This window comes from Dama dama, chromosome X (genome assembly GCF_033118175.1).
Source record: "Dama dama isolate Ldn47 chromosome X, ASM3311817v1, whole genome shotgun sequence".
NCBI classification, from domain to species: domain Eukaryota; kingdom Metazoa; phylum Chordata; class Mammalia; order Artiodactyla; family Cervidae; genus Dama; species Dama dama.
Window position 1 is genome coordinate 54,367,398 of NC_083714.1, and position 71,134 is coordinate 54,438,531.

The 71,134-nt window shown below is 48.0% G+C and overlaps 1 protein-coding gene across 3 annotated transcripts; it reads left to right on the plus strand.

Annotated features, from left to right (window-relative positions):
* Positions 1 to 3,635: 3,635 nt before the first annotated feature.
* Positions 3,636 to 58,375, plus strand: MAMLD1 (mastermind like domain containing 1). Of its 3 annotated transcripts, XM_061136411.1 has the most exons (6): positions 3,636 to 3,760; positions 21,183 to 22,859; positions 24,979 to 25,104; positions 48,824 to 49,067; positions 55,141 to 55,225; positions 56,199 to 56,326. In XM_061136411.1, exons 1-5 carry the CDS (start codon positions 3,665 to 3,667, stop codon positions 55,179 to 55,181), a joined length of 2,184 nt encoding a protein of 727 aa, XP_060992394.1. In that variant the 5' UTR covers positions 3,636 to 3,664; the 3' UTR covers positions 55,182 to 55,225; positions 56,199 to 56,326. The 3 variants fall into 3 exon arrangements, with proteins under 3 accessions (XP_060992394.1, XP_060992392.1, XP_060992395.1); XM_061136409.1 differs by lacking the exon at positions 48,824 to 49,067 and having other exon boundaries at positions 56,199 to 58,375; XM_061136412.1 differs by lacking the exon at positions 24,979 to 25,104.
* Positions 58,376 to 71,134: the final 12,759 nt, after the last annotated feature.

The following is a 71,134-nucleotide window of genomic DNA, read 5'->3' on the forward strand; positions in this document are numbered from 1 at the left end:
TGTTCCAATTTCTCCACATTCTTGTCAACACTTGTTATTTCCCCTTTTTTATTATGCCATTTTACTGTGTAGGAAGTGGTATGTCATAGTTTCGATTTGCATTTCTCTAACATCTCTTCATACTGAGCATCTTTACATGTGCTTGTTGGCTGTTTTTAATATCATTTCAATATTAATTTTAATATCTATTTTTTATGTTCCCTTCTTTGTTTGCTTTGGGTTTATTCTCCTTTTTCTTGGTTCCTTGGGTGGAAACTTATAGATCTTAGACTTTCCCTCTATATATTTCTGTTATATATATTTCTATATATATTTCCCTCTATATATTTCTGTTATAACTGTAAATATCTCTCTCAGCACAGCTTTACTTGTGTCCCACAAATTTTGATGTAATATATTTTCATTTTCATTTAGTTCAGTTTATTTTAAAAATTTCTCTTGAGACCTCCTCTTTGACTCCTGAGTTTTTTTTTAAAGTTTGTTGCTTAGTTTCCAAGTGTTTGGAGATTTTCCTGTTGTCATTTCTGTTTTTGTTTCCTAATTTGATTCCACTGTAGCCAGAGAAAATACCATTCTTAAGAGTATATCTACCTAAAGAAACAAAAGACCTATACATAGAAAACTATAAAACACTGATGAAAGAAATCAAAGAGGACACAAACAGATGGGGAAACATACCGTGTTCATGGATTGGAAGAATCAATATTGTCAAAATGGCTATTCTACCCAAAGCAATCTATAGATTCAATGCAATCCCTATCAAGCTACCAACGGTATTTTTCACAGAACTCTTTTAAATTTTTGTGGGTTGTTTTATAGTCCAAATGGTGTCTGTATTGGTATATATTTCTTGGATGCTTGAAAAGAATGTAAATTTTACCGTTTTCTTGATGGGATGTTCCATAAATATCAATTAGATCTTATTAGATGGCCGTGGTGTTGAGCTCTTTTATATCTTGCTGATTTTCTAATTGTTCTATCAGTTATTGAGAGAGGACATTGAAGTCTCCATTATGAATGTCAAGTTTTCTATTTCTTCTTTCAATTAATGTTAATTTTGACCCATATATCATGTAGCTGTCTTGTTTGGTGCATACACATTTAGAATTACTTTGTCTTCTTGGTAGACTGATCCTTTGCCCGTCTCTGTGCCTGGTCATTTTCTTTGTTCTGAAGTTATTTGATGTTACTAGAGCCACCCCTGCTCGTTTTTAAAAGTTTTTTCATCCTTTTACTTTCTACATGCCCATATCATTATATTTGAGGTGAGCATCTTGCAGACAGCATATAGTTGTGTTATGTTTGTGGTTTTTTTTTTGATTGACTCTGTCAACATCTCTTCTTAATTGCTGTATTTAGATCATTTTCACTTAATGTACTTATTGATGTTAGTGCTTAATTCTGCCAGTTTATTTTTAATTTCTGTTTGCTCTCTGTTTTTGTCCCTACTTTCTTTTTCCTGTATTCCTGTGGGTGACTTGAAAATTTTTTAGAATTTCATTTGCTGATTCGTGTATGGTGTTTCTGCATGTATCTTTCTGTATGCCATTTTTTGGTGTTTCTTGGTACTATATCATATATACATAACTTGTAAGGGTCTACTGATGTCAGCATTTTACCAGTTTGAGTGAAGTATAGAAACCTTACCTCTCTTTCCACCCCTTTACCACTCTCCTCTGTTTATAATGTAATTGTGTTAAATATTTCTTCCACATACATTTAGAACCACAGCATGCAATGTTATGTTTCTTCAGCTGCCAAATATAATTTAGAAAACTTTAAGGAAAAGGAAAGTCTATTCTATTTACCCATATTTTGTCTCTTTCCATGATTCCTTTTTCCTCAGTGATGTCCAAAATGTCTTCTTTTATCATTTCCTTTCTGTTTAGAGAGCTCCCTTTAGCCATTCTCTCAGAAGTCTGTTGTTACTGAATTCTTTCAGTTTTCATTCATCTGAGAATGTTTGGATTCCCCTTCCATACCTGAAGTGTGATTCTCAGCACTCATTTAGATCTTCTGTTTAGCTGGCTTTCTCTGACAATGCTCTGGCAGGGAAAGGGGTGCGCTGTCTCATTTCTGCCAGGTAGCTGTGGAAATCCAGATTCTCCACTTAGCCTTCATTGACACCAAGGAGGTTGGAGCTTCTCGTTACTGCTGGGCAGTGATGATTGTTCCAGCTCCCCACTGGGCTTCTGCTAATACCACCCTGGGTGGGGTGGGTAAGAGTGCTTCATTAGTGTTCCCCATGTGACCTCCACTGACATTAAAAGGGATGGGATGTGGATTCATGACCCTGTGGAGGGGCAAAGGTCCTGACTCTGTGCGGCCTCCTCTAACACCACCCTGGCAGGAGCAGGGGAGATGACTCATTTCTGTTCGGGGCGGGGTGGAGTCTAGGCCCCAACTGGCCTTTGCTGATGGGACTGGGTGGGACCACCCTTTTGTCTGTGGTGTTTAGCTGAAGAAGACTGGCTCTTGCATAAAAGTTTTCAGTCTTGGGAGACTGCCCCTTTTCTGGCCCTCTGAGTAAAGAGAGGAGACTTTTGCAGGAGCTGTTTTGGCTGTGTTCGTTGGTACTTCGGGTTGTCTGCTTCTTCAGTTCCAGTCTGGGATCTATGAGGCAAAAAGAAAACCCAGGGAGCTTGCCACTGCATTGTTCCCTATGTCCCAAGGTCTTTATCTGGTTTGCTTTCTTCTCCCCACCTTTCAGGGTCTTCTGGTGCTTGTTTTATATGTAAGGCCCAGACGTTTCAGTTGTCCGCAGTGGGGGAATGGGGAAAGTACTTCTCCACTTTCCCAGAGCCAGATATGTGGACATGGAAATTTTAGACCTGTGTTTGTCCTGCCAAGGAGATCTAGGGAAGGAGAGCTTCCCTCATACATGAATCTCTTGGCAGAGCTCTAACTCCATGTCTACATCCTGAGAAACAAAAAGAAATAAAACACATCTATCCCTGGGTTTGCACGTCTGCTGGTCTGTCATAGAGGGCATCAGCTGGGACAGCCGTGATCGTGATCACAGCCGGTTCGATTACCTTTTTGTAAACCAGTGCACCGGAATTTCGTGAGCCCCTTCCAACAGCCATTGCTTCCTTCCAGTGATTGTCGGGTCATGACCTATTAGTCCGCTCACTTGGTTGGGTGCTCACAGGGGCACAGTTGGCAGGTGCCCCTTTTGTGGACCGAAGGCTTCAATAGAGCTGAAAGGGCAGTTAAGCCATCACCTGATCCAACCACCTTGGTTTTCATATTAAAAAAAAAAAAATTCTGTATTAGAGAACGGAAGATCTCATGGTGTCCCGCTGAAAAGCCTTCCCTGCCTTGAAGCCCAATGTCATTTAGTCACATCGGGCTGTTCCTCCACCCATCCCTCAGCTCTCCAGAGACTGCCATCTCATCCCAGCCAACTGCCTACCAGAAGTGCCCCTCATCCCTGGAGGTGGGAAGGGCTCAATGAGGGTGGTGGGGTGGAAAGAGAGATAAGAAAAATGCAAGTAGCCAGCTCCACCCAAACCTGTCCTCGGAATGCAAGTCTGTGATTCACGGGGTCAGTGGTCTCATCTTTGTGTCTGAAAGACAGTGTACTTTTTGTCTCCCTAAGCCCTGTGTCTAGGTCGTTTGGGAAGCGCCTGGGAGAGTCAAGAATAAAATTGCAGGTCAAACAATGGATGACTGGAAAAGTCGACTTGTAGTCAAGAGCATGCTTCCCCATTTCGCCGTGGTGGGAAATCGTCAGGAGCCCAGAAAGCTCCAGGAATCGGTCAGATAATGGGCTATGGGGGGAGGGGGGCTGTGAATGTTTCTAACTGTAAACTTGAACGTAAGATGTGTTGTTGAAATTCTCTGTGCAAACTTCGTGGCAAGGTACCAACCCCAAATGTAAAGAAACTGAAATGTGACCTAGAAAAGATCCAGGAGATGTGCTGACCCTGCCCCTTGTGAGTTTCAGGAAGAGCAGGAGAGTCCAAGGCTCTGTCTAGATTCCCAGTCCAGCTCTCTCTGCATACACCCCTTCAACTAAGAAGAGATGAAGGGTGAAAAGGGAAAAAAGTGTACTCTTTCTCTTAATGGAAGCCAGGAATTTGGGGATGACAGGCACTGGATGTATTATATTAGCTTCCTAGTACCACTGAGAACAGGAAGCCAGTGAGTAGGGTGCTGAAAGATACTCCCATTCAACTCTCTGGCCCTGATGTCCTTTTAAAAACTCACCTGACAAATTTCTGCTTGCCTCCCTCAGAACTCAGACATCATCCATGAGTGCAAAACTCAAGAGTTAGGGATTCCAGAAGTAGTTTGGGGAGCCAGGATTCTAGAAAGGGACATGGGAGCCATTGGTTGGTTGACTGACAATAAAAGCCTGCAACCTCACTAGTCTACCAAGTTAGCTTAGTTACTAGGAGGTGCTGCAAGCACAATGACTATTATCTCAGTGCATTAGGTCCACAAAGGAGTGGCTTGTTTAATCTTGGCAATTAATAGCGCAGAGAGGAAATGGCTTTTCTAGACCCCTGGGTCTGCTTCCTTCCTGTTCAGAGAAATGGGAGCTGGGGGCTTTGAGGTAATGTCATTTCACATAACTAGAGGGCCCAGCTTCTCCAATTCCAAGGGCAGTCTACTTTGAATAAGTCAGTTTTCTATTTAGGTGAGAATTCTGATCTTTGCACAGCTGTCAGGGAGTGAGGACATGGTTGAAATCTTTTTTCTCTTTTTTGACCTCGTTGTCTGCCACTAACAATATATTGAGAAGGCGGTATCTAGTTGAGACATTTACAAAACTTTGTTTACTGGCGTTCCAGCTCAAAAAGGATACCAATCAGATGGGATTGCAGAGAGGGAGCAGTTACTTACCTATATCCTGTCCTCCAAATTGCCAGCCCTCCCATCAGGCATCTTTCCAAGTCAGTCTCCACCCTCCATCCCCATTACCCTTCCTAGCTCTTGCTTCTCTTTTATGGTCAAGAGTTAAGTCTGTGAAGGAAAACCTCTTGGTGATACATCCAGAGACCATGCTCAGTTTCGGTGGGTCTTGCAATTTCTCCTTTGTTCCATACTTGTTTCCATCCCAAGGAGAAAAGATTGTGGTGGGGGTTGAAGGTGCAGGATCCTCTTCCTCTTACCCCATGAGCCCCACCACCCCTGTGTAAAGTGTGACTAGTTAAGTAACCTGTTTGCTTTTGACTGGTGTAGATCTGGATGCAGGATGGGTTCCTCCTAGAACATGTCCTCTGAGCGGCCACCTGCGCCCTCACTCTGAAGAAGCAGCCCTGGCTCACACCATTTCTGGGCTTGGCTTCTCTTGGCAGGTGGGCTTTAGAGTCCTTTGTAAGCCTGGCCAAAAATGCACATGCATTGCTTTAGCATCACACCTTGGACCTGATCAAAAGCAGCCCTTCTCCCTCCTCCGCAACACCTCTTGTTCTGTGGCTCTGAGTGAGCTGGTTCCAAAAGTCCAAGCCGTCCTGGAAGACCAAGGACCTGCCTCAGTTGAGCATATCCAAAAAAATAAGCCTCAGGCTCCAAAAGCAAGTCTCTCGGATAAGTCCTCTTGGCAATAAAAGCCATGTTCATCTTCCTAGAAGATACCTGTGGCCTCTGAAGGATCTGACACTCAGGGAACCCACTCTCTTGGCTGTGCCTGATGGGTAAATGTGGAGCCTGGCCGAGCCAGGCACTGCTGATGTGGCCACCAGTAGCCGGGGCAACTCTTGGTTTGAGCCCAACTGACTTCTCTTGGCTGGTCAACCCCGGCAGCTTCAGTAAGGTAACTGGTACCCACATGGAGCTCTGCCCTACACGCCCCACATGCTGAGTAGCTCAGCAACCCCTTGATTGTGGACAGAGACAGACAGATTCAAAGCATAATGGCCAGTCAGTTTACCATGAAACCTGCTGTCCAGACAAGTACAGGACCCAGACTGGTAGCAGCAAGAGGCTGTCCTTGGCGGGAGCAGGGCTGGTGCTTCTCAGGTGTGGCCTGGACTGGGGTCTTGGCTGTTTCCTGTGCTTGCTTTCCCTCGGATGCTTTCTATGTGTCCAGGGATGATACCCCGCAGCCCCATCCTGAGAAACTCTGTGCTTCTGGAAGCACGTCCCTAACACCACCCTGTCCCTTCCTGCCAGCATCCTCAGTGGAGAAGGTCTGACACAGACATCAGCTTACCTGGTTTTCTTGTCCTTTTCCAAAAAACGGACTAACAAAAAAACTACTTTCAAGTCAAGATCTGTTCATAAAATTATATCAGTCCCAAAGGAGAGTTCTTTTAAACAGCCCTGGGTTCTCCATGTGAATCACTGTGAGTTCCCATGCAGGAAAACATGCATCCGATGTGATGATTGCTCTTGGCTTAAGACCAGGGCTCTGGACACCTGATTCCAATCTTGCTTCTGCTCCTAACTAGCTATGGGGCTTTGGCCATCCTTTGCCCACCCTGAGGACAAAGATCAAATTAACCAGGAGTAATAATAGCCACTTTTATTTGAGAATTGACTAGGTGCCAGGCACTTGCTAAGCATTCAGGGTGCCTTATCTCCTGTAATCCTGAGAATAACCCTGAGATAAAAAGGCTATCTCCAGGAAACTGAGATTCAGGTTAAGGAACTTGACAAAGTCACAGAACCAAGACACAGCAGAGCTCAGAGCCTGCTTTCTTCACTGATGACCTATGCTGCCTCTTGGCTCTGAATCATGTTGAAAACCACAAAACCCTGAGTACATGTCAGGCGGGAGTAGTTATCATAAGAAAGCACAGCACCCTCTCAGCATTTGTTCATTCATTCAGCTGCCTGATTGCTTAATGACTCTTGTGTGATCTGGAGTTTTACCTTTTGAACATTTGGGCATCCACTCAAGCTTAATAAGGCATCCAGTCCTGGCAGTGAGTGTATGGAGTTTTAACAGAAGGCAAAACATTTGGCCCCTCTTTTTGAAGTTAAGATCTCCATCCATTCCTCCCCCAGCATGGTGATTGGGTTGATGATAGCACACAAATCTCTCAAATACTAGCATGCCAGCTGGGTGTGCTTTGGAGCTCGGGTGGAATTGGAACTCAGTTGTCTCTGTCTCAGTCTACACCCCACCCAAAGTTGTAAAGATTCCCCAGCTCTGAACAGCCATCTATTCCCTTCATAAGGCAGCTCCAGATGAAATGGAAGCTTTAAGGTATTAGACATACAGTCAGAAAAGGTAAGGCATGGCATGCTCCTGGTGTGTCCTCTGTCCTCTGCATGTCCTCTTTCACCATCCCCCAGAGTTTGCTCAAGCTCATGTCCATTGAGTTGGTGATGTCATCCAACCATCTCATCCTCTGTCATCCCCTTCTCCTTTTGCTTTCAATCTTTTCCAGCATCAGGGTCTTTTCCAACGAGTCAGTTCTTCGCATCAGGTGGCCAAAGTATTGGAGCTTCAGCTTCAGCATCAGTCCTTCCAATGAACATTCAGAGTGGATTTCCTTTAGGATTGACTCATTTGGTCTCCTTGCTGTCCAAGTGACTCTCAAGAGTCTTCTGCAGCACCACAGTTTGAAGCCATCAATTCTTCGGTGCTCAGCCTTTTTTGTTGTCCAGCTCTAACATCTGTACATGACTACTGGAAAAACCATAGCTTCTTTCCCCCACAGCCAGTCCCTCTCATCAAGAAGCTTGCACAAGCCTCTTGTCCTCATCCATCAGAGGGCAGACAGAATGAAAACCACAATCACAGAAAACTAACCAAACTGATCACATGAACCACAGCCTTGCCTAACTCAATGAAACTACGAGCCATGCCGTGTAGGGCCACCCAAGATGGATGGGTCATGGTGGAGAGTTCTGACAAAACGTGGTTCACTGGAGGAGGGAATGGCAAACCACTTCAGTATTCTTGCCTTGAGAACCCCATGAACAATATGAAAAGGGGAGCTATATCAGGGGTCCCCATTTGGGTCCCAAGTGCAGCCTGCTTTGCACCCGTGGTATGACCTAAACCAACTGCTCACTCCTTCTTCTTCTTGTCACCTTGAAATGCAAATGGAGCTGAGGAAAGGGGAGAGAGGAGCCTTGTCTGTCTGTCTGCTTCAGATAAAGGAGGAGGGCCATTCACTTGCTGCCATGCTAAGTTTGGGACTTTGTGCCCATCAGCCCCAGAAGCACACCCTTTTGTTTGCAAAAAGAGTAGGGGGGACTCAGTGAGGACACCCTGCATTTCATCCCCAGGCTCTGCCTGGCACTTTGTGTGAGTAAGTCCTTTTCCTCCTGAGGTCAGAGGGCCCATGCTGCCAATTTTCTGGGGTCCTTCCTGTGCACCCAGCCCTGTGCTAGACACTGGGCTACAGCAGCTCCCAGTCAAGGGCAGATTTCTCAGACTTCCTCCACTGGGAACAGATCTGTCCTCAGAAGCTGGGAGGAGAAGGGCATGCTCCTTCATAGACAGTAGTTTGTCTACTCCTGTGACACGCGGACCAAGATCTCCATTTCACCAGGGAGGGGACCGAGGGTCTTTCCCAGTATTATATGGGCAGTAGGTTGGAAACTCAGATCTCAAACCCAGGTGCCCTGACTCCAAAGCTCCTCTTCCTTGCCTGCTTCCCATTTCCCAGTTGGGAGTTCAGACAGACAGTCTTCCCCAGTCAGGTACAACTTGGGGTTCAGGCTATAGCAGTGGACAGAACAGAGCCCTAGATTGCCTGGACAGTCCACTCCAGTGGCAGACGGCTCATAAACAGAGATAGAGTGGAGAGGCATCTTGACTTCATACTCGTGGCTCTCTGTAACCTTCTGACTGGCATCACCAGCTGCCCAGCCTGGGAGCTGAGAGCCAGTATAATTAAAAACCCACAGAGAGGTAGGGACAGCCACCCGAATCCTGTGTTAAGTGGTCAAAACAGCTGTCTTAGAAATCTGGAGAGGCAGCCTGGTGTCCCCTGCTTCACGCAGGCTTCAAGCGTGGTGCCTGTGCAGCTCTGGCCCCAGGAGAGGGGAGCTTTCTGGACCCGGGGGTCGGAGGGTCCAGGCATCAGCTCCTCAGGGAGACGGCTGTCCCCGAGAGTTACTGGGATCCTGCATGGGACTCTGCCCTCTGTCCACATCAGATGACTGTGAACAAGGTATGGGTCTGAACTCAGTGTAAACCACACAGGTTAATACACTGTTAGCACTTTGAAAAAAAATGATCAGTGATGGGCCTTGACTTAGAAGGGTGATAGGAGACGAGTGTCCTTGGAGCTCAAGGTGGTACCACTCTGAACATTCTGGGTCACAGCCTGCAGTGTGTGTGTGTGTGCGCCTTTCTGTTTGGGGATTCCCCCCACGGAGCATGCAGCTGTTCCCTTCCTTTCCTCCCACCCCCTCCTCCTGCAGGGAGGGCTGGACCCTGTTCCAGACACCCTGCCAGGCAGAGGCCTTGCCTTCAGCCTGGCCCCTCCATGAGGGCAGCGCACTGCTGGCCTGGCAGGACACCACTGGGATCTGCATCCAGGTCCTGCCTGAGTAGCCCCATCCAGCACAGCGGTGACCTGAAAATCCACTGTGGTCCATGCTCAGGGGAGGCTGCTGGAAGGGGCAGGTCTACTTGGCAGCTGGCACCCACTGGCACTGCCTATTTCTGAACTTCCAGGAGCCCACACTTGCCATGGCTGCATTCCTGTCCAGCCCCTGGCCCCAACTTCCTTGACATCAGGCCTGAGGTGACAGGTGTCTGGAGCTTGAACTCCCTGGGGTGGGGGCAGGATGGACAGTGTTGGACCCCAGGTCAGGGAGACAGGAGAGCCTGCTGGGGTGTGTACAGGCTGGCGTGGGGCAGCCCTGGTTTACAGGCCCCAGGCACATCAAACTCTGGGGTTGGCCTGTGCAGGATGAAGCCTCTTACTTTCATTGAAAATCCCTAGTTGGAGAACTCGGCGTGGCTCAGATTGTGGAGATGTGTGTCATAAGCTGCCCCTGGGGTGCCCAGTTCTAGACCTGGGGACAGGAAGCATGAACTGCTAAGGCTTGACCTACAGATTTTAATGTCTGCAGTCGACATACAGTAATTTGTCAAAACCCTGCCTTCTGCCCCTTGGCCTTTCCTTTCTCCTCATCATCTCCCTCCTCCCCCCATCACCAGATCACCAAACCCCAAAGCAACAAAATTAGAAAGTCATGCAGGATCCCAGGATGGGTTTGACCACCAAGGACCCAGACCCAAGACCCACATGTGGCTGGTGCCACCCCTCCCTCCCTCCAGCCCCGATCCCTCTGCACCAACCTGCCTTTGTCTGCATCCTTCTGGGGCTGTAGGGCACAGTCCCTCTCCTGCTCCCCACCCAGAGCTCTTCTCCAGGTCCATTGCTCCCCTAGGCAGTCAGCTGGCAGGTGCTCTCATGATGCTGAGACCTGACTCCATCCCTGACATACAGTGAATGCCCAGTGAGCAGTGGCTGCTTTCCCTTTTGGCTAGAAGAGCCCTCAAAAAGTCTCCAAATCACCCTCTTTGTCGAACACAAGAGGCCCTGGACACACAAAAGGCAAAGGGGTGTCCTTCATGGGGCCAGTTAGTGAGTTCATCACAATTTCTGGAAAGTGCTTGCCTCTTGGCCTTGTGCTGGGAATAGAAGCGACCAGGGTCATTTGCAGGAAATCTTTTGCTCCGTGGCTTAATTCACATCTGCAGATGCCAGCTGAGCCTTGTCATGAGACTAGGCAGTCTGGGGGTACAGAGATGAGAAGGAAGCCCCAACTTTCCTTTCATGGAACCCGCAGAGCACCTGCCAACAGATGGGCAGTAATAACAGCTGTCATTAGTGAAGGTTAAACATGGCATTTGAGACTACTGTATGCCTTACCCCATTCAGAAATGGTCACCTAGCTTGTATGATGGTTGAAATCTTGAAACTTTTCAGCTCTGAAAATGTTGCCTGCTGCTGTCTTGTGAATGGTAGGCCTACGTGTGCCCCTGCAGTGTGAGGAAGGCAATTTGGAAATAACCTCTGTGCCTTGGGATAGATGCCTGTGTGGTAGGTCCAGAGCTAGGCAAACTCCCACCCATGGACTAAATGCGGCCCGCAGCCTGTTTTTCTAAATAAACTTTTATTGGCACAAGTCACACCCAGTCATTAACATGTTGTCCACTCTAGAGTTTCAACAGGCAGTACATGGCCTGCAAAGTCTAAGATAGTTAATCTTCGAGCCTTACAGAAATTTTTACAGCCCCTGATCTCAGTCACTGGGCTTTGGATCATTTTTCCCAAGGCTGTCGTTTCCTCTCTTAAGTGGGTACTCTGCTCTGTACCATTTGAGGGACTGTCACAGATTCTGGCACCTCTCTAGGAGTTCTGCTTCCTCTCCTGGGCCACAGCTCTCCCATCACCATCCAGGCAGACCTTTTCCAAATAGACAGAGCTGGCCATTCGTTGGTGCAACCACCCCCGACAGTGGTTTCCCACTGCAGACATCTTCCCATCCACCCCCTTCCCAGGGTGGCAAAGCTTTCTGTGAGCCACAGGTGTCCCCCTGGCTCGCTATGCACCAAGCATCCTGGCCACCTGCCTGTCCCCAGAACATGCTGTTAGCTTCCCCCCAGGGCCTCTGTCCTCCTGCCCGGAGCATTCTTCACCCGTCCTCCTGAACACTCTGTCACATCCCTCCCCTTCGGTCCTCTGAAGGCTCCTGCTCACACTCTGTTCTTGTTCTTTCTCTTTGTGTACCGTCTGTCCCACTTGAATTCCAACTCCTTCGCTGTCTGCTTCCCCACTCCTTTACCCAGTGTGTGCTTATTCTGAGAGGGTCTCTCTTCTGGGTCCCCTAAATAGCCCTGCTCTGTACAGTTAGAAGCCTCCCTCTCTGCAGTGAACAGATGCTCCGTGCCTCTCTCTTTTTCTGGAATAAGCTTGAGGCACTAAAGTTGTCCAGTGTTAGGGCTGCCTGCATGACACTGTCAGAAAATCTCAGCACTGTCTTCCCTCTTTTTCTTTCTCCTTTAAGTCAAGCCTTTGGACTTTAGAACAATGGACTTGGCCAATATAAAATATCTCCAGGAAGCCAGCCCCCAGACACCAACATCCAACGTCTGCTTTCTGAATATATGGCTTCAAAGAGCTAAGAGTACAGTAGCCGAGTGCTGTCCATCCTATGTTTTTAAGCCACATGACAGCTAAGGAACTTAAGAATGCCTTGCCCTTTCCTATACTTAAATCTGACAAAATTACTTTATTGGCAGCATTTTTTTTTTGTAATCCAGATAATATTTTATTTTTTTCCATTTATTTTTATTAGTTGGAGGCTACTTTACAATATTTTAACAAACAAAAATCTCTTGTGTTTTTGCCAATAATTCAGCTTCAGTTTTCCAAGTGAGAAAAAGGTAATTATGAATGATGACAAGGAGACAGTTTTGAGGTTTCTGTTAATAACACATTCAGAATTGTTAACACTTGCAGTCTTCCCCTGGCCGAGGCAGTGCAGCTTCTTACAGTGAGGTGGACCAGGAAGGAAGCAGTCTGTAGGAGTGGTGCCTCAACCATCAGCACCCTGGCCACTACCTATCACAGCACCACCACCACCATTAGCACCTCCACCAACAAACACCACCACCACCACCTCCACCAAACACCACCACCACCACCTCCACCAAACAGCAACACCACCACCACCATCTCCACCAAATACCAACACCACCTCCACCTCCAAACACCAACACCACCTCCTCCACCAAACAGCAACACCACCACCACCATCTCCACCAAACACCAACACCACCTCCACCTCCAAACACCAACACCACCTCCTCCACCTCATTTACCAGCACCAATACCACCTCCATCACCAACACCATCACATTCACACACACACACAGGCAGGGGAAATTTTTCAGGCTGTCTGACATATTCTCTGGTGCCTTAACAGACACTTTCCACACACAGTGAAAGAAAAGAATAGTTTCAGGTTGTCATTATTCTCAGTATGTAAAACTGCTCTTGTTGCTGTGCGCCTTGGAACTCTGGAACATCACCACATGTCTGTGGCTGAAAGTCAGTAAAGGTGCATTAGGAGAAAGGCTAATATAGCTCTGAGTGCTACACCTTTAAGAAAGATAAGTTTGGATAAGAGATCTTCCACTTCATAAAAGCCTTTACTGGGGATTTCCTTCCAATGGCAAACTCTTGTTGCATTGATGATCTGGTTGACAAAAGTTAGCCTTGCACACAGCTGTTCAGGAATGCCGCTAATGAGTAAAGGCAGATCTGCCTCGAATGGCAAATGCTGCTGAGTAACTGTGTTACAGACTATTTTAGGACCACCAAGAAAGTGTGTTTTCAAGAGTGGAAAGAGAGAGACTTATGTATTTGAGATGAGCACCATGCCAGACCCTAGGCTCACATTCCATCTCTAAGCTCACGTGATTCTGATAACAGATTTGTAAGCAGCTTCACTCTCCCCATCTGGGTTGCAGAGCACTGCGAACATACCAGAGGCCACAGACTTGTACACTCAAAAAAGCTTAATTTTATACTCTATGAATTTTGCCTCATTTTGAGAAAAAGAGGACCTAAATCATTTCACAGTGTATACTTATAGTAAATCATCACATTGTGTACTTTTAAAAAATTCAAATTGTACAACCTCAAGAATTAGAATTTTATTGTTGAGCATACCTCAATAAATCTGAAAAAAAGAGAGGACCTAAAGCACGTGGAGGGTCTGTGCACTGACCCAAAGCTCATCATTCCATGTTCCCTCCCAGCCTCTGCTTTTATGACATCAGAGCTGAAACAGCCTGACTCGAAGATCTCTTGATTGGACTGCATACATCTTCAGGCAGTTCGTGTATTTTAGAGCCAGGAGTTGGTGCCCGGCCACTAAAATGTGCTTGTTTAGTAAGCATGTGACCTCCAGAATACACCAGATGAGTCAGGTGTCTCTGGATTCTTCCCACGCCTACACAGCTGTTGAGTTTCCCATGCAGGAAGATTCTTTCCTGAGATGGTCTAAAGCCTGTCGCCATCTTATAGCCCATTGTTGGGGCAGAGACAGAAGTGAAGTCCCCTTCTGCTTAAGCTTCAAGATCTGCCTTCAAACCTTACAAAGCCAGGTTCTTTGAACCTTCTCTTCCTGTAAAAGCTTCCATTCCCACAGAACCAGAGGTCTGCACCTGAGTGCAGGGCAGGAGGTTACTGTTCAATCCCCAATGGGTTTTCCGTTTCCTCATTTAAACTACTGTTTCCTCAGACGTGGTGCAAGAGCTGGCAGCCTTCCTGGTAACTGGTGACTGGTAGGACTGTAATAGAATGTGTAAGTAAGCGCAGGTCATTTGACTGAGATTGCAACTAATGCAGACCTGCTACTCTTAGTATCAACACGACTAGTCCACATACACACACGCACACTGTGTTCCAGTCATTCCTTGTTGAGAAGGCATGGAGAGATATTTGGGACAGAACCATAATGTGACCCCAGATGAGCTAGGGCCAGTTGTGCTTTCTTGAAGAGGGTCTGGAATTGGAAGTGTTGTACTGGTCCTGCTCATGGCAAGGACACTTACGCGCCATCAGACTTTCCTTGGCCTATCTGTACCCCAGGGGGAAAGGCCCTCTTAGGTGGAGGAGAAGAGAATTTATCTTTTCTCTGCAGGAGCAGTCCAGGTAGAAAGTCATAACATCTACTTACTAAAGCTGGGACCCATTCACTTTGTGGATGGGAAACCTGAGGCTCAGAGTTGGGTAAGGATCTAGGAGAGTTTGCACCACATAGTACTGAGAAACAGAGCCCAGGGAGAAGTGAGAAAACTGGGCTTAAGTGAACTCTGAGGGCTCTTTTGCCCTCCTCACATACAGAAACGCATGTCTGCCCAGTGGCCCTGATGGCCTCCAACCTCAGCTCTGCCTTCCCTTTCCCCCTTCCCTGCATGTTTCTGGGCACACCAGCCTAATTCAGGTGAAACGCAGATGCACTTGTTAACCTGAGTCCTTCACAGGCAGAATCATCCGGGCTGGGACAGAGCCCTTGCCTCTGACCTTCAGCTTCTAGTCTGGCTCCACAGGCAGTACCTGCTCAATCTCTAGACCAGCCTTGTCAAATCCGTCCTGGTACTCAAAAGCGACTCCACCTTTCTCTTCTCCCCCAAGTAGTCATCTTTATCTCCCTGATGATGCTATTTAGGGAGGTGTTTGGAGGAATCCAGGGCAGGGTTTCTTCCAGTGGAAAGAGGCCAACCTGAGAGTCAGAGAAACTGAACTGGTCCATGGGCACATCTCTGCCTGGCTCTGCACCTCATGAACCCTCATGTGAAAGGGAGGGGTTGGTCAGGCATTAGGGCCCAGCAGTCCTGACAGCGTAGGAGTGCTGGCTCTGACTCAACAAACACTTGGTCAATGATGGACCATTTGGAGGCTGCTTAGGGGGTGGTACAGGATGAATTATGAGCCCCTTAAATCCATTTGCCTCTGTGAGTTTGAGGCCAGTCTTAGAACTACCAGTTTTTCCACCTGGTATGCCTACACTACAGAGAGGGAGAACACAGTTCTAGAAAGCCCCCATCTATGGGGGCTGCTGTTCAGATCACTCAGGCTGGGCTGGTGGAGGGTTGCTGAAAGGGTGCTGGAGCCCAGAGTGGCGGGTAGTGGCAGGCAGCACCCCTGGCTGAGGTCAGCATCATCAGTGCCAGGCTGCTCATCTCCTCCCACTCTCAGCCCCATGTCTGGATCCTAGATGATGTGACTTCATTTGTCAGAGAGCAAGCCAGGGCCCACACTGGAGGGCACTGTGGCAGCCTGGGGACCAAGGCCTGAGGAGTGACATCAGCGACAGTGACTGCTTCTGACGTGTACTCCTCAAAGATACTGTGAGGCACCCAGGGCAAGCAAACTGTGTACTCATTCTGCAGAAGAAATCGAGGCTCAGAGAGGAGGAGTGACTTGCCCATAGTCACACAGCAGATGGAGGTGGTAGGACTTCCATCAGGTCTGCTGGTGCCACTCCAGGGCTCCCTCCTCCACCCCAGCCTGCCTCTGCCAAGCATGAAGCCTGCCAGCTCAGGGCAAGCCCGGGTGAGATTCTGGCTCCAAACCACCTCTTAGCAGAGATTCATTTCTGAGACAAACTGACTCCTCTAGAAGCCAATCAGCATTCAGGATTCCCTGCCATTCCCATTCACCCCGGGATTCTCCACAGCCTCAGGTCTTTACAGTTCTGGAAAGTCTTTCTGCTGAAAGTCCTGTTTGTGCTACAGAAATGTCAGTTTTAGTTTGTGGGGATTTAGTTCGCTTCCTCTCTCTTCCTGCAAACCCTGTCCTGGTCCTGCCACATTGTTCGTTATTCTATTTTGGGGCTGCCTCGTCCAGGCCCCACCATGTCATCTGTTCTGACCAAGTCTACTGGGGAACACTCTTGTCTCAGGAGCCTTGAAATCCAAGCTCGCTGACCAGTGTGAGATTCCTGGCAACTCACTGGAAGCATATGTAACAGCAGGCGGAAGGTGTCGACGGTGCATGGGTAGTCTTGTGAGAGAGCGAGCCTGAGAGAAGCAAAAGCAGACCGGCCCGGCTGAGCCGCAGGGGGCGCTAGTGAGGGAGGCAGGGGAGACTGCACCGCCACAGGCGAGCTCCAGCTTCGTGATGCTTTTGCTCAGGGCCTCTGGAGGGAAAAAATGGTCTCTCTTGGACACGTACACCCTCCTACATTCTTAGACAAAACGGATAGTGTATATTTTTGCTGGCCTTTTGTAGGTGTTCTTGTTAAACCACCAGCTAGAGTGTCCAAAATTAAGTGTTTATAGCAGCCTGCCAGACTTCCTTGGAATGAGTAATATATATATATATATAATATATATATATGTTGGTTTTATTTATACACATATGTATATGAAATAGTAATATATACATATATATATATATGAAATATTCTTTCTTCTATTTATGCCTGTTTTCTGAGCCCAGACTGTACTCTTACAACCTAGACCTTTTTCCAAGATTTTGTTGCCTTTTTTTTTTTTTTTGCCATTCCAGACTAAAGTGTAGAAAGGGAAGAATTGCCATATGTCATTGTTCAGACAGAACCAGAAATAATGTTGACTTCAGAGCTGAAGTTGGCCCCTATCAGAAGGGTTGCCTTTGTTTTCTCATTATTTAGGGGGCGGGGAAGGCATCACATGCTTTGAAATGCATTTTAATGAATGTTTATCAGGTCATGAGGATCACATTGGTGGCTTTGTCTGCCCGATTATGAAATGGTACTCTGCTGGTCCTGGTGGATGGAGATAAAGTCATTCCTTTCTAAAAGACGCCAGGGCACCATCCTTCACTTGCCCTCCCCCCTCCACACCGCAGGCCTCCTGGGGTCTAGTGCTAGTGTTAGCCCCTAGCTAGCTGTGGACGATGAGCAGATCATAACCCATTCTGTTTCGTGTAAACAGGGAAGGTTGAGATGTGGTCTCTGGCCGTCCTGCAGGTGGCTACTGATTCCCTTATTGTTAAAAAATATAAAGCCCTCCCAGTGAAAGGGCAGGGTCACAGGTAGTACAAGGCCCACCTGGAGGAAGTAGGGGCTGCCTGGGAACTGCACCCACAGCTTGCTGTACGGAGTCCACAAAGACTGGAAAATGGCCATAGGTAAAGCTGTTTAGAAGGGTCTGGAAGTTTGGTGGGAATCTGCTGCCCCCAACATGACGCTGAGAAGGGAAGTCATTCCAGGGTAGCAAGCTCTCTGTGACACTTGATCAGAAGGGTGGCCACCCATTTCAGTCAAGCACCCTAGACCAGACAGGCTAACCTCAGTGGCAGCAGCACCCAGGTGCCCAGGTGAGCCAGCCATGATGTCAGTGTGGCACCAGCAGCAGGGAAAGCCAGGCCGATTTCTCACAATAGAGATGAGTAAGCAGTCATGGGATCCTGATGGAGGAGACACTGAACTTGCAATAGATCACCACGCCTCCTGGAGGCCTGGTGAGAGCAGATGCTAGTGCAGCCTGGCTGAGCATGTCTGTCCACACAGCCAACTTCCTTCAGCTTATTTAGGCTTGGCTGGGGATCTGGCCGTCCAGCCAGGGTGCTTTAGGCCAACCGTTGAAAGCTCTCCCCATAAAATCCGAAAATGCAAAGCTGCAGCCACTGGCAAAGTGGAGCTGAGTGGGGAATAGTGGCTTGGCAGCGCTCAGTGAGTGCCTGAAAAGTTGGGGGCACATACTCTCATTTCAGAGAGCTGGAGGCCCCTTTCCTTGCCATTGGTTCCCACTATTAACTTTCTCATCTGGTGGTCGTGGCCTACCTTCCCTACGTCTTGCTCCTTTAGTCCCAAAAGGAGAACAGCCAACCCACAGTTAAATGAAAGACCTTGAAACCTACAGTGTGAGCCAGGGAGTCCAGGCCCTTGCAACTCACAGCCCCTGCCCTCCCTACTTTCCTTCCCATCCCCCCCAACCCCATCCTCCCCCAACCTGGTCCTATGCTCACTTCCCTAGCATTCAGCTTCTGTTGACTCCAGGACATTAAGAACATCTTGTTGGGCATAGCTATTGCCAGCTCGGACTCCCAGCAGGGGATCCTATGTAAAGCCCACACTGAGTCATTCCTTACTGATCCATTTTAGACATTTCTATTTTCGATATATTGGATTTCTTTTTAAGTCTTCGGGCAAAAATAAAAGAGACCAAATTTCAGTCTGAAACACGGTAGCTTGTCTGTGGCCCTTAACTGATTGAACGGCCAGGAAGACACGAAACAGAGCTTGCTGGGTGCTGGGTCATTTGCGTTCATCGGTCCATGCATTCATTCAGCTGCTGTTTACTGAGCACCTGCCGTGGACCATGTCCATAGTAAGCACTCCTGGGTAGGAGGGGGGCCGCTGAGTGGAGGGCTTCTCGTGTGCCTCCTGCAGCCCACCCCAGCCCCTTCCCGCCCACCCCTGCTAGTCAGGCCTCAGTAATCTGGTGGCAGAGCTGCCCCTGAAAGCTTCTTTGTTGCGGCTGCAGACTTCATAAGAAGAAAGGCAGAGAAGTAGGCAAGTACCCTCGCTCAGAGAGGGGGAGCCCGCCCTGCAGGGATGGGGTGGTCAGCGTCCTGCTGTGGGGGAATGAAGGCTGTGGGTCCAGAGGCAGCTGAGTGGTGGAGGCAGGCCCTGCATCTGTGGGCACCCCTGGGACCCTCTGGCCATGCTGCCCATCCCTGGGTCTCAGGGCCCCCGTCTTCAAAGGACTTCAAAGGATTCCCAGAGCACTTCCATATCTGCCCTCTGTAATGCCAGCCAGCAATTAATGAGGGCCCACTAGATGTCAGAGGTTGTGTCCCATTTTCCATAATAGTCTGAGCAGCATCATGAGATGAGAACTAAAAGGACATTGATTATATAAACAAACTCAGGACTCAGAGATTCTGTGTTGAGGCCAATGCATAGTCATGTCTGCCTCGACACCAGGGCTCTAGGCCATCCTGCCCCACCCATGCTCTAGGCCAGTGGTTATCAACTTGGCGGCCCACTGAGAATCAGCCAGGGAGCTGTGACAGAGCTTGAGGGCCTGGGCCCCAGCCTGGAGGAGACAGTGGTGGTAGAGCCGGGAAACTGGGGGTTTCGAGGTGAATCTGATGGGCAGCAAGGACCTGGATGTGCAGCCCCAGGGGACCTCTTTTGACGTCCACTCTGCCGTGAGAGTAATAACCACTGTCACGCTAGCAGGTGGCCCCCCCACACACATGCCTTGGCCCTCCAGCAAGCCAAATGGGAGGGCATGTCGCAGGACCATGACTGGATGTCCCAGTGAGCCTGCCAAGTTGGAAAGAGGTTTCTTCATGGGAAAAGGCTTCAGGGGAAATGGAGCTGTGAGAGCATTGGTGTTTATGTGGTTCCTACAGAATCCTTTGCTCCGCCCCCTTCACTTTCACATGCAGGTCATGGTCACTTACAGGTCAGCTGTGGATGACTGTATGAGCCTTGCTTGAATGAGTAGGAAATACTGCATTACTAAGTGCTTTTCTGTGTTCCCAGAGGCTAGACTTTTATAAATGGCAGGCAGCTCCCCCAAGAGCACATCACAGACTAGGGCCATTCCCTGTTGCTTCCTTTTGCCCCAACCTGATGATGCATCTGCACACAGGCATTTCTTATTTAGATAGCTGTATATTTGAGGGGTGATTACAGTGAAAGTGTTAGTCACTCAGTCGTGTCCAACTCTTTGTGACTCCATGGACTGCAGCCTGCCAGGCTTCTCTGTCCATGGGATTCCCCAGGAGAATATTGGAGTAGGTAGCCATTTCCTTCTCCAGGGGATCTTCCCGACCCAGGGATCGAACCCACATCTCCCGCATTGCAGGTAGATTCTTTACCATCTGAGCCACCTGGGAAGCTTTATACATTTGAGGAGGGGATTACAAGTCATTCCCATTAAAAAACGATCAATATTTTTAAAAATACAGAGACTAGACTAAATGGAGTTTCCAGTCACCCTGGAGAGATGAGCACTCCACAGAGTTGCATGCACGTTCTTCCAGTGTGTGTCCTTGGAAGTGTTTGTGTATGCATGTGTACAGATGCATGGAGCCTTTCTACAGTGACTGTTTTGCACGTTGTTATTCTCCAAAGAGTGTCTCTCAGACAGCCACCCAAAAGAACATGCCAGGTCTACTTCACTCCTCCAAAGCCTGTGCTGTAGCCAGTTTTCTCACTGGAACCTGATGCATGTAACCCAAGACAGGGAAGCAACCTAAAAAAGTTCAGTATGTTCAATGTGTACCTCACGGTTTGATTTTTAAAAATCAGGCTGTCCGTACACAGGTGTGAATTGCAACTTTCTTAGCAATTTCTTTGACCACCAACGTCTGCCTGAAAATCCTGTGCATGACTTTCTGTACTGTTTGGTGCAGACAGCATAATGCTTCATTTGAAATCTAACAAGACAGGCTAAATGAAACAGCAACAAAAAAGCATCATGGTTCTAAAAATAGACTATATTATATAGTTTGCACAACTTTTTCTAAAACTGTTACGGAGAGCATAATGCTTCATCTGAAATCCAGCAAGACAGGCTAAATGAAATAGCAACAAAAAAGCATCATGGTTCTAAAAATAGACTATATTGTATAGTTTTCCCAACTGTAAGCCTTGAAACTGACACATCTGTTTTATTTTGTAAGTTTTCTGTCCAATAGCATTCATGTGCCAAGCCTTTATAAACGCGCTCTCTCTCTCTCTCTTTCTCTTTCTCTTCCTCTTCTCTTCCCTCGGTCTCCTCTTTTCTCTTCCAGGCACAGGGAACCACTAAGCGGAGACAGGAAGAAGATTTCCAGCTTTCAGGCATGGGTGACGAGGGTTACCCTAATAAAATCAAGAGACCATGCCTTGAGGATGTCACCCTTTCGATGGGCCCGGGTGCCCATCCCAGCACAGCCTGTGCACAGCTGCAAGTTCCTGCGTTACCTGTGAACCCTAGCTCTGCAGCAATGGCAGCCCCTGGCCATCCGTTACTACTGGACAATAGCCCCAGGAATGGCAGCGTCATGGGCCCACCATTTGCAGAGCCACCGACAGCAGAAATGGGAGTGAAAGGCTCCTCTATTCCTTACTATGACAAAACCAACGACGCACCGGCTGTGGATCAGGAACTTCAAGATCTGCTGGAGGAGCTCACAGAAATTCAAGAATCTTCTCAGAGTGAGCTCGATCTTGAGAAAATCCTGGGGAGCAAGCCAGAAGAACCGCTGGTCTTACACCACTACCCACCGGCAACCTTAGGTGCGACTGCCAAGCCCACAGTTCAGATGCCACGCTTGGAGGGCCTCAGTTCCAGCAAGGACTTTGCTTCAAGTTGCAGCCAGGTCACTGGGGTGTCGCTTCAGATTCCGCCTTCCTCTGCGGGGCTCAGCTATGCAGTTACGCCTGCCAGTAAGCAGATGGCCTCCCCAAGTTCCTCGACCGTGAAGGCCAAGAATCAGGCCCAGGCGACACTCTCAGCTGCCCTGCCGCCACTCCCAGTATCTCAATGGCATCATGCCCACCAGCTGAAAGCGCTGGCAGCCAGCAAGCAGGGCTCCAGTAAGAAGCAGCTCGGCCCCACCACCAGTTGGTCTGCCCTGCCTCCTCCCGGCCTCTCCCCGCCTTACCAGCCGGGGCCCGTGGTCTCACCACAGCCGCTGCCACCCTTCAGCCCTCAGGGGCTCATGGTGTCCTGTATGTCATCGAGCAGCCTGCCGGGGAGCACCCTCCAGGGCTCTCCCAATGCCTCACTGTCCAGTCTGGCGCCCAGCAGCAGCACCGTCCTCGGGCCGGCCAGGCCCTACGCGCCAGAGAAGTTCCCTAGCTCCACGCTCCAGCAGCCACCACCATTGAGCGCGCAGACCTCCATCCTTGCCAACCTGGTGTCCTCTACCATCAAACACCCTCAGGGGCACGAGATGTCTGCTCTGCCCACCAGCAACACGGGGCCCTTAACCCCCTATCGTCCAGAGACGCTGTCCAGCCCAGGCCTGCCCCAGCAGTCCTTCACTGCACAGTGCCCCCTGGTCCAGGGCATCACCACCTCCACTCATCCGCTCTGCCAGCCGCAGCCACCAGCCAGTGCCATCTACAAGCCCCAAACCCCGAGCATGATCATGCAGCAGGGCCTGACCAGCCCCAGCCCGGGAGCCTCAGAGCCCTTTCCTTTTGGCCACACCAAGCCCTTGTCACATTTCATCTCTGAGCCAGGCCCCCAGAGGATGCCATCAGTGCCCACCACATCTCGGCAGCCTGCCTTGCTCCACTACCTGCAGCAGCCCACGCCACCACCGGCCTCTTCTGCCACGGCCTCATCCACGGCCACAGCCACCTTGCAGCTGCAGCAGCAGCCGGATCTTTCTTCGTTCCTCCTGCAGCATGTGACGCAGCAACCGCAGCGCTTTCAGCGGTCTCTGGCCTCGGATTCCATGCCTTCTCTGCCCAGACAGGTAAGCTGATCTCATCTCTGGTTTTGTCCCTTGGTTTTGGAAATAAGAACTGTGTTTCATGCTATTGAGAGCCGGCTTTGGAGGCAAATTCAGACTCTAGCTCTTTAGAGACTGGGCTTGCCTCTGGAAAAGTCTATTTAAGTTGGCTTATTCTGCACAGTCAAAGCACAATATTAAAGAGGCCAAGGTTATGGTCTCACTTTCTGTACAGGTCACTTAGCTTCCCTGGGAGAAAACTGCACCCAGAGGTGCTGCCAGGGGAAGGAACCAGGGCAGACAGGTTAGAATTGCACAGACCCACTTCCCCTGGGCCATGAGGCACGTTCCCTCACCCAGGACCAGTGAAGGCATCATAGGATGCAAGGAAATTGCTCTAAGCACTTAAATCTTGTCCCTGCTGGCATAAGACTGCAAACCGGGCGTTCTAGAAGTGCCACAGCAAATATCTGCTGGGCAGTGTGCTGTTTGTTGACCCCTGCACCAGATGCTGAGGCAGGTCCTAAATGATAAGGTCGGAGATGTGTCAAGTAGTTATTCTTACGTCTCCATTTTACAGACGAAGAAACTGAGGCTCAGAGCATTGAAACGACTCGCCCAGAGTCACACAGTTAGCAAGGGGCCGAGCAGGAACTTGAAGGCAGGCAGTCTTGCCCCAGAGCCCGTGCTTTTCTCAATACTCCTGTGACTTCCCTTTCTTCTCCTGCAGTCTTTTCAATCACTCACTTCACCTACTTCTCGCCAGGTGATATCTATCACAGTTTCCATTTTTCATGCTGTGATCCTTGTCTGTGTTAGTTATCTATGGCCACATAACAAATTGGCCTGAAACAACCACTTTTAGGCAGCACACATGTACTATTTAATACTTCACAGTTTCTGTGGGCTGGGGATCCTGGCACGGCTTAGCAGGCCTTCTGGCCCCATGTCTCTCACAAGGCTGCGGTCATCTCAGGGCTCAACTGGGGAGGACTAGCTTCAAAACTCACTGTGTGGTTGTTGGCAGGAAACAGTTCCTTATGGGTTGTTGGACTGAGGCCTCTGTTCTTCATGAGCTGTTGGCCCGAGGCCTCCCTTGGTTCCTTGCCACATGGGCCTCTTCACAGAGCTTCTCCTAACGTGATAGCCAGCTTCATCAGAGTGAGCAAGAGAGAATATGCCAGCAAGAGAGAATATGCCAGCTAGAGAGGTTGAGGGGAAGTTGCCAGTGAGTCAAAAGTCCCAGTCTGTATAACCTAGTCTGGAAAGTGACATTGCATCACGTGTGCAGCATTCTGCTCATTAGACTTGAGCATTAAGTGGTGAATACTAGTGGGGGATCACAGGGTAGTGAGGGTACCAAGAAGCAGGGATTGATCAGTGGGAGCCACATCAGGTGTCTCCCTGCCCTGGCTCCTGTCTTCATGCTTCCTCTTTACCATTGCTCTCTTGATCTTTGTTCAAACTCATACAGTTTTCCCAATAAACCATCTTAAACTGGTTGCCCCGATAAACCATCCATTTCTCTAAGCATAACCTTGCTATAAGACAGACCTGATCATGTTCACACTTGCTCAGAAAATTTTGGAGGCCCATCAACTGGCTCCATCTATCTCCTTAGACTGGTGTCCTTCAGATCTTTAAGTGCTTACAACTCCTGGCCCACTCTGCATTCTTGGCCTTGACTCCCACCATTGCCTGTGTCTATCCTTCCCTGCCCACCTTTCCTTTCCTGCCCACCTTTCCTTTCCTGCCCCACTCTTACAGCTCCTGAGGCTCAGGCACCATTCCCCCTGCCAGAAAGCTTTCCGCAAGTTTTTGCCCAGGACTTTGGTCTCCCACCCTGCCTGTTTCTTCTGTAGAAAAGCTGAGGAGGTGGCCATAAAGTTCTAGGCTTGGGTAGCCTGAGGGATACTCCTGGGGGAAACTGACCTCTTTTCTGAGGGCTCTGGGTGACCGTGGCCACGACAGTACCAGGAGGAGAGAGACCATGTCTTTTTCATCCAAGTCTCATGAAGCCTCATGAGCCATGCACTCCACACCAGGGGTCAGTCTTTCGATGGGTGCACTCGTGGGGGTGGCCAGGGTGAGCGGCCAGCCCTTGTCCACAGTTCAGGAGCACTTAGGTTTGATTTTGTTATAGGCATGTTGCCAACTGTTCTCGTGGACTTCCGTGGCTGGCTCGATGGAGCGCCAGCTGAATCAGCACTGGAACCCTTACCCTATCAGGCAGGATCCTCAGCCTGGAGCCGTGTCACCATCTAAGATTGTGAGCTTTTTTGGTTTCTTTTGTTTTCAGTGGGGAGTGTTTGTAGTCTGACTGTGTTGTCTCGGAGCCGGAGCAGCTGGCTCAGAGAGAGAATCTTTAATGTTCAGGGTCTTGAAAATCCACCCCCCACCCCACCCACAGCTGATTCCCTAGGTGGGGCTGGGGAAAGGCTTGGGAGAAGGAGCACGTGGCTGAGCTTCCCGAGGCTAGGAGGGACACCCATGACCTCTGCCAAGCCCAAGGGGCTACAACCACTGCCAGGGGCCGCCTTCTGGGCCCCTGCTTCCTGGGGCTGAGCGTGTTACCCAGTTCTTCCCTCCTGTTTCTCCTCATGGTCCTCAGAGGTAGAGGCTGTTAGCATTTCCTTTAAAAGTGAGAAAAATGAGGCACAGAGAAGTTCCCAGAGTTGCCCGCAGTCACACAGCCAGTCAGGGTGAGAGCAGAGAGTGGGGCTGCAGAGGCCACTCTCGTAACCCTGGCGGGGCCTGGTCTCTCCTGCCTGACCCTCCTCACTTCTGCCTTGTCCACCAAGCGGGCATGATGATAGGTTGTTAGAGGAGTAAACGTATTCATTCAGTGCACCTCAAGTACTGCCAACAGATGCTTGCTGTCACTATGACCATCTCCTAGGCCTGAGTCTCCAGATCTGGTTCTCTTTGTGAGGCTATGTTCCTTCTCGTGGCCTTTCCACATTGAATTAGAGTCCTAAGAATTCAGTGCTGGTCCTGTGAGCAGGAGAAGCTGGGAGAAAGGAAGAGGTGAGTGTTTAGCATGGTCACCTGCAGGACGGACAAGAAGTCCATGCTTCTTGCTCACACCATGGTGGACTTGGCCATGCTTTACTACCACCCAAGCCAACCCTCAGAAAACACTCCTGTCCTCCTCTTTGGCGTTGACTAGCTCATCACACCTCTGTGGGTGGTAGCAGGAAGACTGGGCATTCATTTTTATCCAGACCATAGTTGCCTTAAAGAGTAGTTTCTAAATGGAATGTGAGAAAGCAACTCTCGAGTCAGCAGGAATGCCAAATCCAGTTGTTGATAGGAGAGCGTTCTTATTTGCAGACTAGTCTCACTCAATTTGGGGGATTCCACTTTACCAGCTAAGTTAGTGATCCAATTTCAATGGACTGCTTGCTTGCACTGGGGGTAAAAGGTAAATGCCATCTAGTGTCAGGGCAGTGGATAAGCATGGCAGAGGCACTGGAGACAGTCGGACTGGGTTTCCAGTCCAGACACCATCACTGTGTGGACAGTGTGCCAGGAGCAATGTCACTTAAGCCCTCTGAGCCTCAGCTGTACCTGGCCAAAGGGCTGGGCTTCATTTTGATGACCTTGGAAGATAGGAGATGCTGAACCAAGCATGCTCAAGGTGCAGCCTGGCCCACACTCTGCAGCTCGGCAGGGCCAGCCCAGGCTCCCAGACTTGGGTCTCGGAGCCCTGGAATCAGATGCATTTCTAAAATCAGAAATTTAGGGACTTAAGAAAGGCAATATGCTGCATATGCCAAATATCATACAACCCTCTGGTGGAATCTGGGGCAGCATTTTATTATTTTTGCAAAGAAATAAGAATATTTAACCAAGCCCGGGTCAAGTTTTGCTCCCAAATAAATTTTGGCACCAAATTTACAAAAACAGAATAAGCTTTCAGAGCTTTTAGCCTTAAAATTACAGATAAGGGATGTGGACCTACGATTTCTAAGGGAAGGGACTTTGGGGTCAAGACACATAGCCCTGGTTTGTTGAATTTCAATGGCCCTAAATCTCCTCACTGCATTCCCCACCCTACTCCCAAGGCTGGGTGATTTCTCTGTTTTTAACCGAAGTGAAGCAAAATGAAATTTGTTTCCATAATTGTATGCCCCTTCTCACTGAAAACTATTGAAAATGCCTTAAGGCACTGTGAAAATTGGGGTTAGGACTTCAGTTTTAGCATCAAGCCACTGGAGGATGGCACTAACATTTACTCAAAGACAAAACAGTTCTGTCCAGGAGATGGGAGTTGTGCTCTGGAAGACTCAGAGTGGCAAGAGGCAGCAGGAGCACCCTGGGTGCACATGGGCTTGCAGAGCTGGATGGGTAGCATCTCAGGGAGGAGGGATGTAGATCATGGCCAGTTGGAATAAGAACAAAATGCCTGAAATCTGATCTTGAGGCAGGCTGAGGCAACCGAGGGGAAGGGGGCAGCTGCAGAGAAATAGACCACAGAGGCCCGTGATATGGTTTGTACAGATTTTGAGAGGGGACCCAAGCCTGCCTTGGCGAAGGCTAGACAAGCCCTTGCCTGGGTCTGTTATGCTTTCTGCCTTTAACTCCAAGCTGCACATTTCTGGTGCTCAGGCAGTGGTGAGCCCCCCCAGAAGTGGTAGAGGCCATGGGCTCATGAGAAGAACTGCCATCCGCCCTCCTAGAGGGGCTAGGCCTGGGTGGGGGCTCGCACCTCGGTGTGAAATGGGACCTAGAGGAAGCTCTCTTGCTACCCTCACTTGTGGGTCCCTCTTGTCCTTGGAATGAGACAGCTCAGAGCCAGGAACATCATGTCCTTGACCCTTGGGTCTTGGCAGGAGGTGAACCAGGGGCTGGGCTTGAGGCCTGAATGACTGGGATCCAAGTCCTGGCTCTGCCACTTCTTTGTTTGGCCTGCTCTGTCCCTTTTCTGGGCCTCAGTCTCCCCATCTGTGAAATGGAGATGCTAGTATACCTATCAAATGGGGTTTCTGGGAGTGTTCAATGCAATGAGGTCAGCATGCTCGGCACGGGCCTGGCACACGATCATGCTCTGCCAACGTTAGCTCTGCTGTTGAAAGTTCTGGAAACTCAGAATACCTCTCTGGCTTCAGGGGTGGGTACTGGCTTGCAGAGGAAGGGTGGGGAGTGCCCTCCCAGTGTGGGTGTCAGAGAGGACATTTACCAGGTGGCTGAGGAGCAGCCAGGGGGTGGACACAGACTGGTGACCCCACAAAGGAGCAGAGCAGCTTCCTGAACACCCTGGCCAGTGGGGAGGGGACAGTGCTGGCCCTTCTACCTCCAAGCAGAGATGGCAGGAATGCTGGGAGCCAGGCAGGGGTGACACCATCCCCACGTGGGTGCTGAGTAACAAAGGGACCACAGGATGACTTTAGGTGGGCAGAGGAGGAGTCAGAAGTGCCCGTTTCTGCCTGCACTAGCTGGGCCCCAACCCTGCCGTCTGTCACAGCCCAGGGGCCACCTGCAGCATCTAGACGCTGAGGGCCCACAGCTGATAGGCTGACAGAATGGATGGGAAGGTGAGTAAGGGCCAGCATTGCACTGAAAACGACAATCTTTCCCTTCACCCTGTGACTGCCCACTGAAAACCAAAATTATAAAACCAGGTTAGTTAGACCGAGAGAATTCCCTACTCTTGTCAAAGTGACAGCAACTCTATATTCCACTGGAGGCAGGCGGTCAGAGAGATGGCAGCGAGTGAGTCTGCTCCTAGCCTGTATGTCTTTCATGACCCTCTAAAAGCACGTGACCACTACCTTGCCAAAATACCTGGCCCCCTTGGAATCAGATGTACCAAACATTGTCGAGGAAGGGCCTATGACCTTGAGCTTGAAGTCTTTTTTTTTCACCTTTTTCCATTAATTCTGCCGTTTTGAGGCTAAGAGGCAGGGCAACACCCCCTGTGTTAGGAGAAAAGTTTCTCTGCATTTGTCTCTTACTAATTCTGGTGAAAAGCATCACAGATTTTGTTTCAAGGGTTAATCCTGCTGAAAAGCAAGAGGGAGGCCTCTGGAGGAAGCTTTGGGCTGCAGTGAGCAAGGAGCTGGGCATGCAAGTCAGATTTCAAAGAGCCCCTGGGTCGGAGCCGGGCCTCACCTTGCACGCACCTTCTCTACCAGAGATAAGAACGTGTGACTGAATAAGCATCTTTATTTTGTATTTAAGCACGATTGTATGTACAAGCTTAGTGTTTCCTTCCTTTTTAAAAATTGGACAGCAAAGAACTGTTTAGTTTGGGTAAATGCTTTTTAGCTGCTTTTGGAGGAAATAAAATTAGACACAGTGTAATATAGATTTTGATAATTTAGGGACTGACATCTCCATGTTGAACAAATTTTGTTTTAACCACTCTAGATTGCCAGGAAATGAAAGTCCATTTTGGAAAACACTCAGAATTTGGTACTACTGTTATCACAAATTGCATTGTTTTTTCAGTTTCTTTTTTGATTTCTAAGTACCATTAATGGTCTTCCACCTCAAAGCACATCTCACAGGTCCTTTTATTTTAAAATTAATTGATTTATTTTAATTGGAGGCTAATTACTTTACCAATATCGTAGTGGTTTTTGCCATATTTTTGACATGAATCAGCCATGGGTGTACATGTGTTCTCCATCCTGAACCCCCGTCCCACCTCTCACACCACCCCATCCCTCAGGGTTATCACAGGACACTGACTTTGAGTGCCCTGTTTCATGCATTGAACTTGGACTGGTGATCTATTTCACATATGGTAATACACATGTTTCAATGCTAGTCTCTCAAATCATCCTGCCCTCGCCTTCTCCCACAGAGTCCAAAAGTCTGTTCTTTATATCTGTGTCTCTTTTGCTGTCTCACATATAGGGTCATCGTTACCATCTTTCTAAATTCCATGTATATGCATTAATATACTGTATTGGTGTTTTAGTTTTTGACTTACTTCACTCTGAATAATAGGCTCCAGTTTCATCCACTTCATTAGAACTGATTCAAATGTGTTCTTTTTAATAGCTGAGTAATATTCCATTGTGTATGTGTACCACTGCTTTCTTATCCATTCATCTGCTGATGGACATCTAGGTTGCTTCCACGTCCTGGCTATTGTAAACAGTGCTGCGATGAACATTGGGGTCCATGTGTCTCTTTCAATTCTGGTTTCCTCAGCATGTATGCCCAGCAGTGGGATTGCTGAGTCATATGGCAGTTCTATTTCCAGTTTTTTAAGGAATCTCCACACTGTTCTCTATAGTGGCTGTACTAGTTTGCATTCCTACCAACAGTGTAAGAGGGTTCCCTTTTCTCCACACCCTCTCCAGCATTTATTTATAGACTTTTTGATGGCAGCCATTCTGACCAGAGTGAGATGGTACCTCATTGTGGTTTTGATTTGCATTTCTCTGATAATAAGTGATGTTGAGCATCTTTTCATGTGTTTGTTAGCCATCTGTATGTCGTCTTTGGAGAAATGTCTGTTTAGTTCTTTGGCCCATTTTTTGATTGGGTCATATATTTTTCTGGAATTGAGCTGCAGGAGTTGCTTGTATATTTTTGAGATTAATTCTTTGTCAGTTGCTTCATTTGCTATTATCTTCTCCCATTCTGAAGGCTCTTTTCACCTTGCTTATAGTTTCTTTTGTTGTGCAAAAGCTTTTCAGTTTAATTAGGTCCCATTTGTTTATTTTTGCTTTTATTTCCATTACTCTGGGAGGTGGGTCATAGAGGATCCTGCTGTGATTTATGTTAGAGAGTGTTTTACCTATGTTTTCCTCTAGGAGTTTTATAGTTTCTGGCCTTACATTTAGATCTTTAATCCATTTTGAGTTTATATTTGTGTATGGTGTTAGAAAGTGTTCTAGTTTCCTTCTTTTACAAGTGGTTGACCAGTTTTCCCAGCACCACTTGTTAAAGAGATTGCCTTTTCTCCATTGTATATTCTTGCCTCCTTTGTCAAAGATAAGGCATCCATAGGTGTGTGGATTTATCTCTGGGCTTTCTATTTTGTTCCATTGATCTATATTTCTGTCTTTGTGCCAGTACCATACTCTCTTGATGACTGTGGCTTTGTAGGAGAGCCTGAAGTCAGGCAAGTTGATTCCTCCAGTCCCATTCTTCTTTCTCAAGATTGCTTTGGCTATTCGAGGTTTTTTGTATTTCCATACAAATTGTGAAGTTATTTCTTCTATTTCTCTGAAAAATACCATTGGTAACTTGATAGGGATTGCATTGAATCTATAGATTGCTTTGGATAGTATACTCATTTTCACTATATTGATTCGTCCAATCCATGAACAGGGTATATTTCTCTATCTATTTGTGTAATCTTTGATTTCTTTCATCAGTGTTTTATAGTTTTCTGTATATATATGTCTTTTGTTTCTTCAGGTAGATTTATTCCTAAGTATTTTATTCTCTTCATTGCAATGGTGAATGGAATTGTTTCCTTAATTTCTCTTTCTGTTTTCTCTGTGTTAGTGTATAGGAATGCAAGGGATTTGTGTGTTAATTTTATATGCTGCAACTTTACTGTATTCATTGGATTAGCTCTAGTAATTTTCTGGTGGTGTCTTTAGGGTTTGTTGTGTAGAGGATCATGTCATCTGCAAACAGTGAGAGTTTTACTTCTTGTTTTCCAATCTGGATTCCTTCTATTTCTTTTTCTTCTCTGATTGCTGTGGCAAAAACTTCCAAAACTATGTTGAATATTAGTGGTGAGAGTGGTCACCCTTGTCTTATTCCTGACTTTAGGGGAAATGCTTTCAATTTTTCACCATCTAGGATAATGTTTGCTGTGGGTTTATCATATATGGCTTTTATTGTGTTGAGGTATGTTCCTTCTATGCCTGCTTTCTGGAGGGTTATCATAAATGGATGTTGAATTTTGTCAAAGCTTTCTCTGCATCTATTGAGATAATCATATGGTTTTTATCTTTCAATTTGTTAATGTGATGTCTATCACATTGATTGACTTGTGAATATTGAAAAATCCTTGCATCCCTGGGATAAAGTCCACTTGGTCATGATATATGATCTTTTTAATATGTTGTTGGATTCTGTTTGCTAGAATATTGTTGAGGATTTTTGCATCTATGTTCATCAGTGATATTGGCCTGTAGTTTTCTTTTTTTTGTGGCATCTTTGTCTGGTTTTGGTATTAGGGTCATGGTGGCCTCATGGAATGAATTTGGCAGTTTATCTTCCCCTGCAATTTTCTGGAAGAGTTTGAGTAAGATAGGTATTAACTCTTCTCTAAATTTTTGGTAGAATTCACCTGTGAAGCCATCTGGTCCTGGGCTTTTTGCTTGCTGAAAGATTTCTGATTACAGTTTCGATTTCTGTGCTTGTGATGGGTCTGTTAAGATTTTTTATTTCTTCCTGATTCAGTTTTGGAAAGTTATACTTTTCTAAGAATTTGTCCATTTCTTACAAGTTGTCCATTTTATTGGCATATAGTTGCTGATAGTAGTCTTTTATGATCCTTTGTATTTTTGTGTTGTCTGTTGTGATTTCTCCCCATTTTCATTTCTAATTTTGTTGATTTGATTCTTCTCCCTTTTTATCTTGATGAGTCTGGCTACTGGTTTGTCTATTTTATTTATCTTCCCAAAGTACCAGCTTTTAGTTTTGTTGATTTTTGCTATAGTCTCTTTTGTTTCTTTTTCATTTATTTCTGCCCTAATTTTTATGATTTCTTTTCCTTCTGCTAATCCTGGGGTTCTTCATTTCTTCTTTTTCTAGTTGCTTTAGGTATAAAATTTAGTTATTTATTTGATTTTTCTCTTGTTTCTTGAGGTAAGCTTGTATTGCTATGAACCTTCCCCTTAGCACTGCTTTTACTGAATCCCATAGGTTTAGGTTGTTGTGTTTTCATTAGTTTCTATGCATATTTTGATTTCCTTTTTTATTTCTTCTGTGATTTGTTGGTTATTCAGCAGCATGTTGTTTAGCCTCCATATGTTTGTATTTTTAGTAGTTTTTTTCCCTGTAGTTGACATCTAATCTTAACCGCATTTTGATCAGAAAAGATGCTTGGAATGATTTCAATTTTTTTGAATTTACCAAGGCTAGATTATATGGCCCAGGATGTGATCCGTCCTGGAGAAGGTTCCATGTGCACTTGAGAAAAAGGTGAAATTCTTTGTTTTGGAGCGAAATGCCCTATAGATATCAATTAGGTATAACTGGTCCATTGTATCATTTAAAGTTTGTGTTTCCTTGCTAATTTTCTGTTTAGTTGATCTATCCATAGATGTGAGTGGGGTATTAAAGTCTCCCACTATTATTGTGTTACTGGTAATTTCCCCTTTCATACTTGTTAGCATTTGCCTTACATACTGCAGTGCTCCTATGTTGGGTGCATATATATTAAAACTGTTATATCTTCTTGGATTGATCATTATGTAGTGTCCTTCTTTGTCTCTTTTCATGGCCTTTATTTCAAAGTCTATTTTAGGTGATATGAGTATTGCTACTCCTGCTTTCTTTTGGTCCCCATTTGCATGAAATATCTTTTAAGTCTGTATGTGTCCCTTGGTTTGAGGTGGGTCTCTTGTAGACAGCATATATAGGAGTCTTGTTTTTTTATCCATTCAGCCAGTCTTTGTCTTTTGGTTAGGGTATTCAACCCATTTACGTTTAAGGTAATTATTGATAAGTATGATCCCATTGCCAAAAGCAGAAATTTTAAATGTGTTGCCTATCAAGTGCTAACCTTTTAAACATCAAGCTTCTTTTCTCTGGGAACCTGGAGAATGAGTGAGACGTCACGTTGCAATGAGGCATCATTACATTTTGCCCCTGGAGTAATCATTACTCAGTGAGGTCAACACCAGAATTTACAGGAATGCAAACTGCACCCCCCTTCCAGTTCTGATGCCTCTTTAATGGTGCTCATTAGCCTTAATTTTTAATTGCTTAACAGTTGACTCGCGAAAGCTAGAAAGGCAACAATATTCAGAAACCTCCTGTGATGTTGCTGTTTGGCTTTTTGTTTGTTCATTTTCTCTTAACATACCTGAAAAGAAGTGAACTCAACTGAAGTCAGAGTCCCCCAAATGAGGTGTTTTAAAAGTGAAGTATATAATTTTTTAATACTAAGTTTCATTGAAATACCTGTGTATTTGTCACTGTAGAGCAAGGAAAGGAATCTGATTTCAGTTTTAAAAGAGTCATAAAGAGGACAGAAAGAAATCATTGGGTTGTCTTCCTTTAAACTGTAACTCCTTATGAATTCTATTAATACAAACCCAAAATATAGACCACCTCACAGAAAGGCCGTCCACTTCCACACCTAAAACGGATTTGAAAGTGCAGTGGTCAGCTACTGTTATGACCAAAAATGAAAAGTTTGCAAAATAGAAAAACTATCTAGGGCAGATGGCGAGTCACAGTGGATTGGCCCCCCTCAGCTGTTGCTGAGGGCAGGATGGCACCAGAGGAGCATTGTGGGTCAGAGGTGTGACCCAGCGGGTGAGCAAAGGATGTGCCTAAGGGGCTCTGCTGCATCACTGTCCCTCCTTCCTGTGCCCTCCCCAGCTTCCCTCTCTCAAATCCACTAATGGCCCCATAGCCATTAATAGCTGTTTCCATCGCCCCAGCTTTATGGAAGCCTCTCCTGAGTCTGTTTGTACTTTGAGCCTCTTCTGTCCTTTGAGAGTTGTCAAATCCCACAGCCTGGGCCCACGGGGCAAAGAGATGTTGTGTGTATGCTCCAGCCTGGCAGCTTTGAGTGTGAAGAGGGCACCAGATGGCAGAACACTGCCTGTAGTGAACCCAGCCTGCCCCTGCCCCACTCCACCCCCAGAGAAAGAGTTTCTGCTGTTCCAAAGGAGTCAGTCAGAAAAGTTTAGGTTTTGATTTGATCTTAAGAATTATGCCCACAATGACAAGCACTGCTTTGTTGTTGGATGTGGGCTTCTCTCGTTAGCCCCTCCCTTCCAAAGCAGTGAGGTTATTGAAAGCTAAAAACAATATAAAGGTCCAAAGAGATCACATCTCCACCCCAGGCCCACACGCATGGCAGTCCTGGGCACCCATGCAGTGCCCTGAGCAGTCTTCCTTGGCTCCTGACTCCCAATGGAATAATAGCTTCTAAGACTGAGGGTGGCATATCTCCATTTCTTCCATCCTTTGGTCCTCTCCCAATGTTAACTGAGTTTTGTGTTAGATTAGAAATTGGACCATGGCTCACACACAGCTGATAGACCTTGACTCAGTGATGGAATGCTAGATGCACAGGAAAAAAGGAAGTGGGCTGTCCAAGAGATGCTCACAAAGGCCTGAGAGATGCATAACCGTACATCAGAAATTACTCCAATGCTTGCTTTGCTTTGGAGCTTTGGAGTTGAAGCTAAACATGCAGGTTCTGTCTGACCTTTTCCTCCTGTTGCATGCTACCATATTTGACCAGTTTTGAGCAGAGTTGTGGAGACCCAGATTTCTCTACAGGTTCATATCTGGGTAGCATATGAAGATTATTTGCCAAGCCAGCCAATTCAGAAGGCCAGTAGATGAATGGCAAATACTCCTTATTTGCCATTTTGAGTAATGCTCATTTATTTCCATGTGACAAGGCTTTGGAAAGTATGGGAGGTCCCCAACCTTCCTTGAGTGGGAATAAGTAGGGGCAACTCCATGACATTTCCCTCTACCAGGCAACACTTTCAAAGCTGAGTGCTCAAAAATGCTAACAGGCAAAGCTCTCAAATAGCGCTTTCTGGTTTCATGTTGTCAAAAACAAAATCTTGACACCCATTAGGGTGGCTATTATATCCTTTGTGGAAATGATCTTAGCGGGCTTTCGTTTTGATTTCTTTTTGTCATTTGACAGCTATATTGTTAGCTTCTTTTATTTTCTTGATTCACTTTTTATTTATAAGTGTCTTCCTTAGTAGAATAATTACATCACAGAAATTCCTTCCTGTCACCCTCCAGAAAGATTTCCTGATCCCCACTCTTGCTGTATTTAGCTGTTAGAGTTTGGGATTGGTACAGATCAGAGAAGCAGAACCAGGTGGAAAAGGGCAGCCTCTGGCAATGGCCTTGACCCTGTCGATTCCCTCAGAACTCATAGAGATCCAGCATCTTACAGATTTGCTCTGCCTGGCTCTTTCTTCTGCCACCAATGGTCAGTATCACTCTTTCGAGCTCTGTAATTACCCCACCAATCATATTGGACCAGGGACTGAGAAAGAGAATGAACCCTCCTCCTAGAGCCATCAGCATCCAAGTCAACAACACCTCTTACAGGCTTTTAATTTTTTGTGTATGGCTATTACCTCTGAAATCAAAGTTCGACTTTCTGGTATGTTCTTGGACTTTTTAAGGGATTTAAAAATTCAGTAGTTCAGTGCCAATAATTGCTTTTAGGATGTAGCACTGCTTATTTACTATAGATGAATTCCAGTTTAGATTGTCAATTATTTTCATCACAGAAACCCACAATGTACAGTACATATTCAAGTTTGCATCAGAATTGATTTTGATCCAGGAATTCTTAATGTTAAGATAGATTATTGCTACTAAAATGTAGGTCACATGCAACTAATGCAAAATAAAGTATTTAAAAGCTTGAGTACCACACTTGAGATGTGAGTGAAGCACCCAAGTTTGCAATTTTGGGATCTGCATTCAGTGTGTTTGCTGGATCATGTTGTACAGACAGCTGAGGGATGCTGGAATTTTCTTTAGATGAACTGGTCTGTGGATAAAGAAAGATGACACAAGGCTGAGTCGGGTTCCACAGGCTTCATTGTTAGAGATGAGCTGTCCCCCAGGGCATAATGCAGACCTCGTGAAGGGCAGAGGGGCCAAGCTAGTGCTTAGGATATACTGAGTCGCAAGTCGCAGGAAATGATAAAGGGACCTGACTGAGTCCTATAAGTGCAAGTCCAGCACTTGGGCAGACTTCAGTAGTGTCCCCAGAGATGCTGTTTCCTGCCTGCTGCCTCTCTGGCCTTCTGGAGCATTGGCTTCGTCCTGAGGCCAGCTCCCCCTTGTGGGCACACAGGTAGCCCTCAGCAAGTCCAGGAGCTACAAGCTCCCTCCTGCCCTCTTCCCGGGGAGCATAAGAGAGAGTTGCTTCTAGAAGCCTTGTCAGAAGAGCACAGAAGCATCTTTCCCAGAAAGTCCCTGGTACGTCAGGCACAGTGGCCTGTATTGGTCCCATATCCTCTATGCTGCTTCTTCGTGTAAGTGGCTCTCAATGGCTCTCCAACCCTGGATGGAGCCATATTCCCAAAGCCCTCGTTCAGTATAGGGCAAGTGAGGCTGCCTGAAGGGATACTGCAGAGAATAGGAGGACTAGGTGCTGGCCAAGTCACTGTATTTATACCCCACCTCCTTCCCTTACATGTGCCTCCTGAAATACTCCATCCTCCTGAAAACCTATGTTCTTCCTCCCCAAAGGGATTCAGTTTGGTCAGAGTGTAGCTTCTCGTGTTCCTGGGAACCCTGGCCATAACACTCACTTTGGCAAAGAAAGAGCAGAGGTATAGGAAAGGGAAAAAAAAAAAAAAAACAGTTCCCGTGTGGAAAGGGGGAGTTGGAAAGCAGCACATGGGAGTCACTGGCCCAGCATCCACATCACATCACACTGGATAGAGTTAGCAAGGCTGGACCTCGGCTCAAGGGATTCTTGTTTCTCTGGCCCTCAGTCTCCTCTTCTGTATACTGAGAGGGTTGGATTGAAGCAGTAGTTCTATCTTGAGTGTCCTGGAGGGTTTGTGATAGTACAAAGTCCTGGGCTCTGATTCGTTAGGTCTGAGTGGGACCCAGAAGTATACATTTCTATCAGGTTGCCAGAGGCTGCTATTGCTGCTGCTGGCCCAAGGACCCCCCCCCACTTTGAGAACCTTTGGTGTAGATGAGTCCCACAGGCCCTTCTCATTCTGACATGAAACAAACACACTGATAGAGAGGCCTCAGCATCCCTGGCAACTGCAGCCAAAGCTTTCACACTCCTCCTGCCTGCACTCTAGGAAACCTGGTACCTGGGAACTAGCTATCTCCTTCCCAGGCACCCTGGGCCTCCTTTCTCTTGACAGCAGCCCACCTCCCCTTTTTCCCATGCCCAGAGTTTGGAGATAAGCATTTGGAGGAAGGTGGTGGAAACCCCTGCAGCACACAGCGTGCCCCACCCAGCAGGGCCTAGAGAGCCAGTCTGAGTGAAGCCCCACATTTTCCCTCTGCTGTGGTGTGTAAATCTAGTGAGACCTTGGGATGCCTGGCCCCAAGGAATACCTTAGTCTTTTGACTCCTAGCTCAGACTCTGGGCTCATGAACTCTGTATCGTGAAGCAAGCAGGTGGCTCCAAATCAGGGAATGAAATGAGAACTTCATATATTCTTTATCCCCAATGTTTTAATTCTCTATTATTGAATATAAATTTACAATGAAATTAAACCAAACCCACAATTTCTTTATTTAGAGAAGGCAGATTATTTATTACAGATGAAGTGTACAAACTTGACTAGAAATACACCCTGCAGATGTTGACTTTGAAGACTGTGCTTATATTTGATGTCACTGATGAATCCATTCTCCTCCTATGAGCACACATGAAAAGGATATCTGGGGACTTCCCTGGTGGTCCAGTGGTTAAGAATTCACCTTGAGATACAGGAGATGCAGATTCCATCCCTGGTCAGGAAACTAGGATCCGACATGTCTTGGTGCAACTAAGCCCTCGTGTCATAACTGGAGAGCCCACACACAGCAATGAAGACCCAGGGCAGCTCCCCAAAAAGGGTATCTGTCTGTCCAGGCATAGTAGTAGATTATGCTTGTGGTTACCTTTTTGATTCCCAGAGGTAGCTGCAAAGAGACAGAATAGGTCAGAAGAAAACAGAAGGTGAGGCCTTCAGTTAAAGGAAAGCAGAGAAGGATGCCCCCTCCCCAGGCCAGTAGGAAAGGAAGAAAACCCGATAGTTTGCTGTGCAATAGGGACAGCAGGAAGGCTGACTTGTCATTTGAATACCTACTTGTGTATCTATATGGTCAAAATCTTGGGGGAAAGAAGGCAGAGACCAAATCATGAACCCTGGAATGGTTGGCATTCCTGGCAAGAATTCACCAGGCTACCCCCAAAGTGTGCTGAACTGGGTCCTCACAGTATTGACCCTGTCCTCTTCAATGGTGACTAGAACATCTCTGGAAAGATCTGGGGTTGGCAGCAGAAAAAAAAGACCTAAATTCCAAAGCAACTTTTTTAACCTCTAAATGTTGATACCTTTACACGAACTTGAGTTGTTTCCTTGACATAACACCATATTTTTTACTTACATGAGTCCTGGGGGTTTTTTGTTGCTTGATTTAAAATCTATATGATACATACAAATCTTTGATGGGAGCTTTGCCTTTTTTCAATATGTTTTAAGATCTTTTGATTACAAGAATAATATATTCTCTTTGTAGTAAACTTGGAAAATGCAGAAAAGTGCAGCAACAACACAAACCCCATGAGATAGCAAAATATATAAAGGGACTTCCCTGTAGCTCAGATGGTAAAGAATCTGCCTGTAATGCAGGACACCCAGGTTCGATCCCTGAGTCAGGAAGATCCCCTGGAGAACGAAATGACAGCCTACTCCAGTATTCTTGCCTGGAGAATCCCATGGACAGAGGAGCCTGGTGGGCTACAGTCTATGGGGTCGCAAAGAGTCGGACACAACTAAGTGACTAACACATACACCATAAATATAAAAGATATAAATAAGCCAGGGATAACCATTGCTAGCATGCTAAAATACAGTAGCTCATTATTTTTTTTCTATGCCAAAATATATATATTTCACCTGACTGGCATCAAGCTGCATATGTAACTTTTTCCTTTTATTGTGAAACATGGCATAGATACAGAAAAGTATGCAAGGCCTAGATGAACAGTTGAAAGAAAAAGTGTGGTCAAAGCTAGGTTTTACCAGTACTTATGTACATACATGAGAGTTGGACCACAAAGAAGTCTGAGCGCCAAAGAATTGATGCTTTCAAACTGTGGCACTGGAGAAGACTCTTGAGAGTCTCTTGGATGGTAAGGACATCAAACCAGTCATTCCTAAAGGAAATCAACCCTGAGTATTCATTGGAAAGACTGATGCTGAAGCTGAAGCCCCAGTCCTTTGGCCACCTGATGCTAAGAGCCAACTCACTGGAAGAGGCTCTGATGCTGGGAAAGATTGAGGGCAGGAGGAGAAGGGAATGACAAAGGTTGAGATGGTTAGATAGCATCACCAACTCAATAGACAGGAATTTGAGCAAGCTCCGGGAGATAGTGAAGGACAGGGAAGCCTGGCATGCTGCAGTCCACGGGGTTACCATGAATCTGACACTAGTTAGTGACTGAAGAGCAACAACAAAGTGAAAACTTGTGTCACCACTGGTTAGGCCGAGGAATGGAACTTTGTCAACCCCCTAGTAGACCCCATCTGTGCCCCTTCACTATCGTGCTTCCAGTGTTCTCTTGCTTTTCTATTTGTTTCACTATGTATTACTTAATTCTTCAACAAGCAGTCAGGTTTTTTTGAAGAACCAAGTGGCAAGCACAGTCTAGGTGCACAGGCAGCAAAGGGTCCTAGTGTCACTATTCAACAGAGGCTTCCAGAAAAGCAGCTGCTCCCCTCTTAGGGAAGTCAGTGACTGAAGGCACAATGGATCTGAGTGTGGGTAGAGCCCACCGCCATCAGGACCCCTGATAGGCAGAAGAAATACAGCCTGAGGGGTTGGGGTGCTGTCTTGCTTTGCTTTGCTTGCCACAGCCTACCTCCAGGCACTGTAGTTTCCAGGTGGAGGTCAATACAATGCCTCTCTGGGGTGAAGTGACAGTCCTCAGCTAATCCAAGTAGCAGGATATGGAAGGCAGAGCAAGGAATTCAGCAACAAATCGTCAAGCCAGACCTCCACCAGTGTGGAGGAGAGGCAGATACCCAGGGATGTGGAGGCGGGGTGGTCATCCAGGCATCTACCCCACTATATGGGCCACACGTGTCCACTTCATCTGCCAGTGCTGGAGACCACCTGGGGCTGCTGTTCCGAGCCTGCTGAACATCCTGCTGTTTAGACCAAGCTGCTCTTTCACTTTCCCTCTGCCAGCCTTTGATTCAGCTTCCCTGGGGCTGTGGAGTTAGTTAACCCTGGTCTAGCTACTTTAGAGCTTGGGAAAGGCTGCTGCTGCTATGTCTCCTGAAGCATTCACCTTATTCTTGCAGGCTTGTATCTTTAAAAACCACACCAAACCAAATTCTCATGGCACTTTTAGTGGGGCTTCGTAAGGGAGTGAATTTAGATGCATGCATTAGATCTGCTGTCTCAATCCGGAAGGCTCCAGAGGATATCCTGCCGCTCCCTTCCTCAGTTGCCTGAATATGGTGGTTAGTTGGAGGGCTTCTTTGGAACCCCATGGCCTGGCAACACGCCTTACTATAGCCAATGGGGAGACACTGGGGGGCAGGGGGGATTCAGTGTGCATAAGCATAAGGGTTATGCTTTGGACATTGCATTCTTTACTATTTGTAAATAAGAGTTCTTATTTTGGAGCAGGTCAGACCCAGATTCAGCTTTCAGCTCTGACTTGGACTTTGAGCAAGTTACTTTGCTCTCTGAACCTTCTTTTCCTCAACTAGAAGATGAACATAATAATGGTACCCATCATCCAGGGTTGCCATGGGGATTAAGTGAGAGAAAAACTGTACAGGGTTTCACTCAGTGCCTGGTGCATTGCCTGTATTCATACGTGGTAGCTGTTAACCATCATCACCCTCATCATCATGAGACAATAGGAACCTTCCAGAAGCTGTCAGAGCCTGGCTTGCAGAGGCTCTGCCCTCTGGAGAGTTTTGGTACCCTTTGACCCAGTCCCTAATGTTTCTCATAGCAGTGCTCTTGACCTCACTTTGCTCCTAGGGTGACTCCCATTGGCCCACATAGCCTGACCAAACAAACACAGTCTTCCTCCTCCATTACCCTTTGTTACTACCGACAGGCACGGTTCTGGTCATCTCTTAGAACTGCCCCCATAGAAAACAGCGAGCCTAAGTGTCAGAGTGTATTGTAGACCTGCTCTGTGTCTGGCACTGTGGGAGACACAGAGGAGTACCCACTTTCTACCCCAGGGAGTTAAGAGGTCACAGGCTTATTTATTGAAATTAATGTTGTGTGTATTAGGGGAGGTGTAGAGATGCTTATGGAAAATCCCATGGATGGAGGAGCCTGGTAGGCTGTGGTCCATGGGGTCGCTAAGAGTCAGACACGACTGAGCGACTTCACTTTCACTTTTCACTTTCACACATTGGAGAAGGAAATGGCAACCCACTCCAGTGTTCTTCCCTGGAGAATCCCAGGGACGGGGGAGCCTGGTGGGCTGCCGTCTATGGGATCACAAAGAGTCGGACACGACTAAAGTGACTTAGCAGCAGCAGCAGCAGAGATGCTTATTCCTTCATTCCTTGATTGATTTAAACATTATTGACTTTACCTTTTCCTCTTCTTGAGTTATTTCTCTTTCTTAGGCAAAATAGTGGGCTTCCTGGGTAGCTCAAATGGTAAAGAAAGTGAAAGTCGCTCAGTCGCATCCAACTCTTTGCGACCCCATGGACTGAATTCCCCAGGCCAGAACACTGGAGTGGGTAGCCTTTCCCTTCTCCAGGGGATCTTCCCAACCCAGGGATTGAACTCAGGTCTCCTGCAGGCGGGTTCTTCACCAGCTGAGCCACAAGGGAAGCCCAAGAACACTGGAGTGGGTAGCCTATCCTTTCTCCAGGAGATCTTTCCAACCCAGGAATGGAGCTGGGGTCTCCTGCATTGCAGGCAGATTCTTTACCAACTGAGCTATCAGGGAAACCCTAAATGGTCAAGAATCTGCCTGCAATGTGGGAGACCTGGGTCCAGTCCTGGGTCAGTAAGATCCCCTGGAAAAGGTTGTGGCAACCCACTCCACTATTCTTGCCTGGAAAATTCCATGGACAGAGGAGCCTGGCAAGCTACAGTTCATGGGATCACAGAGTCGGACACAACTGAGCAACTAACACACAGGCAAAATAGCAGTTTACCAGTTGAACTTACTGGTTAATTTCCCAAGTCTGAATACTTGATTGACTAAGAAAGGGAACTTGATTTTGAACCCCATCCATTTTAGCCAATCCTAGATCCAGCAAATAGATAGGATTGGTGCTACCCTAGAGTTTTTTGCAGAATCTCTCAAGTGAACTTCACACTCCCTGTACCACATGTATCAAAACAGAAATCTCTCAACCTGGAGTTCTCATTTCTTGGTACAGTTGTTATAAAAAGAAAAGAACACCAACACAGCAGCCTACCCAGTGGCCCTTGCACAGCTATGGAACCGTAGCAGCCCTCCAGAATCTTCTTCCTGCGGGTCTACTTATATATCGAATTAGGAAAAGTTCCAGTTGGGCAATTTGAGCAAGCAAAACTCAGGGTCTGTCCTCTGTAGTGTGACATGGTCTGGGTTCTAGGCCACACCGTGGCAGTTACTAACGAGTGACCTCAATTGAGCTAGTTGATTAACCTCTTTGTGCCTCAGTTTCCTTATCTTTACCATGGGATCATAAGAGTGCCTCCCTTTTCAGATTGTTCTAAGAATTAATTTATTGAAATGACTCCAAGAAAGGGCTGAACCCAGTTCCTTAGATTCAGTGCTCAACAAATCTTTCTAATATTATCATCATTGAAATTTATTATTGTTGTTAGTCTATTTTACCAAAAGATAGGAAAAGTGACAGCTCTGCTGAGCTATTGATCAGACCACACCTAGAGCTTGTTCGGTTCTAGGAGGAGTGGATCAAGATGGTGGAATAGAAGGACCTGGAGCTCACCTCCTCCCACACATCCAGGCTAGCCCATGTAAAACTTGTAGGGCAGTGCCTGGAATATTGTAAAAGTGCTTGATACATGGCGGAAGTGTTATTGTTAATTAAGATCATCACTAACTAACCTTCAGAGAATATAACATGCAGACACTGCACGTGTGTTAACTCCATGAAGTCTCATAACCCCCACCACTCTATGAATGATGCATGTCTATGACTTCCCCTTTACAGATAAGAATATGAAGGCACAGAAAGGTTAAGCAGCCTCCCCACAATTACATAGCTAAGAAGTGTTCCATCCGTGAGTCAAGCCCAGGCCAGACCCTCTTTCTCCAGAACCTGCACTCTTAGCCAGTCCACCAAAGAGCTATACTCTCCATAGTGTTGTCAGCATTCACATGTGGCTCTTTAAATTTTGATTATTTAAAAGTAAATTTAATTAAGAATTCAGTTCTTCATTTGGACCTGACACACTTGAAGCGCTCTTGTACGTGTGGCCAGTGGATACCATATGGAAGAGCACATTCTCTTCCTTCTGGGAGGCTGAGAACCATCTCAGCATTCTGTGGGACATGCTGCTTGTTGAACTTCTGGGATTCTATTCCTTACAGAATCTTAGGCTAGAGTTCTAAAACTTCTTGTAGTGTTATCAATAGATGCATTCTTGTAATACAGTGAAATCCCATTTGCATTTGGCCAGGTAGTGTAATGGCAAGTAAGAGGCCAAGAAGTCTGACTCACATTACCCTTTTCCTGGTTTCCCAAAGCATTGCTTCATATTTACAAAGTTGTCTTCTGTCACTTCTCTTTGACATGTAGGGACAGTCACCAGTTTGCTCAAAGATACAGCTTCTTCCACAGGTCTGCCTTGCCCTCTTTGGGCTGTCTGGATGGCATTTAGTACCCTAGCATATTCATCTCACTGTTGACTTAGCTGGCATCTTGACCTCTGAGAGTCTCTAGCACATGCACAAAGTCTCCAGTTCCTCCTGAGCTCTTCTCTGTTCGCCTGTTACATGGTCAGTAAAGAAATGGAGGAGTTCAGGATTTGTTGCCTAAACTTTCAGAATGAGTAAGTCTAAAAATCTACAAGCTCCTAGAAGCCACTGGAATTACAGTAAACAACTATAACCTTGCGAATGCACATGCACCTCTTTCAGACCTCCATGGCAAAGACTGGGGCCAATATCTAATCCACTTAGTAATTGATAAAGCCAGAGCAGTCATCTGCTTCTTGCAGAGCATCCTGAGTATCTATGGGGGTTAGTCATAATCTGAGCTCCTCATACCAAGGCCTATTTGCACTATGGTGAGGTCACAGAATAGCCAACAACATGGAGTTACTCCAGTGTGGATGAAAGACACCCAGCTGCTTCTCTCCATGTGCAGAGAAGGAGCGCTGTTCTCCCAAACACAGCAGATGCTTGGGTTTTAGTCACTCTGTAAATTAAATCCAGGTCTGTACCCACCTTGTCGTTGTGTATCCTGGGTAAACCTATCTCCACTTCCTTGTCTTCTAAACTAAGGACAGGCTCAAATACATGTGTATGTGCACAGTTAGTCCAATAAATATGTTAACAGATGTAATTTCCACAATGTGATTATGTTTTCTGTTCTGCTGATGGGTTTTATTTAACCCAACAGCATTGAAAAGGGATGAGTTGATGTGCTTAAAATGAGAGTCAAGGCTCAGTTTATCATTAATGATCATCCCAAAAAGAAGCTAGTACAGCCTTCACCAGATTATCATTTCCCAAGTGCCTGGGACATAATGCCAAACTCATAAGAGAGTCAAGTTGGTTGGATTTTCCAAATATTTGTTGAACCCTTTGCCTATGTCAGGCACTGTCTGGGCACCAGAGGGATTTAATTTTGATTAAGACTTGGCACAACAAGGATGTTCAGTCAGTCAGAGGTGTTCAGCCATAGGCGCTGGACCAAAAAGTGTTAGTTGCTCAGTCCTGTTTGACATCGTGCGACCCCCATGAACTGTAGCCCACCAGGCTCCTTGTCCATGGGGATTCTCCAGGCAAGATTACCGGAGTGGGTTGCCATTTCCTTCTCCAAAGGAGAGGCAGAATTCTCAGAGTGGCTCTCCAAAGACATGCAGGACCCCTAAGGACCATGAGCACAGAGGGCTGAACGCACGTGGCAGCCTGTCTGGGGAGCTCCGAGGAGATGGGTATGACTGGAGGTTAGAGTACAGGACACATTGGGGTGGGAGACCTGGCTGCCAAGAAGATGGGAGGCCCAGGGACAAAGAACCCTAATAACAGAGCTTACAGGATGTGCTTGGGGCTGTAAGTATCTGCAAGCCATTGGAGAGACCTAGAGACAACCTTTCTCCAGCAGGTTCTCTATCGTGTTCTGTAGCATGGGAGTGGGTATGAGCTCTGTGAAACTGGGCACCAGCATCAGACTCTATTCATCCCAGGGTCTGACTCTATGAAATTTGGAGTCACATGGAACCAGCCAATCCAAGAGGTAGTAATCATTGTCTACCAGTTATGGACTGACCTGCTTTCTGAGATTTTCAATGATTCCTAAGAGAGAGATGGGTTTACCTTATATGTGGAAATCTCTAGGAGTTGAAACATCCCTACCACCTTTTCTTTGGAACCTGGGCCCCCTGCTAACAGGGTGTGGGACAGAGGTTTCTTTGCCAAAGTAAATAAATCAGAGAAGATGCATGAACATCAGCCACAAAGCTCCTTGTCAGTCTCGACTGAATCTCATCTAGTTTATATCTTTCTTTTTTTAACCAAGGATCCCATTGGCCTGCCAAGTGCCTGCTCCCATTCTGCTCCATGTGAATGGGTGGCTGCTGGCCCATTCCAAACTGCTGTTGAAACAGAACTGCCCACACTGCTGGGGCATCTTCTGCTGATGGTAATTTCCATGTGCCATTGGCAGGTTTTTTTCTGCCTGATGAACTACCAAGGTGCTGGGAGCGTATGTACCAGCTGATGAGGGGTCTTGCTTCTTGACCCGTCACTAATATCCTACCAGTCACATGAAGCTACCAAGGACTCCTGAGCAAAAGCTTACAATGCTTCAGTTCCCTACAAATAAACCCCGCTCATTGCTTTCCGACTATGTCATCATCTGGTGGGCAAGGAATGAGACCTCTAGGAATAGTTGCATATCAGGATTGCAAAAACCCCTCCATGGCTATAAAACAGTGTTTTAAATTACCAAGGTGCTCAGTATGCAGGCACAAAGAATAGTCCATTGTAGAGAGTGATGTTTCTGTTCATGTCCCAGGTGACCTTGGTTCAAGGACAAATTGGAGCTTGACTTAGCAAAGTTGCAGGTGGTCAGTGAGGTCGGCTCTGCACTGATGCACCCACCCAAGCGGAGGGGTGCCGGGCCCTTCGTGGTGGGTATATCGTCAGAATGGCAAAGGCATTTTCTCTCCCACATGTACTGAGTTCAGTTGCTAAGCATGTTCCATGTGGTTTTTTGGTTTTGTATTTCTTTGGGGAGAGTAGTGTCATCTCTAAAACTCTCAAAATAGTTCAGTTTTCTTCCTCATCCCATCTTTGTGTGTGTGCTTAGTCACTCAGTCATTTCTGACTCTTTGTGACCCCATGGACTGTAGCCCACCAGTCTCCTCTGCCATGGGGATTCTCCAGGCAAGAATATTGGAGTGAGTTGCCATGCCTTCCTCCAGGAGATCTTCCCAACCCAGGGATCAAACCCAGGTCTCCCACATTGCAGGTGGATTCTTTACCATCTGAGCCTAATTTACAGGGCCCCCTTGTAAAACCTGGCCTGTACTTCTCTTAATGGCACATTTGAACAGTGTCTACTTTTCAGACTTGTTTTCCATATGACAAGCTAATCACACACACACACACACACACACGCACGCACCATGCCAAACTCCATGTAGACTTGAGAACCAGGCAAATCTTTATTTGCATCCTCCTCTGCTACTTACTAGCTGTGTGACTTTGGGCAACTTCGTTAACCTTTCTGGGCCTCTGTGTCCTCATTGTAAAATAAGGACAGTAATCGTTCCTGCCTCACATACAGCTGTTTCAAGAGTTGAGTGAGACTGAGGATCAAAAGCACTTGGCTTAGTGCCTGGTACATAGCAAATGCTTGATCAGTTCAGTGGTGGCAGTCTTTACCATTAATTCAGTTCAGATGAGGCATCCAAACATCTCGTGTCTTGTCATCCATCACAGAGAATTGCCCACTGTAGGTGCTTAGTCATGTTTACTGAGTTGACTCCATCTCTTTAGCTGAGGATCGGGAGATAAATATTTCCCTGTCTACTGGGATGTTTGATAAGACACGGGTGATCAGTCGAAGCTCAGATATGAAAAGCATGCAAATGAAGAGGCTGCTTCACATACAAAGAGCTTCTCCTCAGGGTGGGCTCCCCCTGGTCATCGGGCACCCCGTGGCCAGGTGCTCAGCAGGATGTCAGGGTTCCCTCAGCACCTCCGTGGAGTCTTGAGGCTTCCTCTGACATGGATATCAAGTGTGAGGGTTTTAATGGCCTTTGGCTGAAAGAATGGGGTCAGATGTTCAATTCAGATGAAATCCCCATCTTCTAGAATATTATGAGGTGCCACCCACATGAAAGTCCCTAATCCTCGGGGCCCCGGCAGGGTGAAGTGCCTCAGGGCTGCAGCTCAGGACTGCTGGGAGATTCCTGCCTGGGTGTACACATTACTCAACACATGTACCTACAGACCAGTGTAGAATGGTGTGCTCTGTTCGGGGGGAGAGCATGGGGACGGATTGGGATTGGGCATTGTTGATGAACCAGCTATCTGACCTAGCCTGATGCCCATTTCCAACCAGACAGTGAGTGATGGAGGCAGTCTCCTTAACTGAGACCCACGGATGGGTAGAAAGTGGTCCAGAAAATCCCTGAAATTATATGTAAAATGTTGGTGGGCTGGGAAGGGAGAGACACCAGCATAAGTGCTTTTACTGTGGAGAGAGACTGTAGCTTTTAAGAGACTTCTGAGAGGAGTCTGTGACCCAAGACAATTAAGAGCGCAGAGCTGCTGGGTTTGGTTGACCCAGGCTAGTTGGTGTGTCTAATCAAAGCCCCAGATGACCCCCTTCTAGGCGGTCAGGGCAGTGACAGGAGTAGTCAGAGGCAAGTCGTGGCCACGCTGCTGATAGACTCTTCAATGGTTGTTGTAGACTCATGTAGACAGAGCCTGCAAGCTTGGGGAAGCCAGGCCCCCCCAGGTCAGCCTCGGGCGACAGCCCCCATCCTGCCAGGCCCTGGGGAGTGAGTCCTTCCTGCCCAGCAGCTCCTTTGCTCATGAGCTGGCCCGAGTCACCTCCTCGTACAGTACCTCAGAGGCAGCGCCCTGGGGCGGCTGGGATCCGAAGGCCTGGAGGCAGGTGCCCGCTTCACTACTGCCTAGCTGCGACGCTGTCGGTAAGTCTCTCCCCTCAGCCTCGCTTCCCTCATCTGTCAACTGGGCACAGTCCCCTGCTCAGCCTGCCCGCCTGCCGCACGGTGCTGTTGGAGGGACAGAGGAGGTGACAGCCTAGCCCGTAAAGCTCTGTGCACCTAGGAGAGATGTCCAGAGCTTTCTCTGCTGCATCCCAGTCAGTCTTTGGCAGAGAGACCACCCAAGTCAGCAGAGGGGAACTAAGTGGGCACCGCCCCAGGGACAGTTACTCCCTCCCTGCTGTTGGCCATCCAGCACCCCGGTTCCTTCCCTGCCTGTCTGTCCCTGTGACCAGACTGTGAACTGGAGGGGGACAGGGCCAGCACATTTGGACCTACAAATCTCCCCCCTCCAACCTTGTGCCTGCCTACTCCGTAGCTGCCAGGCACTTGGGAGCTGCCTCTTCAGCCGTCTGCTGTGGGCTCCACACCCCGAGGTGTTATTTGACCCCAACTGGGATTTGTGTGAACCTCACGAAGTGGGAAGTCAGATGGCCCCACTCAAGGAGGGCAGGCAGAAGAAAGCCAAGCCAGGCCTGGCCAAGAGGCCTGTGAGTTTGCATCGTCCTCCAGATTCTGGAAGAAATGGCTTGACTCATCCTAAGGAGTTGCATTAGCGGTCATGACAGCAAGATGGTGTCCGAGAAGACATTGCAGAGACTTGTTTGGCTCATGAACTTGTTGTTCTGGTTCTCTATCAGTGTGTGCAGGACGTCAGCCCTCTCTGCAGAGCAAAGTAGAGAAAAGAGCATTTGCTGAGAGAGAGAGTGATCAGAGGATGCTCATCTAGCTGAAATGACCTCTGGGATTCTGGCCTCTAATGGAGATGCTGCTTCTATCCGCATTGCACTGTTCTCCCGTCGCACAGGCCTCGGCCTGCCGGAACAAGCAGTGCTTTCCATTCAAGGGCTATAGATTTCTCTCTCTCTTTTTTAACCCTTCTCCTATGTAATGTCAGAGTCACAGTGCTCTTCGGCTTGTCCAGCACAAGACTGCCAAGGAAAGAGAATTAGCAAAAAACAAATGGGGACATTGTCCACTTAGGATGTCTCTGAGTTCCACCCTGGTGTTCCATGTCCCCAGAAGGCAAAGAACAACAGATCCAAGTGAGCTGATGTTGAGAACTCTTTTCCCCAGCATGTTATCTCTCTGCAAAACCAACCCTTCCACTCAGCAGTGGAGGGCGGGACAGAATCTTGGCCCTCAGATCCTCACTATTAAGCTATGGAAGTTGGGCCTGCCTTGGGCGGGGCGAGCGGGGAAGGCATGGAGGCACAGGACCTACAGCTCAGCCCAGACTCAGGAAGGCCAGACTTTCTGTGACACAGAGGACGCAGGCCCCCGCCTCAGTGGGAGAAGAGAGGCAAGCTGCAAAGACATTTGTTTCCTCTGCCGCCAGATCACTCACAGCATGGAAGCCTGGCCCTTCCAGGAGAGATGCCTGGAATCAGAAGTCAACTGCAAAGGCAGAAAGTAGAGAGAAGTAAGGCAACCTCCAGCTCTCTGGCAGTCATTTTCAACAGCAGTGATTTTTGTGAAGTTACCAATGGCAGCTTCAGATTGGACCCAACCCAAGGACAGTGCCATCACCGAGGGGAGGTCCCTGACTCCTGCTCCAGGGGCCCCCAGGGGCAAAGAAAGACCCTCAGCTTTCTCCTGTCTTAGCACCCGCATGTTCCCATGTACCCTCGGGCCCAAACCCTGAGCCCAGGTTTCTGCTGTGCCTCCCCTCCCCGTCCCTTCACTCGGTTGTGATTTCCTTTGATTGGTTTACTTGTTGGTTTCTCCCTCCATGGTGAGCTTCCTGAGAGTAGACACACACAGTACCACCCCAGGGCTGGGACAGAGCTCTGCCCATGGTAGACCCACTGGGTCCCGTGGTAGACCCACAAGATGTGTTTGTCAACTGACTGGCACGGGGGTTCAGTGGGCTGCCAGGTAAACCCTCTTTACCAACCCGGGATCCAGCAGTTTGTTTTGGGGACCACAGAGTCAGTGAGGCTGCCCTCCCCATCCCCACACCGGGCAGGGAAGGACACGGAGCCGAGGCCTTCAGAAACGGCAGGTATGCCCTGCCTTGGCCTTGGCTTCTGAGGTTCCCTCAGCACTCACATCTGGAGGCACTCCAGAGAAACTGAGTCACAGGCTCCAAGAGTTAGGAGGGAGAGTTAGGACATCGTGAAGCTGGCCTGCATTCACTGTGGGCATCCCGTGTTGTGTCTGAAGGACACCTGAGGACAGTGTCAGCCTGAGAGCATTCATGCCCTTCAAACAGGGCTTTGGGTGGAAGCATCTTCATGGCCCACAGGTCTGAGAAGTCCCCCTCCAGGGGCGTTGTGGGAGCCCCTAGAACTCAGGTCTCCGTGCAGAATGATGTCTTCTTGACATTCCAAAGGAAAAGTCAGAAGTGTTGGTGAGCCCTTTCCAAATTTGGCTTCCAAAAGCTACCAAAGAAGGTACTTTTCGTAGTGGAGTATTGAACAAAGCAGCCCACACGCTGGAGCTCCTTAACCTTTGAGCCTCTAACACAGAGCTGCGTGTCTTCTGCTACCTGCAGGCTGCTCTGTGCGTGGCGCTCAGGGGCACATCTGCTGGGGAAGAGGCAGGAGAGCCCCAATGCTGGAAAAAGAAACCCCCCCACACACAGCCCTTTTTTCTCCTCCTCCACCCCTCCTTCACCAGCCCCCACTTTGTCCCTTCCCTCCCTCCCTCTCCCTTTCTCTCCCTTCCCCACTTCTCTCCCTAGACTCCATCCCTCATCTGTCAGAGCTATTTGTTTGGAAGCCCTTCCCAGTCAGAACACACTCCTCCTGGGGATCATGGGCCAAGTAATTTCAGGCTGAATCTGCCTGAAGCCCAGGAAGCCAGTGTGGGCATCCATGTGGGAGTCTTGCCAACCCTCTGCCTCTGTCCCATCCCCATCCAATTAACGTGTCTGTGGGCCTTATGAAGGGGTTGAATCTGTCATGAAACCATTCATGGGCTGCAGTGGAGAGAGGGTCCATCAGGTGCCTGCTCAGGGCTCACAAGAGACCCCCACTCGCAGTGGCTGAAAGCTGAGGCCCGCAGGGCGGCCTGGCCTCCTGGGTAGCTATGTGTTGGGTTCTGCTGTGTTGGGAGGCAGTGGGGAGTTCGGGCCAGCCTTGTGCCTGTCTCCCCCACCTATGCCTAGCAGACTCGGATGGAGCACTATGCCTCAAGTGAGCCCCAGAGCTTCATTGGCCTTAGCATGAAGCCTTGAAAAGCAGTTCCAGGACTTCCTGGATCACCATTCTGGCTGAGGCCTCTCTGAGGGTGGCCCCTTGGCCGGATGGATGGAGGAGCCCGGGCCCACGTTCTTTGGGAGACTTCCTTCCTTCCAGGGACAACATGGGGAAGCACACCTAGGCTCCCAGAGGGCCCACCTGCCACTGCCCCCTTGGTGTCACCTATACAGCAATCCCGAGTGCCATGACAACCACCTGCAGTCCTAGGAAAAGCAGTGCTTGGCTGAGCTCCTCTGTAACCATCCTTTAGAGTGTCCGTCACTAAGCAGCCACTTTCAGCCATCACTTCCTCCGGGTCACTGAAAACATTTGTCATTTCCTGTTTTCTCCATGTTCCAATGATCCTAATTGTCAGTGTCAAAAGGCAACAACTGTTTTCTTGGGGCTTATCTTCGGAGCGCACCGGCTGAGAACAAAGGATGGGCCCTCTGTCTGCAAACAAAGGAAGCCGCCTCCTGGGGGCCTGGAGAGAAGCTCTGGCTGCTCTGCCCAGGGGTGGGGGCCAGGCCGGGAGCAGCGGGCTGGCGGTGTCCCCCCATGCCCCAGTGGCATGAAGAGCTTTCTGCCTGACAGCAACACCCCAGGATGGCCAGCATCAGCCCTTCTGTCTGGACTTGGAGTTTCTGTGGCCCCCACCAGACTTTGCCTTCAATTCTGGATGTTCCGGATTGTTCTGCTTCCTTGGATGAACGCTGGCCAACATCCTGCTGTCCCTATAACCCTGGACCCTTCAAGAAGCATTTTCTGTCATCTGGCAGACACTGCCCACTTCCTCCACTCTGACCCCTGCCCCAGCCTCGCCTTCACTCTGGTTTCCCAGGCCCTGGGGGTGTCTTCCTCTCTATCTCCTTCCCTTTGGACTCTTGGGCCCATCGTCATCATTCCCTGCTTTTTCTTGCGTTGCCCTCTGTAGCCACCACCTGCCCCTCTCCCACCCTGTACAACTCTGTCATTTGGTGAACCTAATGGAGCATTCAGTGGGGATGGAGTTAGAGTTGGTGTAGACAGAATTAGAGCTGGTGTAGACAGAGGGCCCAGGAGCCGGTCCTGGAAGCAGCAGGCTAGAGAGATGGAAGCACTGGACCTGCAGTTAGGAGACACTGCACTTAGCCAGCCATATTGCCTGGAGCATGTCACTGACCCTCTGTGAGCCTCAGCTGTCACATCAGTAAGCTGGGGCCATAGATCTTCTGCCCAGGTCTCCTGGCTCAGTAGGAGGGTGACTGGGCAGACCAGAGGTGAGAGCTGCCTTCAGAAATGCCTGCCTACCCTAAGCATCTCAGGCAGAGCCCAGCACCCCCCACCCCCCATCTCCCCCACTTCCCAGCGGCATGGCCTTGGCGTTAATACGACCCCTATGATCCTCGGGTCCTGCCCGCCCCCAACAGCATGCTTTAGCAGGAAGAGGGCCGCCCCAGGGGAAGGGAGGCAAGTGCTTGGACAGGAAGCAAGCTAAGGGCAGGATGCTGAAATCACTCACCGTGTAGTCCGCCCACTACCACATGTTTGTGTTCGTTCTCTGGCTTGGCAGGAACTGAGGCCGGGAACTGCCGCCAGACCTGGGAGCCAGGCACTCTCCCAAGCGCCGGCCCTCTGCCTCAATCCCTTCCCACGCCAGCCATCCAAGAGCGGAGAAGCAGGCCACTCAGGCAGCCTGTGTTGTCCGGTCAAGTCTTCTGGCATCTGCTGGGGTGTGGTGGACACAGTTCCGAAGTAAACTCAGGGAGATGTGCTCCCTGATGGGGCTGCCTTGAATGTTGGCATATGGAGGATCAGAAAAGGGGAGAGAAATAGCAGCGGGTGAGCAATGGACTGCAAGTCATACCCAGGGCCCAGCCACAGCTTGGCACCAAAGGGCTGAGGGTCTTGGGGCAAGTTATGCCTTCTGCAGGCCCTCAGCTGGCTCTTTGGTGGCAGGCCTCTCTAGGAGCTTCCATACTTGGGGCTGGGACTGCAGCCCTGAAGCTTGGCTCCTCTCTGTGCCCACCCAGCTTGGAGATGGAGATCGGAAGCCCGTTCCCATCACCCATGCTGCAGCCCATCAGGAAAGCGAAGGGAAGCTGGGAATGAGTGACTACTCCGGGTGTTGATCAATGCATCCATCTGACCAAGTGATCACCCCTGCTCTTCATGCCGGGACCGCCCAGAATGAGCCTTGGCCCTTTTCCCCATGACAGCCCAGGCACCCACCACCACATAGCCCAGAGGCTGCTCTGCCCCACCCCTGACATCCCCAGTTGGTTCAGCCATTCTTTGCCCACGTGCTTGGGAGCCCAAGCCCCATTGCTTAGTATCCTCTGGGTGCGGCCAGTTTGGGTCTCCCTGAGAGTGGCTTGCCCAAGTTCTTGTCAGCACTGCAGACATGGTCTGGCCAAGGCAGAGGAGTGTAGGACTGTCACCTCCCTCCTTCTACATACTCTGCTTCTGTTAATGCAGCCTAATGTCACATTTGCTCCTTTGGTGACTGCATCTCACTGCTGCCCCATCCTGAGCAGAAGGACATCGAGAATGCCTAAACCTTTTCTCTCCGTGCTCTTGCTGTTTAGCTCTGTGTCTCTGCCCCATCCTATGCTGCTGCAATTGGTTTTTAACTCAGGTGCCGAATCCTACTTGTATCCATACCCGTGGAGTTTTGCTTGGGAGGGTGGGGCATGCATGCGAGTGTGTGTTGGTGTGTTCACTCATGCTTTCTGCTACACCAAAGCCACGTCCTGAGTCCCCACACAGTGACACCAAGGCTAGAACAACTTGGTAGCCCGAATCTAACACTTCTTTTTTCATCTTCTACTTAGCGAGAGAAGCAGAGATCAGGTCTTATGGCAATGACCCCTGAACAGCGCAGTTCACGTATCACCCAACGGATGAGTCAATTTCAAGGTAAACAGTTAAAAGTCCATGTTCTCAAAGGGGTGAGCAGTGGAGACTGTGTGAGGTTGGGGGAGAATTCCCTCCAGCATAAACTGTTACTGAGATGATTCTGGAAAGCATTGATGAAAAGAGAGTAGGTCTGTGAGGCACTTCCATGGCACCCTGGTTGAATCTGTCATGTGGAAGGCGTAAGTAGAGTCCCAATTGAAGGCTCAGTCTTAATGACTCTGAAATCACTGTTTGATTGAAGAGATTGACTCAACCATGTAATCAACATTGATTGGCTGAAGATACAGATGTTAGCCAAACACTACAAGTGATCTCTGCCAAACTAGCTCAGGAGACGTGTTAAGCACTCATCCCCAGCCAGTAGTGACATTGGGCCAGGATGGGTATTCTTACCCAGGGCTCGGAGGAGGCTGCTTGCCTTCCAACGGGTGTTCAGCATCTTCATTGTAGCCTGGCGGAACCATAGCACCATCACTCCTCCATTCTCTTGCAAAACTCCCTTTTCCTTCGGGCCTGATACCAGCTGAATGCCCCCACCTGTTCAGGCTGGAGTGGCATGTCAGGTGTGCCTTAGCTGCAGGGACCAGGCAGACAAGTTCTAGGCCAGTGTCAAGAGGTGGACATCCTTCAGAGGGTGGGTGGTACCAGGCCTGTGTATGGATTGTATGGGGTTTATAAAAGCAGGCCCAGACCCCATTCTTGGAGCTTAAAATCTATGGGCATTTTCAGTCCAACGTGATCTACTCTTGGGTGGAGGGGAGCTATGAGCACAGACCCGGAGGGGTCTAGGAGGACTTCCCCCAAGAACTGCAATCCAGGCTGAGGGTGGAGGAACAAGGGGAGAGGAGGATGCTCAGTAGGAGCCAAGGGCAGGAGATGAGAGGTCAGTGCTGGGCCAGTGGCTGCCCGCTGGCCACTGCAGCCCAAGTGGAAGACACCTTTGGAACTGACCCCCACTTCTCTCTTTCGGTAGCCATCCAAGGTCAAGTCATCTCCAAGTGTAGCCGGACCAAGGCAAGCTCCCTACCCAGCCAGCGCATGACACCACCCAGAGCTGGGCTCCTTCATAGCAGTCTGAGTACAGGAATGGCCTCACCCATCAGGCAGCAGAGCCAGGAGACCATGCGCATGTTCTCACCAACCCCCCGCGGGCAGCAGGGGATTTTCAGCTTCAGCCCCCAGTTTCCCACACCTCCACAATTGGGCCACAACCCCCCGGGCAGCCTTGGCTCCATCTACCAGCACATGGGGATGCCCAATGCTGCTCCTGCAGGAGTGCCCCTGCCTAGATTCTGTCCCAGCCCCCAGGGCAGCCAGGCCCTGGGTCCTCACCAGCTCAGACAGCCCCATATATCAGGAATGTCCACCGTGCTCCACAGCACTGCCTGGGTGGTGACAGCAACATCTCTGCACACCCCAGTCTTGAGGGAGCCACCCCCGAGCCAAGCAGCTCATGGCATGCAGCAGCATTATGATACCCGCGCCATCTTTACCAAGACCCTTGTGACAACCTCCCTGGAAGCCCCAGTGTTTCCCTTGCAGCAGGCAGTTGTGTCCCCTAGTCAGGTGGCCCCAGAAGGCAGACCTAGCCGGCAGGCGGGTGCTGCCCCCGCCAAGCCCAGCTCCAGCCGGCTGGGCAAACAGAGTGTCAGAAAGAGCCCAGTGCAGGGCCCCGTGCCCACACCACATGCCACCAAGTCCCTCCAGCAGGGTATGGTCAGCTTCGGGCCTGAGAGTCCCATCCAGGCCATTGAGCCACCAAGCTCTGTGGCTGCTGCTGCTGCCACCTCCATTGTGGCTGCCGGCCAGTCTCAGGCCAGTCCCTGTGACAGAACAGGGAACCCCTCTGAGTCGTTGTCCCAGTCCCTACTGGACGATCTTATTTCACTCCCTGAATGTTCTGGAGTGGATTTCATCGACGCTTTCATGGATTCCACCGAGAGCCCAGATGAAGACTGGATGGGCAACCTGAGGCTGATCAGTGGCACTGTAGAAGACCAGGCTGCTGACGAGGGTGCTGAGGCCCAGAGTGCAGGTGATGTCCCCAAGAATGCTGACAAGCTTTAAATACCCTAGAAACCTCCACGTGGCCATCACCCTGGGGAGTGGTGTGAGTCCATAGCAAATTTACCACTGGCCCCACATAGCCACATGCTTATTGCCTCATTACAATTTGAGGGGCGGAAGCCCACACCCATCCCTCTCTCTACCTGTGACAAAATGGAAATCTGGTGATTTTTTTCAAGCTACCTGTACATATCTGAAAATTTTGTACATGGTTTTCCTAAACGTTCATGACAGAAGTGTTTATACCGCGTTTTGTGAGTTTGTAATTAAGACAACGGCTTTCGTTTCAGCAGAGTTGTGTTTATTATGTCATTGTCCGTGTGTATTCTACATTGTTCAAATACGCAGACTGTGTTGTTCACTCCAGCCATACCTTATCAAACCAGGTGGCTGAGTTGCTTATGCTTTTGATGCAGTGGTGGATGTGACCAAGAGGTGTTGTGCAAACTGACAAATGCCAAATAGAAACTCACTTGGCCATCTATTTCCATTTCCACTAAAACTTCTATTGCCCAGTGTGATTCTTAATGTCTTTTGCAAACCTTGCAGCATCTTCTAGCTCTTTCCTGATGAGCCTGTTACAGCACAAGCCGTTTTATCATTAAGTAGCCTGCAGAGGAATTATTTGCCAGGAGGTAGAGAGTTCTGGAGATTTGAGAGAAGCAAAGAGAGAGTTTGTGAGCTGGGCATCTCTGAGGGTTCTACCCGTTATCACTCAGACAGTTTGCACTACTCTAACGGGCACCTTGCAGGGTGGAGGCAAGATGCTCCTGCTTTAAGCCCTTTCAGTATTTGTTCTGATGTAAAGCTCTGTGGTCTGGGGGGAAAGTGAGTCTGTAAACATGAATAGTTGATTTGGGTTTTGTCACTGATGTTTTCTACTTGCAGTTATCATCATGTATGTTTAAGTGTCTGTTACAGGAAACCCACACCCACTGTCCTGTAAACTTTTGTCAGTGTCCAGACTCTGTGTAATGACATTTTAATTGCCACCTGGTATTTTGCCTCTGCATTTGAAATCTGGCATCTGTTTCAAGCAAGTGTGTTTTTTTCCTTCGTTCTGTAATAAACAAGAGAAAAGTACCTCTGTGTTTTCATTTTCCCAGGGAGCATTCAGAGTCTACAAACCCGTGTCAGTTAAGCCTGCTGGTGTCTTTGGTTCTTTCTGATGGTGCTCCCTGTCTTGGGATGCTTGGGATGCACTGAGAGGAGAGGTGCAAGAAGTTTGTGTAGCCTGCACTGCGATCCTTTCACATCACAGCACAGAAGCACATCATTTATGGTGTAGGCCTCTTAAGATGACTGACTGCACTGGGGGCTGGGGGCAGGGGGCAGGGGGAGGCTTGCGTTGAGAAGCTAGTTCTCCACCACCATCCTCTTTCCACTGAGACGGTGACAGCCAATTAAAGAGCCAACGTCTCTCATGGTAAGGGGTGCCAACATAGGGTGGCTGGAGGTTGCAGGGACCTGGAGACTGAAATGCCATCACTTCACACAGAGGTCCAGGAAGACCCTGGTGAAGGTGTGGTCCCGGGAGAAAATGGCCTTCCTACCCTTCCCCTCCCTGTCCCTTGCCCTTCCCCAAGGTCTAAACTAAGGGCAACCCTCATATTCCTGAACACTACAGAGGGTAGAGCCTGGTGGTCCGGGATGCTGGGCCATAGGGCATAGGAGGTGTGCCGCCATCTTGCCCCCTTCAAGCTCGGGGCCCGTCTCTGGGGCCCCCTTCTGCCGACCCATCAATCCTGATCTGCTGCCCAATCCCTGCTTGGCCGCCTCCTCTCCCCACCCTCCTCACCAGCAGTTGCCAGCAGCATCTTGGCTGCAGGCTGTTTCCAGCTTTAACTGCATGAAGACAAGGGCTCTTGTCACCTCACACTGTGAGGCAAGCCCCTCACCCCATTTTGAAACAGATACTAAAGAGATGGGACCTGTGCCTCTCCCACGAGGTGCCAGGACTTGGTGCATAAGTGGCAGAGGTTGCATATGGAACCACATCTCCCCAAAGGCAGTGAGGAAGATAGTTGGGGACCCTTTTGCACACACTATGTGCTGTAAAAGTGCAGCTGAAGCACCAGCTGGGATCACGTATAACCAAAACTGAATACACACATTTAGCCCCATAACTGGTGGGGAGAAGACCTACTCATCGTCAAGGTATAGGATGTTCCAACAGAATGACTTTGGGGGCTGAGGGATGCAGGTACAATGCGGCAGGCCTGTCCTGTCCTGTCCAGTGGAGCCTAAAATGCTCTTAAGAAGCATCTAGGGAGATGCCCCCACCCGCCACTCTCAGTGGCTGTTCAGTTCAGTTCAGTCATTCCGTCGTGTCCAATTCTGCGACCCCATGAACTGCAGCACACCAGGCCTCCCTCTCCATCACCAACTCCCGGAGTCCACCCAAACCCATGTCCATTGTGTCAGTGATGCCATCCAACCATCTCATCCTCTGCCGTCCCCTTCTCCTCCTGCCCCCCATAGGGGTGGAGGCAGACCTCCCTAGTCTGTGGGCCAGAGGGATGGTGGAAGCAGTCAGGGCCCCAAAGACCCAGTGGTTGGCCCACCTGCTCACACAGCCCCTCCTGCTTCCTGCAGAGCGCTCCTCGTAGATCTGGGGAATGGGGATGTCCTGTGAGTGTCCCGCAGCTCCAATCACGACTCCATGTCAGAGGCTTGGCCTCTGTTCCCCCTGTGTTAACTCAAGTGCCCCAGTGGTGCCAGGCCCCAGGCAGGCCCCAGCTGCCCCTCAGAGCTTGACTGGGACACTTGGGCCCACCTCTCTTGTCCCCTATCCCCAGTGGGCCCAGGGGTAGCAGGACCCACCTACCCAGAGACTCTTGCTCACAGCCAACCAGTTGGGGTGCTGAAGGCCAGTCAGTGCAGCAGAGCCTCCTCAGTTCTGCCAGCCTTCAGAGTCCCGAAATAAAAGCTGAGCTTGGACTGCTGAGCTGGGTTAACTTCCCATCCCAATCACGTATTGACCTCAAGGCTGAGCCAGTGTGGACAGCAACCCCCAGCACTTCCTGCCACCTGACCCTGCTTGGCCTCACTGGCCCCAGCAGGCCCTTCCAGTCTGTTCCTCCTAGCGGTGGGTGTCCCAGGCTACTCCTGCCCAGAGATGGCAGCTCCCACCATTGTGCCATCGCTCAGCTGCCCTCTCTCCTGCACCCCTGCACCGTCGGCCTCTTCTCTGCTGGATTCTTCCCAAGGGGGTTGAACTGGGCCATGTGCAAAGGTCTTCACCCACCTCAGCCCATCCAGTTGCAGTTCTGACACCCTGCCGCTCCTCCCCTGACTCTCGTCAGCCCAGAGCCATCTGACTCCTGTCCTGCTCCTTCCCAAGTATGCTCGCTGGCCAAAGGGCCAACTCCCTCTTGGCCATAAACCCAATGGAAGCTTCTCGATCCTTCCAGAACGGCACTGCCCCTTGGCTCCTGGGAGTGCCCTGGGATGCTTCTTTCCCTCTGACGTCCATTTTCTCCTGTTGCTTCCTCTCACCTGCGAGGCCTTCTTCCCTTGCTCTCTTTCCTCCAGTTTCTTCCCTGGGAGACAAACAGGTTCCTGAGCCTGCACCCAGCCTCTAAGCATCTCAGCATATTGACAGCCCAGCCACAAAGAGTGGTGTGTCTGGGCAAGAAAGAATGAAAGCGTTTGGATGCTGCTCGATAACCCCCACAAGGAGGGTTCGCCCTGAACCTGCTTCAGATAGCAGCTTTGGTTGGAGGCCCCTGGCCTGTGCAGGTCCTTCACTGGGAGGGCTGGGAGGACCTTGCAGGTGGGGCGTAAGGTCCCCCCCACAGGGGTGCACGAAGACCTGCAATCACCAGTGGGAAGGTGCTCTCTATACACCCTGTCCCATCACCCTGCTCCCCAGCTCTGAGGCCGGGGGAAATGCTGGAGGTTGCCAGAGAGGTATGTGAGACCCCAAGGCCTCCATCCTCCCTTAAAGCAGGCTCCAGCCCCTGAAGATCCATTTCTCATCAGTCCCCCTTCAGTCTGGAAAGTCAGGGGATCTGGCAGTGGACACGGGCTTTGGGAGAAGCACAAGCCATTGGCCATTCCATGATTCAACAAGCATGCTTGTGCCAGGCACCAGTGGGTAGACAGACATGGTTCCCAGCCTAATGGAGTAAACCAGGGAGTGCATCTGTCAAGGTCATGCACAGGAATAATACCAGGAGATTACAAGTGTGTGTGTGTGTGTGTGTGTGTGTGTGTTCTCCAAAGAAACAAAACCAATAAGGAGATTGATTTACCATAAAGAATCAGCCTACACACTTAGGGAGGTTGAGAAGTCTCATGATCTCTGGTCTGGGGCCCCAGGAAAGCCTATGGTGTCGTTCCCAAGACTGGAGAACCAAGGGAGCCAATGGTGTAAATCCCAGTCTGAGGTCTGAAGTCCACAGGACAAGCTATCAGGGTGTCCAGCTATCAGGCTGCAAACTCGGGCAGGAGCTGGCACTGCAATCCACAGACTGAATTTTCTCTTCCTCAGGACAACCTCAGCTTTGTCCTTAAGGCCTTTCAGTGTGGCTGAGGCCACACTATTCAGGATATTCTCTTTTACTTCACATCAGCTGACAGTAGATGTTTACCACATTTCCACAGTGCTTTCACAGCAGCACATGAGTATTTGATTAAATAACTGGCCCATGTAGCCTAGCCGGGTTGACAGGAGGACAGATGATTGACACATTAGCAAAGACAATCACAACAAGTTGTATTAACATCCACAAAGGAAACACAAAAAGGGCAGAGAGTGAGAGACCCCAGTGTGGTGGGGCTGGTGGGGACACTCAGGTAAGAGTGATTTCACTCTCAGGGAGTGAAATCTGAGCTGAGATGAAAGGATGAGAGGGAACAAGGATGAGAGGGAAAGAGTTTGGGCAAGGATGTTCCTGGCAGAGGAAAGAGCACATACCAATTTGGGGAGAAAAGGGAAAAAAGTCAGTGGTTAGGGCCCAGTGAGCTAGGCGGGGAGGGAAGAGTTGGGGTACTGAGGTGGACAGGACCCTGGAGTCTGTCTTGATTCCACAAGGGAAGCCTTGGGTCACTCCAGTGCCTCCACTCTGGCTGGAGGATGGACTTCAAAAAGAATTGGGGTGGCTGGTGTTGAGGGCCTGCTTCTCCCTAAGGACTTCCCCTGGACATCTCCAATTCTGAAGGTCTAAGGTGAACTCCTCAGGATCCCCACAAGCTTGGGAAGCCTTCTGCTCAGTGGAAGTTGGTCATCACACCCTGCTAAGGGCCTCAAATCCCCTTGGTATTCAAGTCCAGACCTGGGAGTCATCCGCAATGTTTGTCTTTTTCTTGTCCTTTCTGTATCCTGGAAAGATGGGATTTCTTCCCCACATCCATCTGCAAAATCTCTGTGATCACAATAAAAACCCCAGCAGGATTCCTTTCTGGAACATGACACAGTGATTCAAGGTGACTCATCTAGTAGGTCAACAAGACAAGAATTGCCAGGAAACTTCTTAATAAGAAGACTCCAGAAAGGGTTCCAGCACTATCAGATGTTAAAATGTATCACGAAGCTACTTTATTTTAAACAATGTGGCTCTGGCACAGGAGAAGACAGATGAGTCAGTGGAAAGAAAATAGATAAAAGTATATATGGGAATTAAGACAATAGCAAAGTGGCATTTCAGATCAGCAAGGGAGACTCAACACACAGTGCTGGAAAAACTGACTGGCCATCTGCACAGTAAATCTGGATCTTCTACTTCCCTCCTGACATCAAGATAAATTCAGATGATTCAAAGATTAAAATAGAGAAAAGAACCCATAAAAGCACTATAAGAAAACAAGGGTGGGTATTTTCATAATATCAATGTAGATCAAGCTCCTCCTATTATGACATGAAATCCAGAAGCCATAAAGGAAAAATTGATAAAATTGTCCACACAGAATTTTGAAACTTGCATACAGAAGAAGCACCATGAAAGTCAGAAGATAAATGACAAATTCAGGAAAATAAAAGTTTTGGAACACCTGACAGACAAAAGGTGATTTACTTAATACTTAACAAATAGAAGTAGTAGACTGTCTCCGACAAGAATTTCATAACAGTATCATTCACAGCAGCCAAAAACTGCAAGCAACCCGGGTGTCTATCAATAGAAGAAGGGATAAAAGCAACTCCACTGTATCCATGCAACACAATACCAGCATCAACACAGAGGGGTACTCCTTGGACACTTGTGAAATGCATTATGCTGCCAGAAAGAAGCCAGACTCAAAAACACAGGTACTATATAATTCCATTTACACAAAGTGTTAAAATAGATAAAAGTCATCAGAAGTGAAGAAAATCAGAACAATGGGACCCTCACAGCAAGTATGGGGATTTACTGAAAAGGGGGACAAAGAGACTTTCTGGAGTGATGGTCAATTTTCTATCCTGCTAAGGATGTGGGTAACACATGTGTATGCATTGCCAAAATTCAGAGAATGGTTTGCTGAAGATCAGGACAACTTGCTGTTAAAAACATTGCCTAAAATAGAAAAATCTTAAACAAATATTGAACTCTAGTTAACAATCTGCTGGAGTGCTTAGAGGTGAAGCTTACTCATGTCTGCAACTAACTTTGAAAGACATTTTAAAAAGATGCTTGATGGGTGGATAAAGGGATGGGTAGAGAGATAGAGAGGTGTGACCAGGCAAGTAGAAAAATGTGTTAATTGTAGACTCTAGGAGGTGGGTCTGTAGGGATTCGATATATATTTCTTCAAACTTTTCTGATGACTTAACATTTTTCAAAATCAAATATTGGGGGGAAAACAGTTTTTAAAAGTAAAGGGATGCTTTTTAAATAAATGTCTAGCAATTTGAGGTGGGAGGAAAAGGTCATAGAGACCAGTTTTTTATTTGGAAAAAAGACAGGGGAATGTTTGATTTTCCTACAGCTTCTTTTCTGGAAGCCAGTGTAGCTGAGCACAAAACTACAGGCACCTGAACAGCCACTCACTACATGAGACAACTAGACAAATTGGTTTTGTCTCACCCCTTCTGACACCATTTTGCAAAAACTGATCACTCAGACCATTGTTTACCTGTTTTGCTCACCTGAACTGTCTCCATAGTCTCAATATTTTTTATCAAAATATTGGTTTTATTTTTCTAATTTTTATTGAAATATACTTGATTTACAATGTTGTGTTAGTTTCAGGTATATAGCAAAGTGATTCAGTTATGTTTTATATATATAAACATTATATATTACATATTATATATATAATATTATATACATATAAAACATAACTGAATCACTTTGCTATATACATATTATTAGATTCTTGTCCATTATAGGTTATTACAAGATATTGAGTAGCATTCCCTGTGCTATACAGTTGATCCTTGTAGGTTATCTATTTTATATGTAGTAATGTGTATCTGGGGCTTCCCAGGTGGCACTAGTGATAAAGAGCCTGCCTGCCAATGTAGGAGACATAAGAGACACAGGTTCAATCCCTGGGTCAGGAAGATCCCCTGGAGGAGGGCATGGCAACCCACTCCAGTATTCTTGCCTGGAGAATCCCCATGGACAGTGGAGCCTGGCAGGCTATAGTCCATAGGGTCACACAAAGTTGGACATGACTCAAGGGACTACACACACATGCAAATGTGCATCTGTTAATCCCAAACTCCTAGTTTATCCCTCTTCCCACCTTTCCCCTTTGGTAGCCATAAGTTTGATTTCTATGTCTGTCAATGTATTTTAATTGTTCTTTTTAAATGTTTCTATTTTCACCTTCTTAGTTAAAGTACCTTGATAAACATTTATTATTTTGTATGTACTACATAAAAATTAAATAGAGCTCTTTCAAATCACTAAGAAAAAGACTAAGTGCCCCAGCAGGAGGAAATGAGCAAAGGATATGAGTAGTCAGTTAATAAAAGAGACAGAAATTGTCAGTGAACACAGAGAGGATGCTAAACCTCCCCTGTAATGAAAGGAAGGCCAATAGCACCAACGATGGTCTGTCAAGACCTTTCTATCAATCTGGTCTCAAACATAACAACATACAATAGCCAGTGAAGCTGGGGCCTGGGCACACATGTGTTCTCTCTCCTCCACTCCTCTATGGAGGACAAATGCATATAACTTTTGTGAGCACAGCTTAACAATTACTGGGAGAATTTTAACCTTGTTCATGCGTCAGAACTGACCATGGAACTTTTGAAAAATACACCTGCCTGTGCCCTAACCTCAAAGAATATCATTCAGAGGGGCTAGGGTGGGACCCACAGATCTGTATTTAAAACTGCAAGATTGAGGATGACTGCCTTGGTTTTGGACATGATAGGAGTTTGTTTCAGAGAAACTCACATAGGTATTCAAAGATATGTGGACAAAATTGTCAATTACAGCATTGTCAGACTTAGCCCTATATTGGAAACAATTCAAGTGTCCAAAATAAGGGCCAATTAAAGCCATTCAATGGAGTAGTATAAAGCTGTTAAAAGCATGCAGGACTTCTCATTTGGTGGAAGCCTGGGTTCCACTGTCCAAACTAGAATGGAATCCATCCAAAGCCAAATTCTACCAATCTGAGAGCCTCAAACATTCCTTTCTTGTTCAGATCCTCTCATCTTTCCTCCTCCAGAAAGCCAGTCAAAGGGCTCAGTAACTGACCATCAGTCCTATCTACTAGGAGAAATATTTCAACAGAAAGCCAAAGAATAAAAGATCCAACCAGAAATGGGATGTGGCATTTCTCCGTGAAAGAAAAACTCTGAGGCACCTGCAATTTATGTGTAAAGACTCATAGGATGGAGATCGGATTGGATATAGGTGTGAACGTGCATGTTGCCTTGCAAAGATGCTTTCTAGGAATTGAAAGCTTTGAGGAATGGACAAGTAGCAACAAGATGCAGCATTTGCCAAAGAATCTTAGCAGCAGATTTGATTCAATTTCAGGGCCAATATCCAAACTTTGCACTAGTAATCTTAGGATCACGATGGGGAAAGCTGGTAGGTTTCTGCAATGGCAGTTGTCTTTTTTTCCTTCTCAGGTCTGCCCTTCTCCCTCCAGGTTATCTGCAACCTAAAGTTACCTACATTGTGGGACTGACTTTCAGATTTCAGTGCGCTTAGTCCCATTGTATTGATTCTCCCTTCTCTGGCACATCATATGTGTGTCTTCAGATTCTAAAGTGCATGATAAGAGTAGACCCAGTATCAAGGGTAGAAAGCAAAAGACTGGTGGGACAAAGAGAGCTGGAAATAGACATTGGTGATTTGACATTGTATGGTTTATGTAAACATGATCGCATTAAGGTAAATGTTTTTCTGCTCCATACCAATTGTCTTTCCATTTTCAGTGCCAGATACATGTGTTTAAAGGAACATACCATTAAAACTCAATTTGCCTTAAAAAAGAAAGTGTGTGGCAGGAGCCGCCCCCACCCCCACCTTACATACATACCTGAGACCTACCACAGTGCTTCCCTGGCTTCCCTGATGGTTCAGACAGTAAAGCAGCTGCCTGCAATGTGGGAGCCCTGGGTTCGATCCCGGGGTCGGGAAGATCTTCCTGGAGAAGGAAATGGCAACCCACTCCAGTTCTCTTGCCTGGAAAATTCCATGGATGGAGGAGCCTGGTAGTCTTCAGTCCATGGGGTCACAAAGAGTCAGACACGACTGAGCGACTTCACTGGTTCACCACAGTGCAGGCTCTGCTTCTCCCTGCCCTCTGTGCCCTGTTCACCCACTACCCCATGTCATCACTTCAACCTGCTTTTCAAATGATACAAAAGGAAGTGGGCTTCGAGTCACTACTGCCACCTCTAACCTCCCCTGAGGCAAGTATGCCAGGAGAAGCCAGGCCAGGCTCCCCACTTGACACTGATGTAGGGGGCTGGCAAGGAGAGCGCACGCATGCATGCGTGCGCACGCACACACACACACACACACACAGAGTGATATTTTCATAAGTGTTCTTGCTACCTACAGTAACCTGGTCTGCCCATCAGGAAGAAGGTCCCCAGAGCTGTTCCCCAAGGGTATCCCTGGGGCGGGAACAAGGCAGAGGCCTGCTGTTGACTTTTGTGTTTTCTAAAACACTGGATAGCCACAGCTACAAAGCTCCTCTGGGGACAAGGCTTGGCATGCTGACCACTCTGACCCACAAGCAGAAGTGGGAGGGCTTGGTAAGCGTAGACTTCAGCCAAAGGCAAAGCTGCCCAGGGCCTCATGGGACTTGGACAGAGTCTGAGCCAAGGGGCAGCACAAGGCAGCCATGAAGCCTGGAACACTGGAGCCAGAGCCCCTGGGTTCAAATTCCATGGGTCCATCTCCTGTTCCCTGTTCCTCAGTTTTTCCATCTGCCAAATGAGATAATAATAGTAATATTCACCTCAGAGAGCTGTTGTGAGGAGGAAATGAGCCAGTACCTTGCTCAAATGACTAAACGTAGAGTTATACCATTTGACACTCCTGGGAAATAGCCAAGAGAAATAAAAACAAGTGTCCATACAAAAAGTCATTCACAAATGTTCATAGCAGCACTACTCATGGTAGCTGAAAAGTGGAAACCACTCAAATATTCATTGATGAGTCAGTAAGCAAAATGTGGTCTCGCCATAGAGTGGAATAGTTTTCCGCCTTAAAAAGGAATTAAATTCTGACTCATGCTACAATTTGGATGAAACTTAACGTGATGGTATGTGAAGACGATGGTCATACAAGGTCACATATAATATATATAATTTAATTCATTGAAAGTCCAGAATAGGCAAACCCAAGTAGACAGAAAGTAGATTAGTGGTTGCCAGGGGCTGGGTGCCATGGAGAGGTAGGAGAGTGACAGCTAAAAGTTAGAAGATTTCTTTTTGTGGCGATGAAAATGTTCTCAACTTGGCTGTGGTGATGGCTGAGTGTATCTGTGAATCAACTCAAAATGATTGACTTGTACACTTTAAATGGGTAAACAGCATGTTATGTGAATTCTTTGTCAACAAAACTGGTTTAAAAACAAAAATCTTATATTACTTAAGATAAACTGTTAATCCAAAAACCTGTCCTTTCCCATCAAATTAAATTCTAATAAATAAGAACCAGTATGTGAGAAGCCTGGTGACCAGTGCTGGACACCAGCCACTCCCCTCTCCTGGAAGCTCCACCACTGCCCCAGGCAGGGATTTGAAGGCAGAACCCTAGGACCTGATTCCTCACCCCTGGGCACAACCTGGCCCTGGCTGGGCCATGATGACCAAGGCAACAGGCTGGGACCCTGCCTGGGAGGGGCCTCTGGTTCGAGGGGCAGAGGCCCTTGAGAGAGGAGAGGGTCGTGTGGGGCCAGGGAGCCTCAACCCAGCATCAGGTGGCAAATTTACTTGACACAGATGACCACCTTGACCTCTTTCCATCCTGAGTCCTTCTCAAGTCTTCTGGGAGCATAGCACCATGAACAGGGGTCAGCCTGGAGCTGGATACAGAAGTCCCTCAGGGCAGCTGGGGGCTGCCACCCTGCCCTGTCTCAGGTGGCTGTTCCCACATGGTGACGTTACCTGGACCCTTTGCAGGATGAGATTGTCCTTTGAATGAGAAATAAATAAGGGAGTGACTTGCTCTTCTGCCTCTAGCAGCTGCTCATATTAAATCTGCCTCCTTAAGCAACAGGCCCATCTCCTTTGCGGTCACCAAGTACCAACCCCAAGGGCTCAAACCACACCCCTTGCTCCACCCTTAGCATCTTTCATGCCCTTATCTCTTTCTCAGCTTTGGCTCTCTTGGCACTTTTCCAGCAGTCTATGCCCATCATGCCCAGGGACAACCCTACCACCCACCTTGGGGACAATCTCCACCATCTACCCTTGTACATGGGAGCTCTCTGGTTTTCTTAGTTGCTTCTTTTTATCCTTCAAGGAGATGATTTGTAATCTTAAAGAAAAACATCATTCCTTGGGCAAAATGTCAAGCTAAACATTTATTAATGTGTTATTCTCTTTCACATTTCTTTGTGGGAAGTATTCTACCCATAATATTCTGGTCATAGGAAGAAGATAACAAGAAAGATAAAGCCAACTTATGGTACCCCAGATAGGATTCCTGTGTTCATGACAATGACCTGGAAAACCAGACTTTATCTAGAGAGAAAAGATTTTTCTTCTAAATTCCTTTGACTCCTGTGGTGGTCAGCTTTACCTGTTACCTTGGCTAGGACTTACTGCCCAGTTGTATAATCAAACACTCATGTAGGAGTTGCCGTGAAGGTATTTGGTAGATGTGTTTAACATCTATAATCAGTTGACTTTTTAAAACTTATTTATTTATTTGGCTGCCCTGGGTCTTAGTTGTAGCACACAGAATCTTTAGTTGCAGCATGCCAACTCTTATTTGTGGCATGTGAGATCTAGCTCCCTGGCCAGGTCTCCTGCATTGGGAGCATGGAGTCTTAGACACTGGACCACCAGGAAAGTCCCTCATCAGTAGATTTTAAGTAAAGGAGATTACCCTCCACCATCTAAGTGGGCTTCATCCAGTTGAAAATCAGTTGAAAAGACTTAAGATTTCCCTGAAAAGGAGGGAAATTTTGCCTCAAGGCTGCAGAATCACTTCCTGCTGAGTTTCCAGCCTACAGATTTGCCCTGTAAATGTAGAATTGTGTAAGCCAGCCCCCAGCATCACAATTCCTTATAATACATGCACATTCTCTCTCCTGCTGGTTCTGTTTCTCTGGTAGAACCCTGACTGATGCAGTGCTCACTGTCATCATATCAAGAACTAAGCCCATCTTCTTACGTGCTACATGTGCAGAAAAGATGAATAAGAGGCAGTAAGGACTCCCATCCCCCAGGCTCTCACTCCACTTCAGGCCAAAGGGATGGTGGGGAAAGGAAAGGAAGAGCTAGAAGTGCACATGCAGGTCTCACCTTCCCCCATGGGACTAGAGTACTGTGCGGGCTATGTGGAGGCTGGGGCCACACGGGAAGGTGGTCCAGGGAAGCTGAAAGCTAAGAGGCCTCCCCACTCCCCGTGTGAGGGCCTGGGAGGAGCAACAGTGGGGGGACAGCGAGGGGAGGAGCTTGTGGGCCTGCCTGGATGCCACCTTGGAAAGTGGTGGAGTGAAGGGGCACCTTTACCTCCAGGTGTGACTTGATCCAGAGATCAAATTGTCACCACCCGTTGGATCATTGAAAAAGTGAGAGAGTTCCAGAAAAACATCTACTTCTGCTTTATTGACTATGCCAAAGCCTTTGACTGTGTGGACCACCACAAACTTGAAAATTCTTCATGAGATGGAAATACCAGACCACCTGACCTGCCTCTTGAGAAATCTGTATGCAGGTCAAGAAGCAATAGTTAGAACTGGACGTGGAACAACAGACTGGTTCCAAATAGGGAAAGGAGTACATCAAGACTGTATAATGTCACCTTGCTTATTTAACTTATATGCATAATACATTATGAGAAATGCTGGACTGGATGAAGCACAAGCTGGAATCAAGATTTCCGGGAGAAATATCAATAACTTCAGATATGCAGATGACACCACCCTTATGGCAGAAAACGAAGAAGAACTAAAGAGCCTCTTGAAGAAAGTAAAAGAGGAGAGTGAAAAGTTGGCTTAAAACTCAACATTCAGAAAACTAAGATCATGGCATCTAGTCCCATCACTTCATGGCAAATAGATGGGGAAACAGTGGACACAGTGAGAGACTTTATTTTTGGGGGCTCCAAAATCACTGCAGATGGTGACTGCAGCCATGAAATCAAAAGACGCTTGCTCCTTGGAAGAAAAGTTATGACCAACCTAGACAGCATGTTAAAGAGCAGAGACATTACTTTGCCAACAAAGGTCCGTCTAGTCAAAGCTATGGTTTTTCCAGTAGTC

What these genes read in the sequence shown, in the direction of transcription:
- MAMLD1 (XM_061136409.1), top strand. Translation starts at nt 3,665, where the DNA reads ATGGATGACTGGAAAAGTCGACTTGTAGTCAAGAGCATGCTTCCCCAT. An exon ending in CCGTGTCACCATCTAAGATT is followed by an intron (nt 25,105 to 55,140) that starts GTGAGCTTTTTT and finishes TCTTCTACTTAG; the next exon opens with CGAGAGAAGCAGAGATCAGG. An exon ending in ACGGATGAGTCAATTTCAAG is followed by an intron (nt 55,226 to 56,198) that starts GTAAACAGTTAA and finishes CTCTTTCGGTAG; the next exon opens with CCATCCAAGGTCAAGTCATC.